We start from the raw sequence: 72089 nt of genomic DNA on the forward strand, positions 1-72089 counted from the left end.
TATCTAGCAAGTCAGCTGACAGGAAGGGTTTTATTACTTAGAAGTGAATGGGAGAGAGATAGAGAGACAGAAACAGAGAGAGATAGAAAAAAAGAACAATTGTGTGTGATGAGGGAAGAATGACAGAGAGACATGTTCAATGGAAGTTGTGTGAATATAAGTGTGTGTGTGTATGGTGTATTTGTGTGTGTGGAGAGTGAGCATGCGTATGTTTCTACATTTCAGTCAAGATACTCTAGTGATGAATGAATCGGGCGGAGCTGGTTCATGCAAAAGACCCAGAGACCTTAGCGCGTCACAAGCATCTCGTCATATTACGCAGTCGGGGCACACCTTCTTAGCAGTGTGGGCTATTTGAACAGGATATCACTGCAATCTGCATCACTAGTGCGACACAGCACGCTCTCTGTGTCAATCTGCTGCCTCCGCCTCACCGGCCTCCACCCTCGGTTCTGTGTTCCATTCGTTACACAGTTACACATGATGTGTGAGCATATGTGTCCAGGTCTGTGAAGGCATGTATTAGTCAAGTCCTATAAGGTCGAAGGCAGAGACCTTCAATTAGCACACCTGCAGGTGATTGTGTGAGTGACATCAGCTGTTGATGTGACGCACAGCCTGAATGTCATTCCAGAACTATCTCCACCATTTATGAAGCACCATAACAACCTTGGTGGTCATTGCACCTCTCATGTTTCCTACAATACAACTGGTGCCTGAACCCCACCTGAACCCTGTACGGTGTCTGCACTGCAGGTGACTCACTCAGTGAATCACTGCACCCTGTAGACCACTGATAGACAACTGGAGAGAGTCTGACATCCATACAAACCTCCGCTGACTGGATGTTCCCCTCTTAGTCACATACAGACACCTGCAGCTTGTTGAGATCTCTCCTTGCTACTGCTGACCATGTGACTGGGCAGAACTCCAGGTGAGATCAAACCAGTGACTGGACCAGGGGCGTTGTCAGACCCTTTTACTGGGGCATGTGCCCCAGTGTAAATCTGCTGTGCCCCAGTAAAATCAAAAGTTTGAGTGAACAATTGACTTTATTAGTCAGTGCATTAATTTGGGTTGATAATCCCCCCCCAAAAAATGGAAAAAGTGCAATATTCCAATCAATGACCCCTTCATCCTCTGCCAGGAACCTTGGGGTTACCATGGATGACGAGCACTCCCTCACAGCCCACATTGGTATCCAGCTTGAGGCAAGAGACACTCTGCATTAAACTCTCCTAGCACCAGAATGCCAGTGTGTGAGTGTCTGTGTGAGAGAGAGAGCCCGATGATCCAAAAAGTTAGTTTATGTAAGCTTTTTGGTGGTCTTTGCCATGTAATGAGGCTTATTTCTGACGGTGTTTGCATTTTGCCTTGATAGTTTAAAAACACCGATGTCTTTGGTATGCCATGACAATGTCGTGGCTTTTTAGCCAATAAGGTTGCTTTCCCAAGGAGGTGTGGGAATCAGGCTGGTTTCCAAGTTCAAATGCCAGTTCTTTATTTATATCATCAAAGATACAAACATGGGATCCCTGCGGTAGAAAGCCTGGCTAAGCAGGTGACAGACATTTTTATATCATTTCATAAGACACTCCTTCTATCAAACATTGGTATTACATGGCAGATATGTGGCTTATTCCTGTTATCTCTCTTGGTTGCCTGCGTTTATCAGCTGTTTGGTTCTTTCCTATCAGTCATAACCGACTGAAGTCCAAGTTTCCGTCAGTCGGAATCTAGTTTTATCTTCGGCCACAACAACAACTTTTGTTTATAATTAAACTCATAGCATAAAATGTTTTTAACTCCACAGTGCCATGACAAGTGATTTCATGTATTTCCATATATAATCAGAAATAATCAGAAACTGACAAGATCAATGTTTCTTGTTTACACACATTGAGTACGGTTATGTTGTTCGATGTTGTGTGTGTGTGTAGGGGGGGGGGGGGGGGGGGGGGGGGGGTAACGGATAGCGCACCAAAGATGCATTTCACCCTTGTCCAGTTGAAACCCACAAAATGTGATTGGAAATGTCCCTGTTACTGACAATGCAAGCTGGTGTCTTAGAGATGGATGCTCTTCCCCGGCCCTCCAGCCTCCCCTCCAGCCGCCCCCCCAGACTGCCCCCTCTCCCAGCCCTGCCGTATGCGACTGAGGCTGCGCTCCACACAGGGGCTGATGAGCAGCAGCTTGAGCACCAGCACCACGGTGGGCAGCACTAGACACAGCATGTAGCCTGGAGGGGTCCACCACTTGTAGGTGGAGAAACGCAGGAACTTGTCCTAGCCATACAGGTAGGCGTGGGTGGTGCAGAGCAGCAAGGTGAGGTGGCCCAACTTGGACTGCAGGGGAGGAGACAGAAGTGTGTTTCACAAATAACTCCCACAGGTATACAGTGCCCTCCAAAAGTATTGGAACAGTGAGGCGAATTCCTTTATTTTTGCTGTAGACTGAAAACATTTGGGCTTGACATCAAATAATGAACGTGAGACCAGAGATCAACGTTTCAGCTTTTATTTCCAGGTATTTACATCAGGATCTGATGCACAACTAAGAAAATATCACATTTTGTTTGAATCCACCCATTTGTCATGTGAGCAAAAGTATTGGAACAGATATACTTAAAACATATTTAAGTGAATAAGACTTAATATTTAGTTGCAAATCCTTTGCTTTCAATAACTGCAGCAAGTCTGTGACCCATTGACGTCACCAAACTTTTGCATTCTTCCTTTTTGATGCTTTCCCAGGCTTTCACTGCAGCCTCTTTCAGTTGTTGTTTGTTTTGTGGGGTTCCTCCCTTCAGTCTCCTCTTAAGCAGGTAAAATGCATGCTCTATAGGGTTTAAGTCTGGAGATTGACTTGGCCAGTCTAATACCTTCCATTTCTTGCCCCTGATGAACTCCTTTGTTGTTTTGGCAGTGTGTTTTGGGTCGTTATCTTGCTGCATGATGAAGGCTCTGCCAATCAGTTTGGTTGCATCTTTCCTTAAATTGGCAGACAAAATGTTTCTGTAGACTTCCGAGTTCATTTTGCTGCTGCCATCATGTGTTACATCCTCAATGAAGATTAATGAGCCCGTCCCAGAAGAAGCCATGCAAGCCCAAGCCATGACATTACCTCCACCGTGTTTCACAGATGAGCTTGTGTGTTTGGGATCATGAGCAGTTCCTTTCTTTCTCCAAACTTTAGCCTTTCCATCACTTTGGTAAATGTTAATCTTTGTCTCATCAGTCCATAAAACTTTGTCCCAGAATTTTTGAGGTTCATCTCTGTACTTTTTGGCAAATTCCAGCCTGGCCTTCCTATTCTTCTTGCTAATGAGTGGTTTGCATCTTCTGGTGTAGCCAGGGCCGTACGCAGGCCCCAAAAAATACTGAGGTCATGAGTCAGAACTTCTAGGCGGGTTCGGGGGCATGCTCCCCCGGATTTTTTTTAAATTACATTATTTAAATATGGCCATTTTCTCTTATTGAGTATTAAGGAGCAAAAACATCATCATTATGACATTTGAATATGGGGCGGTGTGGAGCTTTTGAAAGTTTGAGGTAAACATGGGGCATTCTGAGGCTTTTTGAAGGACCTTTATGGGACTCATGAAGTAAGGGCAAGTTACCACAATTTTTTTTAAATTATTATTATATGGCAACGACGGTACGAGCGTTTTGATTGGATAACGGGTAGTCACCCCAGCGTGTTGCCCTCCTCGCCGGTCAATACGGATCCGTATTGCCCTCTGACGTCAGCTTCAAAATGAGCGATATCGACGAGTCAGCTGCTGAGTTTTACTATCCAGATGATGCTGAAAAGCTTTGTCATCGAAAGTGAGGATGAAGACCAGACTCTTTGAATCACTTGTGTCGTTATTTTGTGATGAAATTAAAGCCATTTTAGCAGAACCATGTTGTCCGCTTTCTATCAAAAGTAATGAGTTGCTTGGCAACACATGAAACACACCGTGAGAAGACTTAAGAGCTAGCTACAATTAGCCTAAAGGTACCATTTATTTTCGTTTACAAAATGAAAAGAATCTAAAATTGCCATATAATAAACTACTTACTAACCTCGACCGTTCGGTCATGCCGGGAAATATCAAACTGAGGCTGGAACGTATCGACCGAGCGATAGCGAGTCAGTTTGATATTTCCCAATTGCCACTGAATTTCATTTTCAATCAATCACATCAATGACATATCATATCAATCGCAAAATGAATGTTGATTCAACCGGTGGAAATTGATTGACAACCGGTACAGTACAGTACTGACGGAGTTAACCAAACTTTGATTTGATGTTTCCTTATCTGAGTAGTACGCTGCTGCAATACAATATTTCCACATGAAAATGAATCTTTCTTCTCACAGTCATCTGCCACTTAAACTTCTCTTAACCTACATGTTTAGTTTGCTGCGCTCCTCTTCCAGTGACTGTAACTAACATAGGCTATTCACTAACAGTAGCGGTATGTCTATGGCGGAAACATCAGCGTCCGACTTGTGTTTGGTGGTTACCATAACGACAGTACGTTTTGTTGATGACGCGCAGCACATATGTCCAAACTCTTGAGCTACTCGGCTCTTCAAGTATAAAATCACGTTACGGTTTGTGGGAGACCAAGATCATCGTCCTGCAGTCAGTTTCACGTGTACTTTATTTTGAGTTTATATACCACGATTTAAGCAAAAAAAAAAAACAGAAATACGAAAAAAAATACCGAGGACACGACCTCGGTGTCCTCAATGGTAGTTACGGCCCTGGGTGTAGCCCTTGTACTTTTGTTCATGAAGTCTTCTGCGAACAGTAGATAGTGATACCTTCACTCCTGCCATCTGGAGGTTGTTGCTGATCTCACTAACAGTTGTTTTAGGGTCTTTCTTTACAGCTCTTACAATGTTTCTGTCATCAACTGCTGATGTTTTCCTTGGTCTACCTGTTCGACGTCTGTTACTTAGTACACCAGTAGTTTTCTTCTTCTTCAGGACATTCCAAATGGTTGTACTGGCTATGGCCAATGTTTCTGCAATGGCTCTGATTGATTTTCCATCTTCTCTAAGACTCACAATTGCTTGTTTTTCACCCAAAGACAGCGCTCTGGTTTTCATGTTGTTTTCACCTCTGAATACAGTCTGCATAGACAAAACCTATCTTACCCAATCTGAACCTGAGTGTAGACATTCAGTGGTATTTATTGATTGAATAATGTATGTAATAGGACACACCTGGGCAACAAAACACACCTGTCAGTCACATGTTCCAATACTTTTGCTCACGTGACAAATGGGTGGGTTCGAACAAAAAGGTGATATTTTCTAATTTGTGCATCAGATCCTGATGTAAATACCTGGAAATAAAAGCTGAAACGTTGATCTCTGGTTTCACATTCATCGTTTGATGTCAAGCCCAAATGTTTTCAGTCTACAGCAAAAATAAAGGAATTGGCCTCACTGTTCCAATACTTTTGGAGGGCACTGTATGTCACGAACACACAGACAAACACACATGCACGCATGCATGCACATACACTCGCACCGCACCCATGCACACACTCATGCACACACAGACAGAAATACCCACATGCACACACCTCTCCCGCCCGTCTTATTACTGTAAATACTTTTTTCTTTACATAGTTGAATTGCACAACACAATTTTTGGAGCAGTATATTTGCTTTCACTGTGGTCTATATGGTGAGTATTGGAAGACTTGAATGTCACTTTCAATTATACATTAAGCAATGTATAATATCAACAGTTGGTAGTGCAACTGTAGATGACTGATAACAGAGAATAACAGTGTATTGCAAGGAACAGGCTGGGCGCACACACACACACAGCCCCCAACATGCACGCGCACCTACACACATGAACACACACGCACACACTGTACACACATACCCACACAGACCTGCACAAAAGTGAATTCCCTCCAGCTGAGAGTGGCGCCCACCGATGGTAGAGAGGTGAGACCCAGCAGGATGTAGAGAGAGAACCCCAGGACTCCCAGCATGTAGAAGGAGTCCGTGGCCCAGGCCTCCGTGTTGTCAAAGTCAAAAGGAGTGCTCTTGTTGTTGTTCTTCATCTGACAGAGAGATCCAGAATGAGGGAGAGAGAAAGAGAGGGAGGGAGAGAGATTGAAAGAGACAGAGAGAAAGAGAGAGAGAGAGGGGAATAAAGATTGAGAGAGACAGAGAGAAAGATAGAGAGAGCGGAAGAAAGATTGAGAGACACAGAGTGAGATAGGTTGAGACAGACAAATACAGAGAAAGATTGAGATGGACAGATGAAAGATGGATGGACAGATAGATAGACCTTTAAGCAGCAGACCTCCTACCAGTTGAACACGATTTGCACCATTGCCTACTGTACCTCGTTGACCACCCGGGAGATGAGGGTGTGTCTGACCGAGTAGCGAATGGGGATGATCAGAGTGTAGATGACATGTAGGCAGGCAAAGCCCAACGCCAGCAGACCCAGCTGCTTCCTGCACAGCATCCAGCGGTCCAGCCAATCAGGGAATCGACTGAAAACACATCACAGTCTGTCTCACCCAGTGGCTCTCAATCCTGGTCCTTGTGCCCCCCTGCCCTGCATGTTGTAGATGTTCCCCTGCTCCAACACACCTGATTCTGCTGAGCTTGATAATGACCCACTCATTTGAATCAGGTGTGTTGGAGCAGTGAAACATCTGAAACATGTGGCAGGGGGGCACGAGGACTGGGATTTAGAGTCACAGTTCTAACCAATACCGTGTCTGAAAAGAGCCCCTCCCCTCCGGCCTACAGCCTATCAGTGCTGAGCATCCAGCAGGTGACTGACCTGTACTTGGTCCCTCTGTAGAGCTGCAGGATCCCTGCCAGAACACCAGGCAGGTAACACAAAGACAGCATGATCAGAGACACGATGGGGAACACCTTCTCGGACACACACACACACACACGGATTAGATCACCGAGCTGGAAAACAGCCATCTAAATCAGACTGTAGCTGTGTGCTACCTTGTTGGCCAGGGAGACCACGATCCTGAAGGAGACGTCTTTGCCCTGGGTGGCGTATGTGTAGATGACGTCTCTGACGAGCAGGTAGAAGAAGAAGGAGGCTGTGAGGCCGACAGCCAGGCGCAGGGGGAGCCTCCACTGAGGGAACAGCTGCAGGGGGATGTCTTCCAGCTCCCGGGCTGAGGAGAGGCAGCCCCGGTCCAGGGAGCTGAGGCCCAGCCTGGTGGCGAGCTCCACCACGCCCTGCTTGGCCACCGCACTGTCCCCACACACTAACACCTGAAGAAACACACACAGACACACACAGAGACACAGGGCATCAGCTATGCAATTGGTGTATACTTCTGGAACACACACACATGCACACGCCCACCCACAAACACACACACACAGACACTGGGTGTCAGCTATACAATTGATGCATGCCTCTGGAAGACACACACGCAAGCACACCTGCACACATACACACACATACACACACAGTCACTGGGCATCAGTTATACATCGGGCATCTACAATTGATGCATCCTTCTGGAACACATACACCCACACATACAAAACTGAAAAAGGCATTAAAAAGGTATTTTTGATCTTATTTTTAAATGTATTTTTAACATTTGCACAATTTGAAGAAATGAAATCACTTCAATTCTGGAAAAGTGAATTGACCACAATGTGGCTGTTTCAGAACCTGCTAACATACAAACAGACCAGGCATCTTTACCCACACACCAAACTCTAGAGAAACTGCAGATTGTGAAAAAAGATCTTTACACTACCTGTTTCTGTAAATCTATTGTGTTGTTCTTTCTGGGTATAAATGTGTCTGAGCTTGTGTGTGTGTGTGTGTACGGTTCGATTTCAATAGTTCAATACAGTTTTGGCAGATCTTTCAGGCAGAGGAATAGCACAAGTTTTCCCCAGGTGTGTGTAAGTGGACTAGTCAGGCAGCCATGTCCTACTCTATTACAGTGGCAGACACAGCAGAGGATGAAGGGACAGACAAGACCACTATCTGAATGTGACGCGAGCACAACCCCACCGTGGATCGAATCAAATTGCCGGCCAGGGAGTAACACACACGTGTGCGCACACACACACGTACACGTAAACACACAAACAACAGCCCTCTACAGTAGTGAGTGATCACGTGTGTGTGCTTGTGTGTGCGTATGTTTAAGTGTGTGACTGTGTTTTTGTGTATCTGTGATCAGTGTGTGTGTGTGTGTGTGTCTATGATGAGTGTATGTGTGTGTGATGAGAATGTAAGGGTGTGAATGTTTGAAAAGAATGCGAGGCAGAATCAGGTTTGCTCTCAGGAGGGTTGAATGTGTTTGTGTTTCTGTTCTGGAACTGAGGCTGAAATGTTGGTCTCATCTCTGCAACACATAGTTTGTGTGAGTATGTGTATACTACTACTTACGTGTGCCTTGGGGTGTGCATGTGGTGTCAGTGTGTGCACATGCCTGTTTGCCTACAACGTGTGTGTGTGTGTAGTTAGTATTCATGCTATCCTTGCTTCATCATACATTGCGGCACTTGAAATGTAAAACAGAACGGTTCCGTAGGTCCTTCTTCTCCTCCGCCATCAGACTGTGAACCAACATGTGCAATAATGTGTACACGGTCATTAATCACTGTAAACTGCATTACTAGTAAACACAGTTTTTAAGTGTATATTTTTGTACATAGGTGTATGTTTTTGTACGTCCTTTGCACTGTTTTATATTTATATTTTCGGATTTCTTCATCATTTTAATATTCTTTTCCTATTTAAATCGACTGTTGTAGGGACATTTCACCGGTGCAGGATCAATGAAGTCAATCAATCAATCATTGTCAGGGGAACACAAACAAAACAATCTGCAGTGATCCACACAGCATCAACCAGACAGGATAATCACAAGTACTCTATTCTTAGTGAACCAACCCTGACAGGTTTAGACTGTATCCATATATTTTCCCTCTCGCTATTTCTCCCTCGCCCACCCCTCATATGGCCCCCTTCCTTGCCCGCTCTCTCCTTCTTTCAGAACTCCTTAACCCTGCTCTCTCTCTCTGTCTTTCTCTCTCTCTTCTCTCAGCCCCTTCCTCTCCTACACCCCCACCTGTTTCCCTTCCAGTGGTCCATTCAGCAGAGACCAGGAAGACAGGGTGTTGAAGCCTTTGACCACAGACGCTCCAGGGACCAGTCTGGTGAGAAACGTCAACACACACACACCAACACACACACACACCAACACACACACACCCACGTACACAAAAATACACACACTTAGAAAAGCACACACGAACACATACATTTCCACAAACACAAACACACATAACCTCTTAGAAATGAGTCAAGACAGAGTCAAAGTACATTGTATATTACTTTTGTGTGTATTCCTCACCTCTGCAGGTACTCTGCGTTGGCCTCGAGGTATTGGTCTTTCTTCTGGTTGTTACTGATGTCCACCAACACCTGCCATCCAATCAGGACATCCATCATCAGATAACTCAATCACAAACAGCTGATGTTCTCCAATGAGATGATCAAAGACGATACATATTCATGAGGAGGACATGAGGCTATGGAGAGCTGACCTTCCCCTTGAGCTGTGCTCCTAGCGACTCCAGGAAGTCATAGTGTTCTCTGTGGACAGCTATGAAGACCAGCTGGGCTGACTGGGCAGCTGCTGCATGAACCTTGACCTGGAAATGTACAGTAACACATGTTCAAGTTCACCCAAGTTCATGCATCATTAACATGATAACATGTACAAAAACCAGCAAGCAAACATGCATGTAAACAAACAGACAGACAGGCAAAGACAGGCAGTCAGACAGAGAGGCCAACAGATCAACAGTCAGACCAACAGCCAGACAGCCAGACAGCCAGACATATGGACTGACAGACAGACAGATGGACCAACAGGCAGACAGTCAGACAGACAGCCAGCCAGACAGACAGATAGACCAACAGGCAGACAGTCAGACAGAGAGACAGTCAGACAGACCGACAGTCAGACAGACAGGCCAACAGGCCAACAGATCAACAGTCAGACCGACAGCCAGACAGCCAACTAGCCAGACAGACAGACATATAGACAGACAGACAGATAGACCAACAGGCAGTCAGTCAGACAGACAGGTACCTGTGCTCCCTGGGGCAGAGGGCCACAGCTGTGGGGTCTCCTGCTACCAAACACCACCCTGTAACCCGCCTGGAGCAGACGTTGGCCCAGAGAACGGCCCAGGTCGCCCGTCCCAAAGATGCACACTAGCTCACACTTAGGGGGGCCCGGGGGGCCCTGCGGAGACAGGGACACACACTCGGTCTTCTCCTCCATGTGCATGCTGGCAAGTGAGCTGAGGGTTAGTGAGAGGGCTGGGTGGATGTCTGTCCGGAGCCAAACCCTGTTCCATCCAGTCACACCATGTGATCCTTGACCTTGTCCTTTCGAGACATTCTTCCACAAGATAAAACTCATCAACAATGTGTCGGCAGCGTTGATTACACATCCTCATCTTTTATCACGTGTGCATGTGTGTGTGTGTGTGTGTGTGTGTGTAAATAGGAATGAGAGAGAAAGAGAAAAGGACAAACGCATCAAATCATGATTGATTTGAAAATGATGATTATCTGTACTCATTGATCTTTGCAGCTATTGAGGCAAATTACACTGACAGCTAATCATTTTAGACCAACGGTATTGATTGATCTTATCACAAGAGCCAGAGTCCATTCGAATGTGATGGTAAAATATGATGTCATTCAGCAAATCAAAGTTCAGAAATCAGAGTTCTCATAGTCAAATCAAATCAAATCAAATGTATTTGTACAGCCCTTTTTACACGCAAGCATGTCACAAAGGGCTTCACATGCGCCCATAGAACTGCCCCTCAACCCACCTAAACCCTCAAGGAAGACAAGGAAAAACTCCCAGAAAAACTCCCAACAGGAGAAAAAATTGAAGAAACCTTGGGAGGAGCAATTCAGAGAGGGATCCCCTCCTCCAGAGACGGTTGGTGAGAGAGAGGAGCAGAACACAGGCTAAACATAGTCATACAGTGTCGATGGGTTTTGAAACACCAAAATCCATTGTTCAACTTTATAGATATGGGACAGGACTGGGACACTTGCTGTTAGCCGTCATGGAGACTGCTTTCCGGTTGACGACCAGGTCCAGCGTTGCCAGACCAACGACCAGGCAGGTGCTGACAGCTCAAACCCCCCACACCACAAGTGATGTGTGTGTGTGTGGGGGGGGACGGGACAAGAAGAAGAAGACATATAAAACTGCTTCCTGTATGTACTGTAGATTACCGCTGTCTACGTGTGTGTGGGGGCATAATGAGTGTGTCTTTGCATGTGTGACAGTTTGACTGTGTCTTGCCTTCACAATGGCATGTGGATTAGGACACAGAACTACTGCGGTTGGGAGTCAAGATCACTTCCTCCTAATCTGGCATCTACTGTCCAGAGCCAACGACCAAACAGCGTGTTCAACTGTCATTGAGGACGGGATGTCAAATGTAGGGGTCACTTCAAATGGACGAACATTGGTTTCTTTTGTAGATGTTGGGTTCCACAGAGACGAATGAGGCTTTAAACATACAGCTGGTCTCGCTAGCACAGTTTACCTAATGTGGCGGTGATAACACAGAGAGTCCATAACTTAGGCTTTAATGTGTGCCCTGGGGATATCACAATCGTAACCTTTAAGATGGCTATTCGGGTAGAGAGGAAGCCTGAAAGCAAATTCACCCAAATGAATCATTTCATTGGTGCCTTCAAGGTATCTATCTCTCTCTTCATAGGAAGACATCTGCTGCAGCAGATACTTACTTTAAGGACATGGTGTTTGTTTAATTTTGTCCTCAAAGGACTTATCACCTCAGGTAACCTCAAATGCTAATCACATAAACATCCTTTCCACATACACAAACACACACACACACATGCAAGAAAGAAATATTCTATAGAAATCTCCTACAGAAGTCTGCAGATGGTACCAGCGTTCCTGTAGAACATCCTGAGATCCGGTCAGTGTCCAGGGGCACTGCAGCACTTGGACTGCATAGTGATCCAGGAACATCTTGTGGCATTTCACGCACATGTTTAAGTACACGTTGGAGTCACATGTCATTTAGATGTGTGGTTAATGTCAGAGGGTAACTCCAGATTAGAGATGAGGTGACTGTTATGCACATCAGCTTCTTCATATCCCAAAATAAGCTTTCTGACTTCAGTACTTAGAACAGGGCCGCTCCTAGGCATAGGTGACATAGGCAGCAGCCTAGGGCGGCATCAAGAGGGCGGTGGCAAATTCCGAAGTTCATCCATTAATTAACTGCCCCGCACCACCAGCAGAGGGTGCCAATATCACATATCCGTGTTGCGGTTGGGGGGCGGCACCCCGATTTGTGGCCCGGGGGGGGGGGGCGCTGTTCATACATCTCGCCTAGGGCGCCGAATGTGCAAGGACCGGCACTGACGTAGAAAGTATTAATAAACTTTTTTTTTTGCTGATCTATACGTTAAGAACAACCTCAGATCACAGGTCCAATTGGAGGGGTTTGAGAGATGGCAATGGTTTCCTTTGAAGAATAAAGATGTCAGTTAAAAACAGAATTTCCCATAAGAATTCCCATAAATATTGCAGAAAAGGAGAGTTTACCTTGTACTATCATGATACCATGGGATTGTGTTCACACGGTAAGGACCGCCTGAAAATCACTCAGAGCCAAAATCACTCATGTTCAATCTGAACATCATTAGAGTTAATTCATTAAAGACAATAGTTTAATGTGCAGTGATACAAAGTGATGCTCTACTCTGGGAGTAGCAGAATACTGTAGTATTCTATGCAGAAACTTGACATCTCATCCCATACCTTAGAAGGAAGTATTGTATGGAAACCACCGTAATATTGGGACTCTAAGCCACGCCTTTGTTCCCATTTTTTGACCCTGCGGCTCATAGTCCAGTGCGGCTTATATATGTACACATCATTCAATTTAGCTGCTGCGGCTTATATTCAGGTGCGCCTTATAGTCCGAAAATTACAGATCATATTGATTATGATGAATATCACTATTATGATGCAATATTGCAACATTGCAACTATGCAATGATTATCATCCTCATCATCGTCATGGTTTTCAGTGAGAGACAGAGGGTGTGTACAGTATGTGATATTTGATGTTTCATGTGACCTCATCTTCTGACCAGTGTTCCATGTCACTGTCTCTTCCCCCTCAGCACCTGCAGTAGGTCCCAGCTGTAGCAGTGCAGTCACTGTGCAGTCTGACTGAGGGAGGTTTTTGTATGGCTCTGTATCACTGTGTGAACACCCAGACACTGGTGATGTGTAAACTCTGACAGTAGTAATCTCCTGCATCTTCAGCCAGGACTCCACTGATGGTCAGAGTGAAGTCACTCCCAGATCCACTACCACTGAATCTAGATGGAGTCCCAGACTGAAGTGTTGTAGCGTAGTAAATGAGGAGTTTAGGAGCTTCTCCTGGTCTCTGGAGGTACCAGGCTAGATAAATACTACCGTACACAGGACTGCTAACTCTACATCCTATAGAGACTGTATCTCCTGCAGGAACAGCTGTCACTGCAGGAGTCTGAGTCACAGTGTACTGCCCTCTGGATTCTGGGTGTGAAGAGAGAAGATGAAAGAAGAGACAAATATTAAGGATACATCTGGATATGTCAAAACATACACATTGCTGTGGTTAACGAGTCTTTAACATTAGAGGTAATACTGAAGTTGATCTTTTATGACAGAACTCTCTTACCCTGTATGTAGACAGCTAGAGTCCAGATGAAGATGGTGATCAGAGTCATGGTTGTTGTGGGTTCTGTTGTAATGAAGGACAGCTCTCAGTCATGAGGTGTTAAACTCACAGGACTATAAACACTCCCAGACCACTGAAGCATGTGCTGCCTATGCAAAGTGTCCTCTCTGTTCGACACTTTCTTGGACCCACAGAGAAACTGGAGTTGAAGAAATGTGTGAAATGAGGCTTGATGCTGTGTCTTAATGATCACGGTCTCTGTGTCTCTCTAGTGGTCAGTGTCAGTATCTCAGTCTGTGAGTGGGTTAACATGGAGTCCGAAGGAAAGAACAATGTAACTCAGACTCCTGCAGTGAAAGGTGTTCTCCTTTAAATCCTTTACATCTATATCTCAGCTCCTCCCTATATGATACCACATGCCAAGAATGAATGTGGAACAAATATAGGTGCTTTTTAGATTTAACTATTGACAGTGACATGGACACTCTAGCAAAGCATCCTGTTAGTCTACATGTTAACACAGGGCCGGCCCAAGCCTTTATCGGACCTTAAGCAAAATTGATTTAGGGGGCCCTCTGCGTCGCTTATCGTTGCCGATTAAAAAAGAATTATAGATACATTTTTACATAATACATTAAACTGTCATTTCATTTGCTCTTGGGGGCGCTCTGATAGCCACAGGGGCCCTAAGCAGCCGCTTAGTTCGCTTATGCCTTGGGCCGGCCTTGTGTTAACCATCAGCAGCATACAGAATGGCTGAGCACAGAACAGTTTCTAGTAAAGAAGTTTTAAAGAAAACTTGAAAACGGGCAGACTGAAAAAATCGTATTCTGTACAAAATGGATGAGACAGTCTTTGTCAGTACTCACTAATATCTTTAAGTAAGTCATTTGAAAAGAATATCCTGTACATGTAGTCATTTAGCAGACGCTTTTACCCAGAGCGACTTACAGTAAGTACAGGGACATTACCCCCGAGGCAAGTAGGGTGCCTTGCCCAAGGACACACCATTATTTGGCATGCCGGGAATCGACCTGGCAACCTTCTGATGTAATAGCCCGATTCCCTAACCGCTCAACCATCTGACCCCCAGCTGCCCATGTGGCTTGTTAATTGATACACTGATAGTAATTTTTTTAATTTAGGCTCCTGTTGTACCAAGGCCAAGTCATGTTGCAGATGCTAATTAGTTCTTAAAAAATTCCTCAAGTCTTCCAGCTTGATACAGTGAGGAGACAGTAGAGACTCACAGTACAGGATGAGTTAAGATGTTGACGTGTGTGGAACCCCACTGAGACTGAGCTCCCATGGTGCCTTCATCACCAGACACACCACCTCCACCCAGCACCCAATATGAAATTACAGATCATATTGATTATGATGACTATCACTATTATAATGCAATATTGCAACATTGAAACTATGCAATGATCATCATCCTCATCATCATGATGGTTTTCAGGGAGAGACAGAGGGTGTGTACAGTTTGTGATATTTGATGTGTCATGTGACCTCATCTACTGACCAGTGTTCCATGTCACTGTCTCTTCCCCTTCAGCACCTGCGGTAGGTCCCAGCTGTAGCAGTGCAGTCACTGTGCAGTCTGACTGAGGGAGGTTTTTGTATGGCTCTGTATCACTGTGTGAACACATAGACACTGGTGATGTGTAAACTCTGACAGTAGTAATCTCCTGCATCTTCAGCTAGGACTCCACTGATGGTCAGAGTGAAGTCACTCCCAGATCCACTACCACTGAATCGAGGTGGAGTCCCAGACTGAAGTGTTGTAGCCAAGTAAATGAGGAGTTTAGGAGCTTCTCCTGGTCTCTGGAGGTACCAGGCTAGATAATTACTACTGTAGACAGGACTGCTAACTCTACATCCTATAGAGACTGTATGTCCTGCAAGAACAGCTTTCACTGAAGGAGTCTGAGTCAAAGTGTACTGCCCTCTGGACTCTGGGTGTGAAGAGAGAAGATGAAAGAAGAGACAAATATTAAGGATATATCTGCATATGTCAAAACATACACATTGCAGTGGTTAACAAGTGGTTAACATTAGAGGTAATACTGAAGAGGATCATGTATGACAGAACTCCCTTACCCTGTATGTAGACAGCTAGAGTCCAGATGAAGATGGTGATCAGAGTCATGGTTGTTGTGGGTTCTGTTGTCATGAAGGACAGCTCTCAGTCCTGAGGTGTTAAACTCACAGGACTATAAACACTCCCAGACCACTGAAGCATGTGCTGCCTATGCAAAGTGTCCTCTCTGTTCAGACACACTTTCTTGGACCCACAAAGAAACTGTCGTTGAACAGATGTGTGAACTGAGGTTTGATGCTTTGTCTCAAAGATCACAGTTTCTGTGTCCCTCTAGTGGTCAGTGTCAGTATCTCAGTCTGTGAGTGGACTTAAAGTGATGCCGCACGGAATACATGTGACTTACTGAGATATATTTATTATCAGTGACCTGTTGTTCAGTAAAGCCAACAGTGATGATATTCACACAAAAAGCAACGGTCTTGTTGTGCTCTAGCATAGTTTCTAGATTCTCTGCAGTGTAAAGGCAAAGTTGTGTCATCTATGTCCGAAACCTGTTTGAATTTGGATTCATTTGTGTTACAGTAATGTCAAAATGTTCATCTTTTGGATGTTAAGGAGGCTGCATGCAGCAGTCTTATTTACTGCACAGTAGCAGCTGTGTCGTGCCACCATCTCTTTTCGGGGGCTCTGTTAACAGAAGCACATGCTATTTAGGTAACTTCACTCAGTTTTTTCCTGGGAATCCTGAACCGAGTGAACACTGATGTTCTTCTTTGCTCAGCTTGTGAGCTACGTTTTGTGCGCAGATCTCGAGGCCCATCACCCCTTTGCTAACGAGCTAACAGAGACACGCAGGTTAATTGGTGATGGACGGAGAGCTGATGAAAGAATCAATGCAGAGTCACGGCGCCAAGCATAAAAACAGAGAGATGTTCGAAAGGGAAGAAAGGGAGAGACAGATGAAAGGGCAAGAGTTAAAGACAAAGGGAGCATGAGACAGAGAGAGAGGAGGAAAGGAGAGAAGGACAGCTGAGGCAAAGACAGACTGGGAGACAAAAGGAGAGACGAAAGCCTGTGGACACGGACAGGGAGGACCTGCAAAGACAACTTGAAAGAAAGAATGACAGACGGAGAGATCTGGAAAGACTACGAGCACAGGAGCTCCAGGAGGAGGAGAAAAGAAGTTAACAAATAGAAAGAGAGAAAGAGAGGATGCAAGACAGAACGAGGATCTAAGAGGGAACTTGAAAGACAGACAAATATAGACATTGATGCCAAATGGGATGGAGGGTGCAAGAGAAAAAGAAGCACCGACAAGGGAAGTTGATACACCTGAAGTGGATTACAGACAGAGATGGAAAGTTTGCAAGAACAGGAGCGACAAGAGAAGGAGAGGGAGAGAGCAAAAGGAATATAGAGAGAAGACAAAAAGACCAAAAGAGCACCTTCAGAGGGTGATTGAAAGACTTGAAAGAGAACTGAGGTGGGAACTTGAATAAAGGGAGGGACAGAAAGAAAGCAGAAGCAGGAGAGACAGCAGACGGATGAGGCAGAGAGAACGGGAGAGTGAGGAAGAGAGACATCAAGAAGGCCTGGAGAAGGAATCTGAAAGACTTCAAGAAAACCAGAGAGACATTAAAAGACTGCAGGAACATGAAGTGGACCAATCCAGACAAACAGAGTCCCTGAGTCCCTGCAGAGAGAACTTGGTCTTGTACAGCGCTCAGAGGCTGCTGGACAGAGGCTTGTTGAGCAAGTGATGGATGATCCAAAGCATGCAGACGAAATGGACAGATCAGAGCAGGAGAGAGTCATGGAGGAGAGACAGGGAGGAAATACAAATGGGAGACAGAAGGAGGAAATACAAATGGAGGAGAGAAGGCAAAGAGAAGAGACCAGGGATGGAGGTGAGATGGAGACAAGAAGGAGCTTGAGAACAAGGCAACCAAAGAGACAGAACAACCCAAGAAGAAAGGAGGAAAGGAGAAAGAGAGGGAGGAGGAGAAGGAGGAGAGAGTAAGAGAGATGGAGAAAACCCAGGTAGCCAAGTTGTATGACATGAAAGTGAAAGCTGCAGACAACTATTGTCTCCAAAAAGCATTCAATTCACAAATAGATTTATTTCAAGAACGGGAGAGAATTGTGAGAGAGGATAAGAAAATGAAACAGTAGAAGAAGAGAAAGGAGGAGGAAGACAGACAACAGCAGGCTTGTGAACAACCATCATCTGCAAGGACAGAGAAGGAGAGGCAGGAGAATGTGAGACTGGCAGTCAGGAGGAGAACAGAGAGAAGAGCCAGGAGAGACCTGGAGCTGGAGAGACAGCAGAACATTCTAGAGGAGCAGAGACCACAAGGACAGGAGGAGGATGGAGAAACAAGACACAAGTCACAGAGGAAGGTTGATGACGGCAGTGATGATGTTCTCTTAAGTCCTGTTATAAACACAACAGTCACTGATCAACACTGAGTCTGAATGAGTCATTGTGTCAATAGGGACTCCTTTGAGAACAGCTAAATAATGATTATTGGTGGACAGAATTAACATAAACACATGTACATGTTTTAAGGAGTGCTTTGACCTGAGAGTGGGTTAGTTAAGATATGAGCATCACTGATATATTCATCTCAGTGTAACAAAGGCCAGTCAGTGTTCCATGTCACTGTCTCTTCCCCCTCAGCACCTGCAGTAGGTCTCAGCTGTAGCAGTGCAGTCACTGTGCAGTCTGACTGAGGGAGGTTTTTGTACGGCTCTGTATCACTGTGTGAACACACAGCTACTAGGACAGTGTAAACTCTGACAGTAGTAATCTCCTGCATCTTCAGTCAGGACTCCACTGATGGTCAGAGTGAAGTCACTCCCAGATCCACTACCACTAAATCTAGGAGGAATCCCAGACTGAAGTGTTGTAGCGTAGTAAATGAGGAGTTTAGGAGCTTCTCCTGGTCTCTGGAGGTACCAAGCTAGATAATTACTACTGTACACAGGACTGCTAACTCTACATCCTATAGAAACTATATGTCCTGCAAGAACAGCTTTCACTGCAGGAGTCTGAGTCACAGTGTACTGCCCTCTGGACTCTGGGTGTGAAGAGAGAAGATGAAAGAAGAGACGCAAATGTTAATGATACATCTGGATATGAAAAAACATACACATTGCAGTGGTTAACAAGTGGTTAAATTAGAGGGAATACTGAAGTTGATCTTTTATGACAGAACTCTCTTACCCTGTATGTAGACAGCTAGAGTCCAGATGAAGATGGTGATCAGAGTCATGGTTGTTGTGGGTTCTGTTGTCATGAAGGACAGCTCTCAGTCATGAGGTGTTAAACTCACAGGACTATAAACACTCCCAGACCACTGAAGCATGTGCTGCCTATGCAAAGTGTCCTCTCTGTTCAGACACACTTTCTTGGAGCCACAAAGAAACTGTAGTGTGAAGAGATGTGTGAACTGAGGCTTGATGCTGTGTCTCAATGATCACAGTCTCTGTGTCTCTCTAGTGGTCAGTGTTGGTATCTCAGTCTGTGAGTGGACTCAATGTGATGCCGCTGACTTTGCAGACCTCTCTTCAAACACACCTTGAATACATGTGATCTACTGAGATATACTCATTATCAGTGTCCTGTTGTTCAGTAAATACAACAGTGATGATATTCACACAAAAAACAATAGTCTTTTTGTGCCCTAGCGTCCGAAAGCTGTTTGAATTTGGATCCATTTGTGTTAATGTCAGAATGTTCATCTTTTGGATGTTAAGGAGGCTGCATGCAGCAGTCTTATTTAGTGCACAGTAGCAGCTGTGTCGTGCCACCCTCTGTTTTCGGGGGCTCTGTTACAGTAACAGAAGCACATGCTATCTAGGTCAATTCACTCATAGTTTTTTCCTGGGAATCCTGAACCGAGTGAACACTGATGTTCTATTATGCTCAGCTTGTGAGCTACGTTTTGTGCGCAGGTCTCGAGGCCCATCTCCCCTTTACTAACGAGCTAACAGAGACACACAGGTGAACTGGTGACGGACGGACAGCTGATGAAAGAATCAATGCAGAGTCACGGTGCCAAGCAGGAAAACAGAGAGATGTTGGAAGGGAAGAAACGGAGAGTTGGAGGAAAGGGCGAGTTAGAAAGACAAAGAGAGCATGAGACAGAGAGAGAGAGAAGAGGAAAGGAGAGAAGGACAACTGAGGCAAAGACAGACTGGGAGACTAAAGGAGAGACGAAAGCCTGTGGACACGGTCAAGGACGACCTGCAAAGACAACTTGAAAGAGAAAATGACAGACGGAGAGATCTGGAGAGACGACGAGCACAGGAGCTCCACGAGGAGGAGGAAAGACGTAAACAAATAGAAAGAGAGAGAGAGAGAGAGAGAGAGAGAGAGAGAGAGAGAGAGAGAGAGAGAGAGAGAGAGAGAGAGAGAGAGAGAGAGAGAGAGAGAGAGAGAGAGAGAGAGAGAGAGAGAGAGAGAGAGAGAGGATGCAAGAGAGAAAGAGGATCTAAGAGGAAACTTGAAAGACAGACAAATATAGACAGTGATGCCAAATGGGATGGAGGGCGCAAGTGAAAAAGAAGCACTGACAAGTGAAGTTGAAACATCTGAAGTGGATAACAGACAGAGAGAGATGAAAAATCTGCAAGAACAGGAGCGACAAGAGAAGGAGAGGGAGAGAGCAAAAGGAATATAGAGAGAAGAGAAAAAGACCAAAAGAGCACCTTCAGAGGGTGATTGAAACACTTGAAAGAGAACTGAGGTGGGAACTTGAATAAAGGGAGGGACAGAAAGAAAGCAGAAGCAGGAGAGACAGCAGACGGATGAGGCAGAGAGAACGGGAGAGTGAGGAAGACATCAAGAAGGCCTGCAGAAGGAATCTGAAAGACTTAAAGAAAACCAGAGACATTAAAAGACTGCAGGAACATGAATAGGACCAGTCCAGACAGACAGAGTCCCTGAGTCCCTGCAGAGAGAAGTTGGTCTTGTACAGCGCTCAGAGGCTGCTGGACAGAGGCTTGTTGAGCAAGTGATGGATGATCCAAAGCATGCAGACAAAATGGACAGGTTAGAGCAGGAGAGAGTCATGGAGGAGAGACAGGGAGGAAAACAAATGGGAGACAAAAGGAGGAAATACAAATGGAGGAGAGAAGGCGAAGAGAAGAGACCAGGGATGGAGGTGAGATGGAGACAAGAAGGAGCTTGAGAACAAGGCAACCAAAGAGATAGAGGAGAATGTTGATGACGGCAGTGATGATGTTCTGTTGTAGTCCTGTTGAAAAGATAACAGTCTCTGATCAACACTGAGTCTGAATGAGTCAGTGTGTCAATAGGGACACCTTTTATAACAGCTAAATAATTAATATTGGTGGACAGAAATTCATTATGAACAAATGTACATGTTTACATGTTTTAAGGAGTGCTTTGACATGAGGGTGGGTTAGTTAACATATGAGCATCACTGATATATTCATCTCAGTGTAACAAAGGCCAGTCAGTGTTCCATGTCACTGTCTCTTCCCCCTCAGCACCTGCAGTAGGTCTCAGCTGTAGCAGTGCAGTCACTGTGCAGTCTGACTGAGGGAGGTTTTTGTACGGCTCTGTATCACTGTGTGAACACACAGCTACTAGGACAATGTAAACTCTGACAGTAGTAATCTCCTGCATCTTCAGCCAGGACTCCACTGATGGTCAGAGTGAAGTCACTCCCAGATCCACTACCACTGAATCTAGATGGAGTCCCAGACTGAAGTGTTGTAGCGTAGTAAATGAGGAGTTTAGGAGCTTCTCCTGGTCTCTGGAGGTACCAGGCTAGATATGTATTACCGTGCACAGGACTGCTAACTCTACATCCTATAGAAACTGTATCTCCTGCAGGAACAGCTTTCACTGCAGGAGTCTGAGTCACAGTGTACTGCCCTCTGGACTCTGGGTGTGAAGAGAGAAGATGAAAGAAGAGACAAATGTTAAGGATACATCTGGATACGTCAAGACATACACATTGCATTGGTTAACAAGTGGTTAACATTACCGGTAATACTGAAGTTGATCTTTTATGACAGAACTCTCTTACCCTGTATGTAGACAGCTAGAGTCCAGATGAAGATGGTGATCAGAGTCATGGTTGTTGTGGGTTCTGTTGTCATGAAGGACAGCTCTCAGTCATGAGGTGTTAAACTCACAGGACTATAAACACTCCCAGACCACTGAAGCATGTGCTGCCTATGCAAAGTGTCTTCTCTGTTCAGACACACTTTCTTGGACCCACAGAGAAACTGTAGTTAAAGAGATGTGTGAACTGAGGCTTGATGCTGTGTCTCAATGATCACAGTCTCTGTGTCCCTCTAGTGGTCAGTGTCAGTATCTCAGTCTGTGTGTGGACTCGAGTGATGCCACTGACTTTGCAGACTCAATCTCTCTTCAAACAGACTCGGAATACATGTGATTTACTGATATATATTTATTATCAGTGACCTGTTGTTCAGTAAAGCCAACAGTGATGATATTCACGCTAAAAGCAACGGTCTTGTTGTGCTCAAACATAGTTGCTAGATTCTCTGTAGTGTAAACGCAAAGTTGTGTCATCTATGTCCGAAACCTGTTAGAATTTGGATTAATTTGTGTGAATGTTAGAACGTTCATCTTTTGGATGTTAAGGAGGCTGCATGCAGCAGTCTTATTAACCGCACAGTAGCAGCTGTGTCGTGCCACCATCTCTTTTCGGGGGCTCTGTTAACAGAAGCACATGATATCAAGGTAACTTCACTCATAGTTTTTTCCTGGGAATCCTGAACCGAGTGAACACTGATTTTCTTCTATGCTCAGCTTGTGAGCTTCGTTTTTTGCGCAGGTCTCGAGGGCCATCTCCCCTTTGCTAACGAGCTAACAGACACGCAGGTGAACTGGTGACGGACGGACAGCTGATGAAAGAATCTATGCAGAGTCACGGCGCTGTAATAACCTTCTGTCTACATGAACATTGTTGACCTGTCTCCTTGTCATTCTGATCTTGATAACAAAACGATCAGCAGAGATAGTCTTCCTCATGTGGTCCTGTATTCTATCATCAGCCTGTTCACTCATGCTTGGACTAAGTTCCTCAAATCAGTCAGTGAACACTTGTGTCAACTAAAGCTGCTGGGATTCTCTGCTAGTGGAGTCTGTCCACTGTGACTTCACCCCCACTGTTAAGTCTGGGATCAGCATGTAGAAGAAAGGCATATACAACATGGATCACTGTCCCAGCTGCTCTCTAGCCTGTGGACAATATGGAGGAATACTAACAGTGGATGTAATGTTGGACACTGGCTCTGCTGTTGTCATGGAGTCTGATGAGGACGACACATGACAGGTTCACCAGCGTAGGTCCTGAAACATGGAGTAGGAATACGATAAAGACCCAGGTCACATGATGCTGGAGACAGAGCCTCAGCCGCTGTAGAGAGTAGAGTGTAGTGCAGGATTGTGTAGTCTGCTGTAGTCCAGTGTTGTGTTGTGTGAGTCCAGGTTGAAGCAGACAGCAGCTGTGTGCTCTGGTAGAGCTGCAGCATCACAACACAGAGAGGTTTTTGTACGACGACTTAACCAGAGTCAATCACTGTGGTTGACTTTTGGTGGAGGCACCAGACTGGATGTTGGAAGTAAGTATCTGAACAAGATTGAATCTTCTCTGTATTTTACTAAACATGTCTTGACATTAAGTGTCACTTTTCTGAATATAGTTTTTTTTTTTTACCATTTAGAAAATTCGGAAAACTAGATTTCAGGCTTAAAATAAAAACACGAAGAAATCTAAAGCTTTTTCACAATTCTGAAAATTAGCTGAAAGCAGTCATTGAGAAATAATTCTTGATGCTTCAACAAAGAAACTAAAGTCTAACTCAGCTGTGGTGAATCCAACAGCAATAGGAGGGAGGTTTTTGTACGGGCAGTAATAGAGGTTGAATCACTGTGGTACACTTTTGGTGGAGGTACCAGACTAGATGTTGGAAGTAAGTAACAATCTTTACTGAAAGGGATTTCACTTTTTGAATGCTTGATTCTTCATTGATATTTTTAAATATCAATGAAGAATTTAAATTATTTCCAAAAGTGTCCTCTTTTTTTGTAATTTTCTATTTGAAATCAACATGGTTAAACCTTCAAATCCTTAAGATCGAAACAGTTGTAAAAATTAGGTATTTTTTCTGGTGAATACTGTAAAATTACAAATGTCAACTGTTTGATTTTAGTTTGTGTTTTTACTTCATCTTAATGCTGTTTGTTCATGGGTGGATGCACTGATCGTCTGATGAGATTTAACATGTTGTTTTGAGTTATTTATGCACCTGCATGATCATTTGTTAATATCTACAATGTATATTAATGAAATGTAATTAGATTCTATACTTTTTTCAGACTTATTTTGATACAAACTGTTGGTTTTACACTGACAGTGACCATTTAAATGATCATTTACATTTCTCAAAAAAATACCTTAATTTTGTTGCCTCGTGTCACATACTATTTACTTATGTTCATGTATTTACTTAATGTAATTTCTGTGTTAACACTTTGATAACTTATTGACATTTCCAAATGACTGCAAAGGTAATTAGTCTTTGGTTGAAATAGCAGAAGTCCATCTCTCTCTTCAGAGACAATCTCTTAAACTGCTGAGTAGGTTTGTAATCTGACGTATTGTGTTTGTCTCCAGGTAACCGTGCCCCCACCCTGACGGTGCTGCCCCCCTCCAGTGAGGAACTGTCCAGTAAGAGTACGGCCACGCTGATGTGTCTGGCCAACCAGGGCTTCCCCTCAGACTGGACCCTCAGCTGGAAGGTGGACGGGAGCAGCAAGAAGAGCCAGGAGGCCAGCAGGGGGCTCTGGGAGAAGGACGGCCAGTACAGCTGGAGCAGCACCCTGACTCTCACTGCCCAGGAGTGGACCAGTGTGCTGGAGGTGACCTGTGAGGCCCACCAGAGCTCCCAGCCTACGGTCACTCACACCCTGAAGAGAGAGCAGTGTTCAGAGTAGCCCCAGGCTCACCCAGCCCTGTGGAGAGGGGCTGCTTCCTCTGCTGGGACTCTGTTCTGGGTTCAGCCGTTCTCTGTTCTCCTGATGGCTCACATGCAGACTAACAGGGAGCTTTGCTAGAGTCCACGTGTCGCTGCTCTCTGTCCAGTGAGCTGTAATCAGTGCCTGTGTTAATGTGTTCTGCTGGAGGTCGCTATTCACTCTGTATGTTGGCTTTGCTTTGATGCTTGAATGTTGTTGTTTTAGTTAGACAATAAAGAAGTATTCTTGAATTTGAAAATAAGGAATTTGACTTTATTCATTAACATGTTGATTACAGTAATCATGAAATGGAATTGCACGTTGAAATAGTTCATTGCTTTACTTTATTTTCATCAGATCATTTTAAGCAACACAAGAAACACTATGATAGATTATCAAACTTTACTGTTTCGCTAATACTTCAAATCTGAATCTGAATCAGAAAGGGATTTATTCGCCATGAAAGTTTGCACAGACAAGGAATTTACTTTGGCAGGAAGGTGCATACAATAAACATATAGGAGTCTTACATTTAAATATGTGGTGTAACTACACTAACTGTGCAACTGAACTATACTCACTGTTCATGGCTATAAACAGATCTAGACCACACACCAGTCAAATTCCAATCATCATTGATATTCATCTGTCATCATGACACAGCATTCAGCTCTACAGGAGAGTTTACCATCTACCACCATGATACCATGGGATTGTGTTCACACAGTAAGGACAAACTTATATAAAATCACTCATGTTCAATCTGATCATCATTTGACTTCAGTCATTAAAGACAATAGTTTAATATGCAGTGATACAACATGGTCCCTAATCTGTGGGACCCTGATGATAATCCCCCTTAATCCCCTGGGGTCAGGTGAGCATCTGGTGACAGTGCTACTCTATTTTGGGAGTAGCAGAACCAGCCACCCTGAAGATGCAAATCTCAGTTTCACTCCAACAGCTCCCAATGTACAGCTGAACAGTTGAGTCTAAACTACCCTGGACTGGGCCAGGTGTGAGGGGAGGCTGGTCTCATTACTGAGGGGGGAGAGGAGGGGGTAGAGTGAGTCATCTAACTCCTGTCTGACATGAATGTTACACAGGAATGGAAGTGGGGACTTCCTCTCAGGTCTTCATGTCAGAGATGTATTTATTACTTTAGATTAAATAAAGTACATGATGCATTTATAAATATCGTCAGTTTATCTTTTGTTTTCAAATGACTAATAAAGACTTATTTCAAAATGTGTAACCCAGCGTTAATAATGTCTGGTTGTGTTAATGTAAGGGGTTTCCGTGAGATCTTCATGAACACTTAAAGAACCATGTAATCTGATGTAGACTATGAAATATACTAAAGACACTGTCAACCTGATAAGTGTTTGGCATGAGAACCAGTCCTAGACACACATCACAGTGGAATGTTCTACATGCTTGTGTGTATTGCAATGCTTGGCTGAGGGAGACATCTTTATTTCAGTCATATTTGGTAAATCCTCAAGCAGCTCAATTAATGTATACTTTTCTTATTTTTCTTTTTTTTTGATCATGGACCTTTTTAATGTTGATTGGATGGTGTCAGTTCAAGGTAGACAGGAAAGGCAGTGGGAGAGAGAGGGGAAGACCTGCAGCAAAGGGCCCAGGCTGGATCAGAACCCAGGCTGCTGTTTGAGGGCCTCAGCCCATGTGGTACCAACTCTACCCAATGAGCCAGTGTGGTGCCCCCAGGGTTTCCAGTTCCACTGTGACACCTGATCATCATGATGTCACTGTCGGTAACTTATGTATTCCTGTCTGGGTTGATGTCTTTAAGAAACAATGTTTGAGTTGTACCCTTGTCAATCAACAAACACCAAACCTCTAAATTGAGGCTTGCAAAACTTAAACTCTCCAAAGACCTTTATATTTTAGTAGCAATTCCTTCCTGTAAGTTTTATAAGACAGGTATTTAACTGAAGATTTGAGAATGATGAATTAAATGGAATATAGTGGAAATCTATAATGGTGTATCAATTCAGGAAATAATTGAATCATGGTGTCCAAGAATGTATCTTGTAACCTGCTGATCACTAACCAGATCTGAAAGTTCATGGGGTGGAGCAGCTGCACTTCCTCTAAAGCTGAGGGAGGTTTTTGTACGAGTCTGAATCACTGTGTGAACGGCCTCGAATAGTGCTGCTGACAGTAGTAATCTCCTGCATCTTCAGCCAGGACTCCACTGATGGTCAGAGTGAAGTCACTCCCAGATCCACTACCACTGAATCGAGATGGAGTCCCAGACTGAAGTGTTGTAGCCCCGTAAATAAGGAGTTTAGGAGCTTCTCCTGGTCTCTGGAGGTACCAGGCTAGATAAGTAGAGACAGAACTGCTAACTCTACATCCTATAGAGACTGTATCTCCTGCAGGAATAGCTTTCACTGCAGGAGTCTGAGTCAAAGTGATCTGCCCTCTGGACTCTGGGTGTAATGAGAGAAGATGAAAGAAGAGACAAATATTAAGGATACATCAGGATATGTCAAAACATACACATTGCAGTGGTTAACAAGTGGTTAACATTAGAGGTAATGCTGAAGTTGATCTTTTATGACAGAACTCTCTTACCCTGTATGTAGACAGCTAGAGTCCAGATGAAGATGGTGATCAGAGTCATGGTTGTTGTGGGTTCTGTTGTCATGAGGGACAGCTCTCAGTCATTAGGTGTGAAACTCACAGGACTATAAACACTCCCAGACCACTGAAGCATGTGCTGCCTATGCAAAGTGTCCTCTCTGTTCAGACACACTTTCTTGGACCCACAGAGAAACTGTAGTTGAAGAGATTTGTGAACTGAGGCTTGGTGCTGTGTCTCAGTGAATACAGTCTCTGTCTCCCTTTAGTGGTCAGTGTTGGTAAAATGACAATTAGAACGACCGATGGTTTGGTATTTTTTTAACTTAAAATACGTTGTCATGTCACAGTTTACCTCCTTGACGTCTACTTTGTATTCAGAGATAGTGACCTGCTGTTCAGTGAAAACAACAGTGAAAATATACTGCTTTGAATCCTGATGAATGTGACAGTCACTGATGTGATCTGAGTCTGAGTGAGAAATAGTCAGTAAGGATAAGTTTCATGCTAATAATTATGGACAATTATTTGTATTCTCTAGATGTCAATTCAAAAGATTTGCAACTTGTTTCATCAGTAACAACAATGAGTCTGCCAACTGGAGGGAGTTCAGCCGTCTAGAGTCCTGGTGTGCAGTCAACAACCTAGAGCTCAATGTCAACAAGACAGTGGAGGTGATTGTGGACTTCCGTAAAAAGGTTCCAACACATCCTCCACTTGTCATCAACAACTCATCTGTCACCGTAGTAGGGCATTTCAAGTTCCTAGGCACAACCATCACCAACACACTAAAATGGGACAATGACATCACTCAATAAGTGAAGAAAGGCCAGCAGTGCCTGTTCTTCCTCTGGCAGCTGAGAGGACTACAGGTCAGTCCCCCATCATTGGGTAGTTCCACAGGGCTATCATTGAGAGTGTGCTGATGTGACGGGTATGTAACGGACGTGGTCTTGCGAGCTCCGTCAGAGGTATCTGGCTGCTCCGACCAGGAGTCGAACTCACCACCTCTGACTTCCAAAGCGCAACCACTACCAGCTACGCCAAACATATGATACCACATGCCAAAAATGAATGTGGAACAAATATAGGTGCTTATCAGATTTAACTATTGACAGTGACAAGGAGATTTTAGCAAAGCTTGCTGTTAGTCTACATGTTAACCATCAGCAACATACAGAATGGCTGACCTCAGAACAAAAGTACAGAGGTTTTAAATAAAACTTGAAATCAGACAGACCTAACAAAGCGTATTCTGTCCAAAATGAATGACAGAGTCTTTGTCAGTACTCCTAAATATCTTTAATATCCTGTAGCTTAATTATATCGATACAATGATAGTAACATGATTTATTTCGGCTTGGCTCCTGTTGTACCAAGGTAGTTTACGTTCCTTAATCTGAATTTAGAAAGTTTGCATTTAGTACATTTGGGAATGTTTACCACTCTCAGCTGGATGATAAATTAAGAAGCACCTGTGTAGATTACAGATCAGTAAAGGTCAACTGTTATGTATTATGTCTGTCACGGCCACAGCCGTGCCCCCCTATTGTTTTTGGGTTTGCCCTGTCCTAGTGTTCCCTGTCTCATTGTCGTCACCTGTGTCTCGTTCAGTTGTCGTTAGTTTCATTGTGTTCACCTGTGTCTTGTTTGTTTCTGTGTATTTAGGTTCCTGTTTTTGGCCAGTCTTTGTCTTGGCATTACCCTTTGTCCCTGTGTGTACCATGGCTGTTTTGAGCAGTAAACCCTTTTTGTTTGCAACTCTTGCCGACTCTCCTGCGTTTGGGTTCTACCCCTCCGCACACCATGACAGAATGCCAAGACTGCAAAAGGACCCAGCGGAGAGTTTTCGCAACTTATTTAGGGACCCGCCTTGCCTTCGGTGGACGCCAAAGCCTGCAGTTGAAGGCCCGCCCCAAGTCCTGGCTCCAGCCCGAACCCCCACTCCAGCCTCGTTCCTGCCCTCTGCCCCAGCCTCGTTCCTGCCCTGAGGCCCTGCCTCGCCCCTGCGTTCCTAGGTTGTGCCAGGCCAACCGAGGACTCCTGGCCGCCTCCTCCTCCGCCCGAGGCATTCTGGCTGCCACCTGCCACGGTGCCCACGCTCCCAGGCGTCCCCTCGTCCGTGCCCCCAGGCACCCCCTCGTCCCCGCCCCCGGACCTGCCCCGACCCCCTGCCCTGCCTTGTGGGACGTCGGGTGATGTCCCTTGAGAGGGGGGTACTGTCACGGCCACAGCCGTGCCCCCCTATTGTTTTTGGTTTTGCCCTGTCCTAGTGTTCCCTGTCTCATTGTCGTCACCTGTGTCTCGTTCAGTTCTCGTTAGTTTCATTGTGTCCACCTGTGTCTTTGTTTCTGTGTATTTAGGTTCCTGTTTTTGTCCAGTCTTGGCATTACCCATTACCTTTTGTCCCTGTGTGTACTAAGTCTGTTTTGAGCATTAAACCCTTTCTTCGCAACTCTTGCCGACTCTCCAGCGTTTGGGTCCTACCCCTCCACACACCGTGACAATGTCAATCATGGAAAAGTAGTCCAATGATTCAGATCATATTGATTGTGATGACTATCACTATTATACCTGCAATGATTTTCATCCTCATGGTTTTCAGGGAGACACAGAGGGTGTGTACAGTTTGTGATATTTGATGTGACCTCATCTACTGACCAGTGTTTCATGTCACTGTCTGATGTGCAGATGTTCTGTATACAGAAGCTTGTGTCTCAGAGGTTAAGAGGTCGCTCCGTGTGCCCCTAGAAGGACACACATAGATCTAGGGATGCACTCTGTGCAACCTCTAGAGAGCAAGGAAGTAGATAGTGGTCTCCAAACTTAGTTATGACCGCATCACCTGTGGACTGTGTTCCATGTGCATCATGCGTGGAATGTGTACTATTTAAGGGAACGTTTTGGTGGTTACTATATCTGTACTGTCCAGCTCATGTATATAATTGCTATCTAAGAGACATGTTTCTCACTCATGCTAGCCACTCTGTTGTGGATTGGTGGCATGATCCGACGGCGTTGCTAATAAAACCGAGTCAACACTTTTATATTGTCGTGCTTCCTTGGCCTGCCTTGACAGACATCTCATCCTTACACTGTCTCTTCCCCCCTCAGCACCTGCAGTAGGTCCCAGCTGTAGCAGTGCAGTCTGTAGTGGAAATTTTGGTCATATGCATAGATGTATGTGTATGAAATCTATAATCTTCTATGTTCATTGGTAAGAGACAGGAAGGGAAAATAATTAAGTTGAGTTCAAAGGAATGTGAGGTGCTGATGGCTCTGTGGGCAGCTTGCCCTGGGGGATGGGTCAAGCATCTTATATGGCCTTCTGTCCTCTGGTTACTGTAAGGGGTCAATGAGACAGTTGCTCTGAACTTTTGCTAGAAGGACTGTGTCCTGTTTCATTGTTTGTGTTAATTAAAAGTATTGTTTGAAGATGGTCACACAAAGGACAGTTGACCATTTGACTGGTCAACCCCTGTGGCTTTATTATCTACTGCTCTGGAGAGAGCTGTGACATCAAATAACTTTGGGACACACCGGAGATGTATTGTTTCAAACTGTCACTAAGTTGAGTTAGCCAATCACAGAGTTTGCTACATTGATTGATTGACCTTATAGAATGCCATTTGATCTTAAGTTTATATAAGGCAGTGCATGTGTGATGGTTGGTATCACTCCTGCGAACGACCTGTGTGGATGACACCTCCTTCGCTGAGATTGATCAGCAAAGCTTTGTTTATGTAATTGTATAGTCTAATGAATTGTATTAAAACCATATCCCTTGACTATTCAGATCTACACAGTGCCACTCGAATTCTTCCTTAACAAGTCACTGTGCAGTCGGACTGAGGGAGGTTTTTGTACGAGTCTGTATCACTGTGGGAACGGGTATGAATAGTGCTGCTGACAGTAGTAATCTCCTGCATCTTCAGTCTGAACTCCACTGATTTTCAACATAAAGTTGGTCCCAGATCTTTCTACAGAAAACCTCCCTGGAGTTCCTAAGACTCTGCTGCTCTGGGAGGAGAACAGCAGAGTGGGTCTCTCTCCAGGTCTCTGGAGATACCAGGCTAAGCTATCGGTGAAACCAGAGAAGCTGGACTGACAGTTCAAAGTGACACTCTCTCTTGCAGACACAGTCTTCACTATAGGACTCTGAGTCAGAACGATATCAGCCAGAGATCCTGTCAACACAACACAGCATGTCATGAAAATCAAACCATCTTGGCAAGGTTGAATTCAACAATGACACAAATAAAATTAAGTATTAAAACTCATTTGAATACATATTAAAATTCTGAAACCATCAGTCAGACCAAATCTGCCTTTGAGCTGAGGGGAAGATCAAATAAATGTGTTTAGACATGTGACTTCTCCTTACCTGCTGGACAGAGAGCCAGTGTGCTCAGCAGGAGGGCCAGGGCAGCCATGTTGTCCAACAGCCAGAGAGGGAGAGAGACCTGTAGATGATATCTAGCTATGAGTGAGGAAGAGAGAGAGCTCCAGGAAGACTATGAAGGTATCAGTGGTGAATGGAAAGGGGGAGACCAGCAGAGATGGTGTGAGGGAGAGAGGGACCCTCAGGCAGCTTTAAAGGCCTCAGAGAGCAGAGAGACAAGGAGAGAGAGACCAGCTGCTCTGAGGAGCAGTGAAGCAGGACCGGTATGCAAAGGTCCTTCCTGGAGACACTGTGAATCCTTCACACTTCATGTGTGGGTCAGATACACACTGAAGCCTTCAGACACTAACTGTATGGGCACAAATACAGAGTCTGAATGCATTTGATCTACTGAGAAATATTCAGTATCAGTGACCTGTTCAGTAATAACAGCATTTCAGTCAAGACACTCATATGTTTTGATTTGAGCATTTATTGATCACCATGGACATGGAAATCGGTTTTGTGGAGTGGATGTATCTAGGGGAAGCACTCTCTCTCTCTATCATTAGCTAGCAACATACATGGACTATGAGGCAGTGAGCAAATAGAGTAATAATCCCCCCTAATGGATAGAACATACAGACAACACAGGGAGATGGGGATGGTGGAGGGTGGCAGCAGCACAGTAATACACCAACCAGGAGTGACTGTGTGCGTATCCGTGCTGCCTTATAATGCCGCCTTAGCGGACGTGGGCCAATGGGCTTGAAGCAGGCTAACACAGGTGTAGTTAATGAGCTTAATGCAGGGCGCTGGCCCAGTGCCAAGGCTGAACTAGGATTCACTCATTGTTGATGTGCTGCTCTGAGTCCTGATGAATGTAAACAGTCACAGATTCAATCAGTTTGTATGAGTGAGAGCCAATAAGGACAGATTTTAAATAGGCTAAAGAATGAATGTCGACGGAAATAAATTCCATTATAAACAACTTTACATGTTGGAGTGCTTTGACATGAGGGTGAGGTAGTTAACATATGAGTATCACTGATATATTAATCTCAGTGTAACAAAGACCAGTCAGTGTTCCATGTCACTGTCTCTTCCCCCTCAGCACCTGCAGTAGGTCCCAGCTGTAGCAGTGCAGTCACCGTGCAGTCTGACTGAGGGAGGTTTTTGTACGGCTCTGTATCACTGTGTGAACACCCAGACACTGTTAGGGTAGTGTAAACTCTGACAGTAGTAATCTCCTGCATCTTCAGCCAGGACTCCACTGATGGTCAGAGTGAAGTCACTCCCAGATCCACTACCACTGAATCTAGATGGAGTCCCAGACTGAAGTGTTGTAGCCCTGTAAATGAGGAGTTTAGGAGCTTCTCCTGGTCTCTGGAGGTACCAGGCTAGATAATTACTACTGTACACAGGACTGCTAACTCTACATCCTATAGAGACTGTATGTCCTGCAAGAACAGCTTTCACTGCAGGAGTCTGAGTCAAAGTGTACTGCCCTCTGGACTCTGGGTGTGAAGAGAGAAGATGAAAGAAGAGACAAATATTAAGGATACATCTGCATATGTCAAAACATACACATTGCAGTGGTTAACAAGTGGTTAACATTAGAGGTAATGCTGAAGTTGATCTTTTATGACAGAACTCTCTTACCCTGTATGTAGACAGCTAGAGTCCAGATGAAGATGGTGATCAGAGTCATGGTTGTTGTGGGTTCTGTTGTCATGAAGGACAGCTCTCAGTCATGAGGTGTTAAACTCACAGGACTATAAACACTCCCAGACCACTGAAGCATGTGCTGCCTATGCAAAGTGTCTTCTCTGTTCAGACACACTTTCTTGGACCCACAAAGAAACTGTAGTTGACGAGATGTGTGAACTGAGGCTTGATGCTGTTTCTCACAGTCTCTGTGTCCCTCTAGTGGTCAGTGTCATTATCTCAGTCTGTGAGTTGGTTAACATGGAGTCCAGAGAACAGAACGCTGTAACTCAGACTCCTGCAATGAAAACTATTCTCCTTTAAATCCTTTAAATCAATGTCTCCTTATATGATACCACACTCCACAAATGAATGTGGAAGAAATATAGGCGCTCTTCAGATTCAACTATTGACAGTAAAAAGGGGACTCTAGCAAAGCTTCCTGTTAGTCTGCATGTTAACCATCAGTAGCATACAGAATAGCTGAGCACGGAACAATTTCTTGTAGAGAGGTTTTAAAGAAAACTTGAAAAACTGGCAGACTTAACAAATCGTATTCTGTACAAAATGGATGAGACAGTCTTTGTCAGTACTCACTAATATCTGATTTGAAAAAAATATCCTGTACATTTACATTCAGTCATTTAGCAGATGTTCTTATCCTGAGCGACTTACAGTAAGTACAGGGACATTACCCCCGAGGCAAGTAGGGTGCCTTGCTCAGGGACACAACATTATTTGGCATGCCGGCAATCGAACTGGCAACCTTCTGATGTAATAGCCCGATTCCCTAACCGCTCAACCATCCAACCCCCAGCTGCCCATTCAGCTTGTTAATTGATACACTGATCATATCCTGTTGTACCAAGGTCATAAGTCATGTTGCAGACGTTACTTAGTTCTATAAAAATTCCTCAAGTCTTCCAACTTGATAATGTGAGGAGACAGTAGAGACTCACAGTACACTGAGTACAGGATGAGTTGAAATGTTGACGTATGGAACTGTGAAAGAAATGTTGGGCCTGTGTACAATGAATGTGTTTTAGGAGAAGTTTACAGTTGGTTGAGAAGCTTGATACAATGTATCTTGATTCGAATCATTTGGTAGAGATGCCACCTGTAGTTTTATAACACCTAACTAGGAGACGTGAAGTCTAGGAGACGCAAAGTCTGGGTGACCTGAAAGAGTTCTTGTCACCTGGGGAGAAGAGACAGTTGTTCTGAAGAAAATGTGGATTCAACTGTATTGTTCTAAGGATTTAATCAATGACAGAAGAGATTTGGTATAGCTTCATGTCTGTAGGATGGACCAATGACTTTTGAGAACTGTCGTATCTTTAAAATGGTTTGTTGAAGAATGTTCTGGGGGGTTCAGGGCCATCAGCTGAGTAGTGCTGGTGGGCTGGATTCTCCCGGTTCCATTCTAGAATGCTAGATGGAGCTGTATGGAATTGTCTTTGTGTTATTGTCTTATGTTTGTGGGCTGATGATGTTAACGTTATTATGTTTGGACCTACGTCAAATAAACATTAACTATACTTCACCCGACTACAGCTTAAACGATTGATTCTCCCAAAAACTTCCACGACAGAACCCCACTGAGACTGAGCTCCCATGGTGCCTTCATCACCAGACACACCACCTCCACCCAGCACCCAGCTGTCCAAGTTCATCACCAGACACACCACCTTCACCCAGCACCCAGCTCTCCAAGTTCATCACCAGACACACCACCTCCACCCAGCACCCAGCTCTCCAAGTTCATCACCAGACACACCACCTCCACCCAGCACCCAGCTCTCCAAGTTCATCACCCCTCAAGAGCTTTTCGTACCAATCAAGTTGTCAGGGGGGGCTTTCTACGATGATGGACAGATGAACAACAGTGACGTAATTAACCATGTCACCAAAGAGCGCTTGGGTTGATTTTGTTTTCAACAAACATGGCTGCCGCTGGAGAGCTAAGATGTGTAGATTCTGCCATCGAGTCTTTTTTAGAAGACATTGACAGTGCAAAATTTTGAAAGATGAACAGAGAAACGCGATCAAGGCATTTGTCGATTGAAAATGTTTCTTGCCGTCCATCCTAAGGGATTTGGTAAAAGTTAACATATACGTTGCTCTGATTGGTTGTAGGTCTATCCAATTGAGCGAATAGTCTTTTTATTCGTGTTCCGTTGAAACACGCCCCTTACTCACAGGCCAAAGGATCGGTATCAGACTCATATTCCGACTAGAACGATGAGAATGACAACGTCAGGCTATAAAGGCACAGCTGTGCAAACCTGACTGTCCGATGATCTGCTCTGGCTGCGCTATACAGGTCACTGTGTGATTACACATGGTTCACCCTTTCAAGGATAAAAGTACACTGTAGTATTCTATGCAGAAACTTGACATCTCATCCCGTACCTTAGAAAGAAGTATTGTATGGAAACTACTGTAATATTGGGACTCTAAGCCACGACTTTGTTCCCATTTTTTGACCCTGCGGCTCATAGTCCAGTGCGGCTTATATATGTACACATCATTCAATTTAGCTGCTGCGGCTTATATTCAGGTGCGCCTTATACTCCGAAAATTACAGATCATATTGATTATGATGACAATTACTATTATAATGCAATGTTGCAACATTGAAACTATGCAATGATCATCATCCTCATCATCATGATGGTTTTCAGGGAGAGACAGAGGGTGTGTACAGTTTGTGATATTTGATGTTTCATGTGACCTCATCAACTGACCAGTGTTCCATGTCACTGTCTCTTCCCCCTCAGCACCTGCAGTAGGTCCCAGCTGTAGCAGTGCAGTCACTGTGCAGTCTGACTGAGGGAGGTTTTTGTACGGCTCTGTATCACTGTGTGAACACCCAGTCACTGGTTATGTGTGCACTCTGACAGTAGTAATCTCCTGCATCTTCAGCCTCTACTCCACTGATGGTCAGAGTGAAGTCCCTATGTGTTCCACTACCACTGAATCTAGAAGGAGTTCCTGTGTACAGGGTTTTAGCGTAGTAAATGAGGAGTTTAGGAGCTTCTCCAGGTTTCTGGAGGTACCAGGCTAGACGGGGAGAAGAGGAACCTGCATCATACACATCACTGCTGGTTTTACACTGCAGAGAGACTGTCTGTTTTGGGAGAACAGCTTTCACTGCAGGAGTCTGAGTCACAGTGATCTGTCCTCTGGACTCTGGAAAAGAGACAACAAAGACCTTGTCACAATGTTGAACAATTACAACACTTCAAATGTATTTACTCTTTAATAACTCATGCAGCATCTGATTCACACAAACTGTGTATGTAAACACCTCTGTAAATAATGTGTTTGATTTCTTACCCTGAATAAAGAGAGTTAGGATCCACACAATGCTGATAATCAAAGTCATGGTTGTTGTAGATTCAGTTGGTGTGAAGAACGGCTCTCAGTCATGAAGTGTTGAGCTCACATATAAACACTCCCAGACTACTGAAGCTCATACATGCAGCATGCAAATAAGTCCAGCATGTGTCATCTATTTCAGTTACTGGGGATGTTCCCTGGAGATCTGCACGTCAAAATGTCCTTCCCCATTATGTCTACGTGGATGTTATATAACCACAACAACACATTTACTAATTAATTTAGGTACAAAAAACAGCCCTGTGTAGTACAAGTGTATTATAATTTAAGTGGATTATACAGCATATTGAGAAATGTGTGTGGAAATGTAGGGACAGTCAGACATTCATGTCAATAACCTTCTGTCTACATGAACATTGTTGACTTGTCTCCTTGTTATTCTGATCTTGATAACAAGACCATCAGCAGAGATAGTCTTCCTCATGTGGTCATGTATTCTATCATCAGCCTGTTCACTCATGCTTGGACTAAGTTCCTCAAATCAGTCAGTGAACACTTGTGTCAACTAAAGCTGCTGGGATTCTCTGCTAGTGGAGTCTGTCCACTGTGACTTCACCCCCACTGTTAAGTCTGGGATCAGCATGTAGAAGAAAGGCATATACAACATGGATCACTGTCCCAGCTGCTCTCTAGCCTGTGGACAATATGGAGGAATACTAACAGTGGATGTAGTGTTGGACACTGGCTCTGCTGTTGTCATGGAGTCTGATGAGGACGACACATGAGAGGTTCACCAGAGTAGGTCCTGAAACATGGAGTAGGAATACGATAAAGACCCAGGTCACATGATGCTGGAGACAGAGCCTCAGCTGCTGTTGAAGAGAGTGTAGTGCAGGATTGTGTAGTCTGCTGTAGTCCAGTGTTGTGTTGTGTGAGTCCAGGTTGAAGCAGACAGCAGCTGTGGGCTCTGGTAGAGATGCAGCCTCATAACACAGAGAGGTTTTTGTACGACGACTTAACCAGAGTCAATCACTGTGGTGGACTTTTGGTGGAGGCACCAGACTGGATGTTGGAAGTAAGTATCTGAACAAGATTGAATCTTCTCTGTATTTAACTAAATACGTCTTGACATCAATACTGAGTGTCACTTTTCTGAATATAGTAATTTTTTCAACCATTTAGAAAATTCTGGAAAACTAGATTTCAGGCTTAAAATGAAAACACATCTAAAGCTTTTTCACGATTCTGAAAATGAGCTAAAAGCGGTCATTGAGAAATAATTCTTGATGCTTTAACAAAAAGTCTAAATAAGCTGTGGTGAATCAAGCAGCAATAGGAGGGAGGTTTTTGTACGGGCAGTAATAGAGGTTGAATCACTGTGGTACACTTTTGGTGGAGGTACCAGACTAGATGTTGGAAGTAAGTAACAATCTTTTCTGAAAGGGATTTCACTTTTTGCATGCTTGATTCTTCATAGAAATTTTTAGGTTCAAGATCATTCAAAGATCGTATGTAAAAAAAAAGTATATTTTCTGGTGAATACTGTAAAATTACAAATTTAAACTGTTTAATCCTAGTTTGTGATTTTTACTTCATCTTAATGCTGTTTGTTCATGGGTGGATGCACTGATCGTCTGATGAGATTTGACATGTTGTTTTGAGTTATTTATGCACCTGCATGATCATATGTTAATATCTATAATGTCAGTTCATGAAAAGTATTGAGATTTTTTGATTCGGCCAGACATTTTTTGATACAAACTGCTAGTTGTACACCGACTGTGACCATTTTAGTAATGATCATTTCCCACCAAAATACCATAATTGTGTTGCCTTGTACAGTATGACAAATTATTGACTCATGTTCATGTATTAACTTGATTTCATTTCTTTGTTCACACTATGATAATTTATTGATATTGTGTAATTAATCCAGAAGTAATTTCATCAGTCTTTGGTTGAAATAGCAGAAGTCCATCTCTGTCTTCAAAAACAATCTCTTAAACTGCTGAGTAGGTTTGTAATCTGACGTATTGTGTTTGTCTCCAGGTAACCGTGCCCCCACCCTGACGGTGCTGCCCCCCTCCAGTGAGGAACTGTCCAGTAAGAGTACAGCCACGCTGATGTGTCTGGCCAACCAGGGCTTCCCCTCAGACTGGACCCTCAGCTGGAAGGTGGACGGGAGCAGCAAGAAGAGCCAGGAGGCCAGCAGGGGGCTCTGGGAGAAGGACGGCCAGTACAGCTGGAGCAGCACCCTGACTCTCACTGCCCAGGAGTGGACCAGTGTGCTGGAGGTGACCTGTGAGGCCCACCAGAGCTCCCAGCCTACGGTCACTCACACCCTGAAGAGAGAGCAGTGTTCAGAGTAGCCCCAGGCTCACCCAGCCCTGTGGAGAGGGGCTGCTTCCTCTGCTGGGACTCTGTTCTGGGTTCAGCCGTTCTCTGTCCTGCTGATGGCTCACATGCAGACTAACAGGGAGCTTTGCTAGAGTCCACGTGTCGCTGCTCTCTGTCCACTGAGCTGTAATCAGTGCTAGTGTCAATGTGTTCTGCTGGAGGTCGCTATTCACTCTGTATGTTGGCTTTGCTTTGATGCTTGAATGTTGTTGTTTTAGTTAGACAATAAAGAAGTATTATTGAATTTGAAAATAAGGAATTTGACTTTATTCATTAATATGTTGATTACAGTCATGAAATGGAATTACACGTTGAAATAGTTCATTGCATAACTGTATTTTCATCAGATCATCATGAGATCAGCAACACAAGAAACACTATGATAGATGATAAGACATTAGTGTTTCACTGATACTACGATTGTACATGGCTATAAACAGATCTAGACCACACACCAGTCAGGTTCCATTCATCATTGATATTCATCTGTCATCATGACACAGCATACAGCTCTATAGGAGAGTTTACCTTCTACCACCATGATACCATGGGATTGTGTTCACACAGTAAGGACAGACTCATCATAAATCACTCATGTTAAAACTGAACAACATTTGAATTCAGTTATTAAAGGCAATAGTTTAATGTGCAGTGATACAACATGGTCCCTAATCTGTGGGACCCTGATGATAATCCCCCTTAATCCCCTGGGGTCAGGTGAGCATCTGGTGACAGTGCTGCTCTATTCTGGGAGTAGCAGAACCAGCCACCCTGAAGATGCAAATCTCAGTTTCACTCCCACAGCTCCCAATGTACAGCTGAACAGTTGAGTCTAAACTACCCTGGACTGGGCCAGGTGTGAGGGGGGGCTGGTCTCATTACTGAGGGGGGAGAGGAGGGGGTAGAGTGAGTCATCTAACTCCTGTCTGACATGATTGTTACACAGGAATGGAAGTGGGGACTTCCTCTCAGGTCTTCATGTCAGAGATGTATTTAATACTTTACATTAAATAAAGTATATGATGCATTTATAAATATTGTCAGTTTATCTTTTGTTTTCAAATGACTAATAAAGACTTATTTCAAAATGTGTAACCCAGCGTTAATAATGTCTGGTTGTGTTAATGTAAGGGGTTTCCGTGAGTTCTTTATGAACACTTAAAGAACCATGTAATCTGATGTAGACTATGAAATATACTAAAGACACTGTCAACCTGATAAGTGTTTGGCATGAGGAACAGTCCTAGACACACATCACAGTGGAATGTTGTACATGCTTGTGTGTATTGCAATGCTTGGCTGAGGGAGACATCTTTATTTCAGTCATATTTGGTAAATCCTTAAGCAGCTCAATTAATGTATACTTTTCTTTTTTTTCTTTTTTTTTTATCATGGACCTTTTTAATCTTGATTGGATGGTTTCAGTTCAAGGTAGACAGGAAAGGCACTGGGAGAGAGAGGGGAAGACCTGCAGCAAAGGGCCCAGGCTGGATCAGAACCCAGGCTGCTGTTTGAGGGCCTCAGCCCATGTGGTACCAACTCTACCCAATGAGCCAGTGTGGTGCCCGCAGGGTTTCCAGTTCCACTGTGACACCTGATCATCATGATGTCACTGTCGGTATCTTATGTATTGCTGTCTGGGTTGATGTCTTTAAGAAACAATGTTTGAGTTGTACCCTGGTCAGTCAACAAGCACCAAACCTCTAAATTGAGGCTTGCAAAACTTAAACTCTCCAAAGACCTTTATATTTTAGTAACAAATCCTTCCTGTAAATTTTATAAGGCAGGTATTTAACTGTGAAGATTTGAGAATAATGATGAATTAAATGGAATATAGTGGAAATCTATAATGGTGTATCAATTCAGGAATTAATTGAATCATGGTGTCCAAGAATGTGTCTTGTAACCTGCTAATCACTAACCAGATCTGAAGGTTCATGGGGTGGAGCAGCTGCACTTCCTCTAAAGCTGAGGGAGGTTTTTGTACAAGTCTGAATCACTGTGTGAACGGTAACGAATTGTACTGCTGACAGTAGTAATCTCCTGCATCTTCAGCCAGGACTCCACTGATGGTCAGAGTGAAGTCACTCCCAGATCCACTACCACTGAATCTAGATGGAGTCCCAGACTGAAGTGTTGTAGCGTAGTAAATGAGGAGTTTAGGAGCTTCTCCTGGTCTCTGGAGGTACCAGGCTATAGCTGTATAGACAGAACTGCTAACTCTACATCCTACAGAGACTGTATCTCCTGCAGGAACAGCTTTCACTGCAGGAGTCTGAGTCAAAGTGTACTGCCCTCTGGACTCTGTGTGTGAAGAGAGAAGATGAAAGAAGAGACAAATATTAAGGATACATCTGGATACGTCAAAACATACACATTGCAGTTGTTAACAAGTGGTTAACATTAGAGGTAATACTGAAGTTGATCTTTTATGACAGAACTCTCTTACCCTGTATGTAGACAGCTAGAGTCCAAATGAAGATGGTGATCAGAGTCATGGTTGTTGTGGGTTCTGTTGTCATGAAGGACAGCTCTCAGTCATGAGGTGTTAAACTCACAGGACTATAAACACTCCCAGACCACTGAAGCATGTGCTGCCTATGCAAAGTGTCCTCTCTGTTCAGACACACTTTCTTGGACCCACAAAGAAACTGTCGTTGAACAGATGTGTGAACTGAGGTTTGATGCTGTGTCTCAATGATCACAGTTTCTGTGTTCCTCTAGTGGTAAGTGTCAGTATCTCAGTCTGTGAGTGGCTGAACATGGAGTCCAGAGGACAGAACACTGTAACTCAGACTCCTGCAGTTAATGCTGTTCTCCTTTAAATCCTTTAAATCAATGTCTCAACTCCTCCTTATATGATACCACACTCCACAAATGAATGTGGAACAATTACAGGCGCGCTTCAGATTCAACTATTGACAGTGACAAGGGGACTCTAGCAAAGCTTCCTGTTAGTCTGCATGTTAACCATCAGTAGCATACAGAATAGCTGAGCACGGAACCATTTCTTGTAAAGAGGTTTTAAAGAAAACTTGAAAAACTGGCAGACTTAACAAATCGTATTCTGTACAAAATGGATGAGAGTCTTTGTCAGTACTCACTAATATCTGATTTGAAAAAAATATCCTGTACATTTACATTCAGTCATTTAGCAGACGCTCTTATCCAGAGCGACTTACAGTAAGTACAGGGACATTACCCCCAAGGCAAGTAAGGTGCCTTGCCCAAGGACACTGCATTATTTGGCATGCCGGGAATCGAACTGGCAACTTTCTGATGTAATAGCCCGATTCCCTAACCGCTCAACCATCTGACCCCCATCTGCCCATGTAGCTTGTTAATTGATACAGTGTAAAATGTTTTATTTAGGCTCCTGTTGTACCAAGGTCATAAGTCATGTTGCAGACGTTACTTAGTTCTATAAAAAAATTCTCAAGTCTTCCAGCTTGATACAGTGAGGAGACAGTAGAGACTCACAGTACAGGATGAGTTAAGATGTTGACATGTGTGGAACCCCACTGAGACTGATTTCCCATGGTGCCTTCATCACCAGACACACCACCTCCACCCAGCACCCAGCTCTCCAAGTTCATCACCAGACACACCACCTCCACCCAGCACCCAGCTCTCCAAGTTCATCACCCCTCAAGAGCTTTTCGTACCAATCAAGTTGTCAGGGGGGGCTTTCTACGATGATGGACAGATGATCAACAGTGACGTAATTAACCATGTCAACAAAGAGCGCTTGGGTTGTTTTTTTTTTCAACAAACATGGCTGCCGCTGGAGAGCTGAGATGTGTAGATTCTGCCATCGAGTCTGTTTTAGAAGACATTGACAGTGCATTCATTTAATAAGAGGAACAGAGAAACGCGATCAATGTATTTGTCGATTGAAAATGTTTCTTGCCGTCCTTCCTACGGGATTCGGTAAAAGTTAACATATACGTTGTTCTGATTGGTTGTAGGTCTATCCAATTGAGCAAGAGGAATTTTTTTCGGGTTCCGTTGAAACACGCCCCATACTCACAGGCCAACGGATCGGTATCAGACTCATATTCTGACTAGAACGATGAGAATGACAACGTCAGGCTATAAAGGCACAGCTGTGCAAACCTGACTGTCCGATTCCTCTGCTCTGGCTGTGCATATAGATAGGTCTCTGTGTGATTGTTTCACATGGTACACCCTTTCAAGGATAGAAGTACACTGTAGTATTCTATGCAGGAACTTGACATCTCATGTTGTACCCTACATGGAAGTATTGTATGGAAACTATGTGTCCTTTTTACTTTAAGGTAAATAAGTCCCTCTGTACCATGTCCACTTCATTCATTTGACCACCAAGACCCAGGCAGTGATGGATCAATTATCTGTGCTAATGCATTTCTGCAATTAATTCTAAATAAGCATGTATGTTTTTTCTTGGCAACCAGCGATAGTTTCTTATGAGTTATCATCATTAAATACTGTACATATTCTCATCTTCTACCTTTACTGGAGTCTCCTTAATGTAAAACAGACAGACACAGAACATCTTCAGTGCTCATCTTCTTGTAACACTGTTGGTTCTAGAAGATAATGATACAGTAGTTGTTGTTGTTGATACATGTGAGCTGCACTCCAGTGAGTAGATGTGATGCAGAGAGAGTACTTCCTCATAGCTTGGGGAGGTTTTTGTACGGCTGGATTTCACTGTGTGAACGGGAAAGCTTTATGCTGCTGACAGTAGTAATCTCCTGCATCCTCAGCCTGGACGTTATTGATTGTCAACGTGAAATCAATATTAGATCTGGTGCCATGATACCTGCCTGATGTAAAGGTATTGTAAAAGTTGATGACGAATTTAGGAGCTTGTCCAGGTTTCTGATGGTACCAGGCAAGTTCGTTATTGATGTTACTGCTGGCTTGACAGCTGAGAGTGGCAGAACCTCCAGGCTGGACCGACACCGCTGGAGGACTCTGGGTCATCAGGATGTCACCTGCACAGCCTGAGATGAGCAAGGATCAGATTGTTATTGAGAAAGAAGAAAGAATACAAATCAACAGAAGCAGAAGCAGCCGTCATGTCAACGTCAGCTGTAAGCATCCTCATCTTTAAGGTCTTTAAAGCACCAAGGTGTTTTTAGAGAGGGTGGATGAGTTCAGTAAGATCTGATTCTAAATGACTTACCTGTGGAGAGCATGGCCAGTACTACGATGGACAGGGAGCTTGAAGACATGGCTGTCTTGAGGTTCTGATCCAGTGAGTGATGAGTGTTGGACAGGCAGGGTTATAAACACCGCTGACTACGGAAACAACACAAGCTCGATATGCAAATGTTCCAGAGACTCTCATGAAAACACCAGTGTTGCAACAATGTCGTTGATGGTCTGACGCTACCGTGAGTGAATAATAGTGACCAGACTCCCTGCAGTGCCTCCTGTTGGACCAGTCATTGCTCATGAGGGGCATAAGGATCTTTCTTTACTTTGACAAACTGAGAACAGTTTTTCTTTAAAGTCTGGATCTGTGTCTTTTACAGACAAGGCAAATAGTTTATATTCCTTAATCTGAATATAGAAAGTATGCATTTAGTAAATTTGTGACTGTTTTAAGAACATGACATTAAGAAGCACTTATGTAGATTACAGATCAGTAAAGATCAACTGTTGTAAATAATCTCAATCATGAAAAAGGATTGAGATCATATTGATTATGATGACTATCACTATAACTGCAATGATCATCATCCTCATCATCATCATGGTTTTCAGGGAGAGACAGAGGGTGTGTACAGTTTGTGATATTTGATGTGTCATGAGACCTCATCTACTGACCAGTGTTCCATGTCACTGTCTCTTCCCCCACAGCACCTGCAGTAGGTCCCAGCTGTAGCAGTGCAGTCACTGTGCAGTCTGACTGAGGGAGGTTTTTGTACGGCTCTGTATCACTGTGTGAACACACAGCTACTAGGACAGTGTAAACTCTGACAGTAATATTCTCCTGCATCTTTAGCCTGGACTCCACTGATGGTCAGAGTGAAGTCACTCCCAGATCCACTACCACTGAATCTAGGAGAAATCCCAGACTCAAGTGTTGTAGCTTCGTAAATGAGGAGTTTAGGAGCTTCTCCTGCTTTCTGGAGGTACCAGTTTAGACAGGGATGACTTCCTCCACAATCATCATCGACATCACTGCTGGTTTTACACTGCAGAGAGACTGTCTGTCCTGGGAGAACAGCTTCCATTGCAGGGGTCTGAGTCACAGTGATCTGTCCTCTGGACTCTGGAAACACAATGTTGAACATGACAAAATACCTTCTGATTCTAAAAAGCCACATGCATCTGAATCACACGTATTGTATATGTAAAAACCCTTGTTATGAATGTCACTGACTTCTTACCCTGAATAAAGAGAGTTAGGATCCACACAATGCTGATAATCAAAGTCATGGTTGTTGTAGATTCAGTTGGTGTGAAGAACAGCTCTCATTCATGAAGTGTTGAACTCACATATAAACACTCCCAGACTACTGAAGCTCATTCATGCAGCATGCAAATAAGTCCAGCATGTGTCATCTCTTTCAGTTACTGGGGATGTTCCCTGGAGATCTGCATGTAAAAATGTCCTTCCCCATTATGTCTACGTGGATGTTATATAACCACAACAACACATTTACTAATTAATGTAATTAAGTTTGAAAATAGACCTTTGTACTACAAGTCAATTGTATTGTAAGTGGAATATACATCATATTGAGAAATGTGTGGGGAAATGTAGGGACAGTCAGACATTCATGTCAATAACCTTCTGTCTACATGAACATTGTTGACCTGTCTCTTTGTTATTCTGATCTTGATAACAAGACCATCAGCAGAGATAGTCTTCCTCATGTGGTCCTGTATTCTATCATCAGCCTGTTCACTCATGGTTGGACTAAGTTCCTCAAATCAGTCAGTGAACACTTGTGTCAACTAAAGCTGCTGGGATTCTCTGCTAGTGGAGTCTGTCCACTGTGACTTCACCCCCACTGTTAAGTCTGGGATCAGCATGTAGAAGAAAAGGAATATACAACATGGATCACTGTCCCAGCTGCTCTCTAGCCTGTGGACAATATGGAGGAATACTAACAGTGGATGTAATGCTGGACACTGGCTCTGCTGTTGTCATGGAGTCTGATGAGGACGACACATGAGAGGTTCACCAGAGTAGGTCCTGAAACATGGAGTAGGAATACGATACAGACCCAGGTCACATGATGCTGGAGACAGAGCCTCAGCTGCTATTGAAGAGAGTGTAGTGCAGGATTGTGTAGTCTGCTGTAGTCCAGTGTTGTGTTGTGTGAGTCCAGGTTGAAGCAGACAGCAGCTGTGTGCTCTGGTAGAGCTGCAGCATCACAACACAGAGAGGTTTTTGTACAACGACTTAACCAGAGTCAAGCACTGTGGTGGACTTTTGGTGGAGGCACCAGACTGGATGTTGGAAGTAAGTATCTGAACAAGATTGAATCTTCTCTGTATTTAACTAAATATGTCTTGACATCAATACTGAGTTTCACATCTCTGAATATAGTTATATTTTTCAATCATTTCGAAAATTCTGAAAAACTAGATTTCAGGCTTAAAATGAAAACACATGAAGAAATCTAAAGCTTTTTCACAATTCTGATAAATGAGCTAAAAGCAGTCATTGAGAAAGAATTGTTAATGCTTTAACAAAGAAGCTAAAGTCTAAATAAGTTGTGGTGAATCCAGCAGCAATAGGAGGGAGGTTTTTGTGCGGGCAGTAATAGAGGTTGAATCACTGTGGTCCACTTTTGGTGGAGGTACAAGACTAGATGTTGGAAGTAAGTAACAATATTTACTGAAAGGGATTTCACTTTTTGATTGCTTGATTCTTCATAGACATTTTTAGGTTTTAAGAATTATTTCCAAAAGTATCCTCTTTTTTTGTAATTTTGTAATTGATATCAACACAGTTAAACCTTTAAATCCTTACAGATCGAAACAATTGTAAAAATTCGGTATATTTTCTGGTGAATACTGTAAAACTACAAATTTTAACAGTTTAATCCTAGTTTGTGATTTTTACTTCATCTTAATTCTGTTTGTTCATGGGTGGATGCACTGATCGTCTGATGAGATTTGACATGTTGTTTTGAGTTATTTATGCACCTGCATGATCATATGTTAATATCTATAATGTCAGTTCATGAAATGTATTTCGATTTTTTGATTTGGCCAGACTTATTCTGATACTATCGCTCTGGATAAGAGCGTCTGCTAAATGACTAAATGTACTAACTGCTATATTTACACCGACTGTGACCATTTTAGTAATGATCATTTCCCACCAAAATACTTTAATTATGTTGCCTTGTACAGTATGACAAAAATATTGACTCATGTTCATGTATTAACTTGATTTCATTTCTTTGTTCACACTATGATAATTTATTGATATTTTGTAATTAATCCAGAAGTAATTGCATTAGTCTTTGGTTGAAATAGCAGAAGTCCATCTCTGTCTTCAAAGACAATCTCTTAAACTGCTGAGTATGTTTGTAATCTGACGTATTGTGTTTGTCCCCAGGTAACCGTGCCCCCACCCTGACGGTGCTGCCCCCCTCCAGTGAGGAACTGTCCAGTAAGAGTACAGCCACGCTGATGTGTCTGGCCAACCAGGGCTTCCCCTCAGACTGGACCCTCAGCTGGAAGGTGGACGGGAACAGCAAGAAGAGCCAGGAGGCCAGCAGGGGGCTCTGGGAGAAGGACGGCCAGTACAGCTGGAGCATCACCCTGACTCTCACTGCCCAGGAGTGGACCAGTGTGCTGGAGGTGACCTGTGAGGCCCACCAGAGCTCCCAGCCTACGGTCACTCACACCCTGAAGAGAGAGCAGTGTTCAGAGTAGCCCCAGGCTCACCCAGCCCTGTGGAGAGGGGCTGCTTCCTCTGCTGGGACTGTGTTCTGGGTTCAGCCGTTCTCTGTCCTGCTGATGGCTCACATGCAGACTAACAGGGAGCTTTGCTAGAGTCCACGTGTCGCTGCTCTCTGTCCACTGAGCTGTTATCAGTGCCAGTGTTGATGTGTTCTGCTGGAGGTCGCTATTCACTCTGTATGTTGGCTTTGCTTTGATGCTTGAATGTTGTTGTTTTAGTTAGACAATAAAGAAGTATTCTTGAATTTGAAAATAAGGAATTTGACTTTATTCATTAACATGTTGATTACAGTAATCATGAAATGGAATTGCACGTTGAAATAATTCATTGCTTTACTGTATTTTCATCAGATCATTTTAAGCAACACAAGAAACACTATGATAGATTATCAAACTTTACTGTTTTGCTTATACTTTAAATCTGAATCTGAATCAGAAAGGGATTTATTCGCCATGAAAGTTTGCACAGACAAGGAATTTACTTTGGCAGGAAGGTGCATACAATAAACATATGGAGTCTTACATTTAAATATGTGGTGTAACTATACTAACTGTGCAACTGAACTATACTCACTGTTCATGGCTATAAACAGATCTAGACCACACACCAGTCAAATTCCAATCATCATTGATATTCATCTGTCATCATGACACAGCATTCAGCTTTACAAGAGAGTTTACCTTCTACCACCATGATACCATGGGATTGTGTTAACACAGTAAGGACAAACTTATATAAAATCACTCATGTTCAATCTGATCATCATTTGACTTCAGTCATTAAAGACAATAGTTTGATATGCAGTGATACAACATGGTCCCTAATCTGTGGGACCCTGATGATAATCCTCCTTAATCCCCTGGGGTCAGGTGAGCATCTGGTGACAGTGCTGCTCTATTCTGGGAGTAGCAGAACCAGCCACCCTGAAGATGCAAATCTCAGTTTCACTCCCACAGCTCCCAATGTACAGCTGAACAGTTGAGTCTAAACTACCCTGGACTGGGCCAGGTGTGAGGGGGGGCTGGTCTCATTACTGAGGGGGGAGAGGAGGGGGTAGAGTGAGTCATCTAACTCCTGTCTGACATGAAGGTTACACAGGAATAGAAGGAACACAGGAATAGTGGGGACTTCCTCTCAGGTCTTCATGTCAGAGGTCAGACCAGGACCATGTGACCTGATGCAGAAAACTCTGAAGAGTTTTCGACTGGTTAACATGATGACAATATGTGGTGAGGTCTCACATGAGGTTTCAATGAGACATATGGCACAATGACAGTGGCAGAAAGGAGTTGATCATGATAGGGATTATGATCGGTAGCAATGTAGACTAGCATTATTGTGGTATTTTTTATATTTGTAATCCTTTTAAATTAGTTTCACACTTACATAAACAGAAATTGTTTTGTTTTTCCATAAGTGGTTTCTAATCTTAACTTCATTATTTAAAATGCTTTAAGGAGTGCTTTGACATGAGGGTGGGTTAGTTAACATGTGACCAGTCAGTGTTCCATGTCACTGTCTCTTCCCCCTCAGCACCTGCAGTAGGTCCCAGCTGTAGCAGTGCAGTCACTGTGCAGTCTGACTGAGGGAGGTTTTTGTACGGCTCTGTATCACTGTGTGAACACCCTGTCACTGCCAGGGTAGTGGAAACTCTGACAGTAGTAATCTCCTGCATCTTCAGCCAGGACTCCACTGATGGTCAGAGTGAAGTCAGTCCCAGATCCACTACCACTGAATCTAGATGGAGTCCCAGACTGAAGTGTTGTAGCCCTGTAAATGAGGAGTTTAGGAGCTTCTCCTGGTCTCTGGAGGTACCAGGCTAGATAATTACCATTGAACACAGGACTGCTAACTCTACATCCTATAGAGACTGTATCTCCTGCAGGAACAGCTTTCACTGCAGGAGTCTGAGTCAAAGTGTACTGCCCTCTGGACTCTGGGTGTGAAGAGAGAAGATGAAAGAAGAGACATATTAGGGATACATCTGGATACGTCAAAACATACACATTGCAGTGGTTAACAAGTGGTTAACATTAGAGGTAATACTGAAGTTGATATTTTATGACAGAACTCTGTTACCCTGTATGTAGACAGCTAGAGTCCAGATGAAGATGGTGATCAGAGTCATGGTTGTTGTGGGTTCTGTTGTCATGAAGGACAGCTCTCAGTCATGAGGTGTTAAACTCACAGGACTATAAACACTCCCAGACCACTGAAGCATGTGCTGCCTATGCAAAGTGTCCTCTCTGTTCAGACACACTTTCTTGGACCCACAGAGAAACTGTAGTTGAAGAGATGTGTGAACTGAGGCTTGATGCTGTGTCTCAATGATCACAGTCTCTGTGTCCCTCTAGTGGTCAGCTTTGGTACGATGACAATTATAAGGACTGATTGCGATGTTTTTTAATTTTTTTAACTTAAAATACTTTGTCATGTCACAGTTGACCTCCTTGACTGTCTAATTTGATATTCAGAGTTAGTGACCTGTTGTTCAGTGAAAACAGCATTGAAAATATACTGCTTTGAAAACTGATGAATGTGACAGTCATTGATGTGATCTGAGTCTGAGTGAGAAATAGTCAGTAAGGATAAGTTTCATGCTAATAATTATAGACAATTATATGTATTCTCTAGATGTCAAATCAAAAGATTTTCAACAAGTCTCATCAGTAACAACAATGAGTCTGCCAACTGGAGGGAGGTCAGCCGTCTAGAGTCCTGGTGTGCAGTCAACAACCTAGAGCTCAATGTCAACAAGACAGTGGAGGTGATTGTGGACTTCCGTTATAAGGTTCCAACACATCTTCCACTTGTCATCAACAACTCACTACTGTCACAGTAGTAGGGCATTTCAAGTTCCTAGGCACAACCATCACCAACACACTAAAATGGGACAATAACATCACTCCATTAGTGAAGAAAGGCCAGCAGCGCCTGTTCTTCCTCTGGCAGCTGAGAGGACTAAAGTTCAGCCCCCCATCATGGGGCAGTTCTACAGGGCTATCATTGAGAGTGTGCTTACATCCTCTCACTCTGTCTGGTATGACTCTGCCTCTGCCCGCTCTAAGGCCAGGCTCCAAAGAGTCGTACGGGCAGCAGAGCGCATCCTCGGCTGCCCTCTTCCCTCCATCAAGGACCTTCACAGCTCCAGATCTCTCAGGAAAGCAATAAAGATCACGGCAGACCCCTCACAACAGTGGCAATTTTAGACCCTTTTTAAGGGTGCTCAAGCACCCCTAAACTTCATCTCAGCACCCCTAAAAATAATACAAAATAAATACAAAGTATTATTGTTTATTATCATTTGTTTATTATCATACACTCCACCACTGTGGTAACTCTGACAGTAGTAATCTCCTGCATCTTCAGCCAGGACTCCACTGATGGTCAGAGTGAAGTCACTCCCAGATCCACTACCACTAAATCTAGATGGAGTCCCAGACTCAAGTGTTGTAGCGTAGTAAATGAGGAGTTTGGGAGCTTCTCCTGGTCTTTGGAGGTACCAGGCTAGATTAGTAGAGGCAGAACTGCTAACTCTACATCCTATAGAAACTGTATCTCCTGCAGGAATAGCTTTCACTGCTGAGTCACAGTGTACTGCCCTCTGGACTCTGGGTGTAATGAGAGAAGATGAAAGAAGAGACGCAAGTGTTAATGATACATCTGGATATGACAAGACATACACATTGCAGTGGTTAACAAGTGGTTAACATTACAGGTAATACTGAAGTTGATCTTCTATGACAGAACTCTCTTACCCTGTATGTAGACAGCTAGAGTCCAGATGAAGATGGTGATCAGAGTCATGGTTGTTGTGGGTTCTGTTGTCATGAGGGACAGCTCTCAGTCATGAGGTGTTAAACTCACAGGACTATAAACACTCCCAGACCACTGAAGCATGTGCTGCCTATGCAAAGTGTCCTCTCTGTTCAGACACACTTTATTGGACCTACAGAGAAACTGTAGTTGAAGAAATGTGTGAACTGAGGCTTGATGCTGTGTCTCAATAATCACAGTCTTTGTCTCCCTCTAGTGGTCAATGTTAGTATCTTCAGTCTGTGTGTGGACTCAAAGTGATGCCGCTGACTTCGGAGACTACATCTCTCTTCAAACAGACTCGGAATACATGTGATTTGCTGAGATATATTTATTATCTGTGACCTGTTGTTCAGTAAAGCCAACAGTGATGATATTCACGCAAAAATCAACATTGGGCTTGCTTGTTGGGCTTCCCATCACGACTTTTATCAGATTCAAGACCCTGGTACTGACCTTCCGAGCGGTGAACGGGACTGCACCCGACTACATCAAGTCTATGCTCCAGCTTTACACCCCCACTCGCCACCTACGGTCTTCTTCTGACAACCGTCTGGTGGTCCCACCGCTCAAGAGTGCCCAGACCCAACACAAGCTCTTCTCCTGTCTGGCCCCCCAATGGTGGAATCAACTCCTCACCTCCATCAGAGACACGGACCCACCTTCAAGAAAAGTCTTAGACGCACTTGTTCCGGGAGTACAACGGTACTTCGGAATGATTGGCTGGACCTGATGTTAGTTTCCTCCATGATCACTAAGACTCTTATTGAGAGACTTGTTGATGTTGTTGGTTAATTGTAACTGACATTAAATGATTGTACTTGCTGTTAAATATATTGTTGTTGCTTGCTTTTTCTATAGGTACACTCTTGCTCTTTTGAGGTTCATGCTGTTTAATTGTAACTTGTCTAACTACATGCTCTTATGGTTCTTTCCTTTGGGACTTATTTGATTTTCACAATGTATGCTTCATGTTTTGGCTACCCGCAATGTTTGGGGCTATCTCGTTGTTATGATCAGTGACCTATGCACTTTTGTAAAGCTCTATCTTGGAAGTCGCTTTGGATAAAAGCGTCTGCTGAATGTATACATGTAAATGTAAAGACAGAAAAGGAGAGGCAGGAGAATGTGAGACTGGCAGTCATGAGGAGAACAGAGAGAAGAGCCAGGAGAGACCTGGAGCTGGAGAGACAGCAGAACATTCTAGAGGAGCAGAGACCACAAGGACAGGAGGATGGAGAAACAAGACACAAAGTCACAGAGGAAGGTTGATGACGGCAGTGATGATGTTCTCTTAAGTCCTGTTAAAAACATAACAGTTACTGATCGACACTGAGTCTGAATGAGTTATTGTGTCAATAGGGACTCCTTTGAGAACAGCTAAATAATGATTATTGGTGGACAGAATTTCAACATAAACACATGTACATGTTTACATGTTTTAAGGAGTGCTTTGACCTGAGAGTGGGTTAGTTAACATATGAGCATCACTGATATATTCATCTCAGTGTAACAAAGGCCAGTCAGTGTTCCATGTCTCTTCCCCCTCAGCACCTGCAGTAGGTCCCAGCTGTAGCAGTGCAGTCACTGTGCAGTCTGACTGAGGGAGGTTTTTGTACGGCTCTGTATCACTGTGTGAACACTCCACCACTGTGGTAACTCTGACAGTAGTAATCTCCTGCATCTTCAGCCAGGACTCCACTGATGGTCAGAGTGAAGTCACTCCCAGATCCACTACCACTGAATCGAGATGGAATCCCAGACTGAAGTGTTGTAGCGTAGTAAATGAGGAGTTTAGGAGCTTCTCCTGGTCTCTGGAGGTACCAGGCTAGATAATTACTACTGTACACAGGACTGCTAACTCTACATCCTATAGAGACTGTATCTCCTGCAAGAACAGCTTTCACTGCAGGAGTCTGAGTCAAAGTGTACTGCCCTCTGGACTCTGGGTGTGAAGAGAGAAGATGAAAGAAGAGACAAATATTAAGGATACATCTGGATATGTCAAAACATACACATTGCAGTGGTTAACAAGTGGTTAACATTAGAGGTAATACTGAAGAGGATCATGTATGACAGAACTCCCTTACCCTGTATGTAGACAGCTAGAGTCCAGATGAAGATGGTGATCAGAGTCATGGTTGTTGTGGGTTCTGTTGTCATGAAGGACAGCTCTCAGTCCTGAGGTGTTAAACTCACAGGACTATAAACACTCCCAGACCACTGAAGCATGTGCTGCCTATGCAAAGTTTCCTCTCTGTTCAGACACACTTTCTTGGACCCACAAAGAAACTGTCGTTGAACAGATGTGTGAACTGAGGTTTGATGCTGTGTCTCAATGATCACAGTTTTTGTGTCCCTCTAGTGGTCAGTGTCAGTATCTCAGTCTGTGAGTGGACTTAAAGTGATGCCGCACGGAATACATGTGACTTACTGAGATATATTTATTATCAGTGACTTGTTGTTCAGTAAAGCCAACAGTGATGATATTCACACAAAAAGCAACGGTCTTGTTGTGCTCTAGCATAGTTTCTAGATTCTCTGCAGTGTAAAGGCAAAGTTGTGTCTTCTATGTCCGAAACCTGTTTGAATTTGGATTCATTTGTGTTACAGTAATGTCAAAATGTTCATCTTTTGGATGTTAAGGAGGCTGCATGCAGCAGTCTTATTTACTGCACAGTAGCAGCTGTGTCGTGCCACCATCTCTTTTCGGGGGCTCTGTTAACAGAAGCACATGCTATTTATGTAACTTCACTCAGTTTTTTCCTGGGAATCCTGAACCGAGTGAACACTGATGTTCTTCTTTGCTCAGCTTGTGAGCTACGTTTTGTGCGCAGATCTCGAGGCCCATCTCCCCTTGCTAACGAGCTAACAGAGACACACAGGTTAATTGGTGAGAGACGGAGAGCTGATGAAAGAATCAATGCAGAGTCACGGCGCCAAGCAGGAAAACAGAAAGATGTTGGAAGGGAAGAAACGGAGAGACGGAGGAAAGGGCGAGTTAGAAAGACAAAGAGAGCATCAGACAGAGAGAGAGAGGGAAAGGAGAGAAGGACAGCTGAGGCAAAGACAGACTGGGAGACAAAAGGAGAGACGAGAGCCTGTGGACACGGACAGGGAGGACCTGCACAGACAACTTGAAAGGGAGAATGACAGACGGAGAGATCTGGAAAGACTACGAGCACAGGAGCTCCAGGAGGAGGAGGAAAGACGTAAACAAATAGAAAGAGAGAAAGAGAGGATGCAAGAGAGAAAGAGGATCTAAGAGGGAACTTGAAAGACAGACAAATATAGACAGTGATGCCAAATGGGATGGAGGGCGCAAGTGAAAAAGAAGCACTGACAAGTGAAGTTGAAACATCTGAAGTGGATAACAGACAGAGAGAGATGAAAAATCTGCAAGAACAGGAGCGACAAGAGAAGGAGAGGGAGAGAGCAAAAGGAATATAGAGAGAAGAGAAAAAGACCAAAAGAGGACCTTCAGAGGGTGATTGAAACACTTGAAAGAGAACCGAGGTGGGAACTTGAATAAAGGGAGGGACAGAAAGAAAGCAGAAGCAGGAAGACAGCAGACGGATGAGGCAGAGAGAACGGGAGAGTGAGGAAGAGAGACATCAAGAAGGCCTGGAGAAGGAATCTGAAAGACTTCAAGAAAACCAGAGAGACATTAAAAGACTGCAGGAACATGAAGTGGACCAATCCAGACAAACAGAGTCCCTGAGTCCCTGCAGAGAGAACTTGGTCTTGTACAGCGCTCAGAGGCTGCTGGACAGAGGCTTGTTGAGCAAGTGATGGATGATCCAAAGCATGCAGACGAAATGGACAGATCAGAGCAGGAGAGAGTCATGGAGGAGAGACAGGGAGGAAATACAAATGGGAGACAAAAGGAGGAAATACAAATGGGAGACAAAAGGAGGAAATACAAATGGGAGACAAAAGGAGTGTGTGAACACCCAGACACTGTTAGGGTAGTGTAAACTCTGGCAGTAGTAATCTCCAGCATCTTCAGCCAGGACTCCACTGATGGTCAGAGTGAAGTCACTTCCAGATCCACTACCACTGAATCGAGATGGAATCCCAGACTGAAGTGTTGTAGCGTAGTAAATGAGGAGTTTAGGAGCTTCTCCTGGTCTCTGGAGGTACCAGGCTAGATAATTACTACTGTACACAGGACTGCTAACTCTACATCCTATAGAGACTGTATGTCCTGCAAGAACAGCTTTCACTGCAGGAGTCTGAGTCAAAGTGTACTGCCCTCTGGACTCTGGGTGTGAAGAGAGAAGATGAAAGAAGAGACAAATATTAAGGATACATCTGGATATGTCAAAACATACACATTGCAGTGGTTAACAAGTGGTTAACATTAGAGGTAATACTGAAGAGGATCATGTATGACAGAACTCCCTTACCCTGTATGTAGACAGCTAGAGTCCAGATGAAGATGGTGATCAGAGTCATGGTTGTTGTGGGTTCTGTTGTCATGAAGGACAGCTCTCAGTCCTGAGGTGTTAAACTCACAGGACTATAAACACTCCCAGACCACTGAAGCATGTGCTGCCTATGCAAAGTGTCCTCTCTGTTCAGACACACTTTCTTGGACCCACAAAGAAACTGTCGTTGAACAGATGTGTGAACTGAGGTTTGATGCTGTGTCTCAATGATCACAGTCTCTGTGTCCCTCTAGTGGTCAGTGTCAGTATCTCAGTCTGTGAGTGGACTGAAAGTGATGCCGCTCGGAATACATGTGACTTACTGAGATATATTTATTATCAGTGACCTGTTGTTCAGTAAAGCCAACAGTGATGATATTCACACAAAAAGCAACGGTCTTGTTGTGCTCTAGCATAGTTTTTAGATTCTCTGTAGTGTAAAGGCAAAGTTGTGTCATCTATATCCGAAACCTGTTTGAATTTGGATTCATTTGTGTTACAGTAATGTCAAAATGTTCATCTTTTGGATGTTAAGGAGGCTGCATGCAGCAGTCTTATTTACTGCACAGTAGCAGCTGTGTCGTGCCACCATCTCTTTTTGGGGGCTCTGTTAACAGAAGCACATGATATCAAGGTAACTTCACTCATAGTTTTTTCCTGGGAATCCTGAACCGAGTGAACACTGATGTTCTTCTATGCTCAGCTTGTGAGCTACGTTTTGTGCGCAGGTCTTGAGGCCCATCTCCCCTTTGTTAAGGAGCTAACAGAGACCCACAGGTGAACTGGTGACAGACGGACAGCTGATGAAAGAATCAATGCAGAGTCACGGCGCCAAGCAGGAAAACAGAGAGATGTTGGAAAGGGAAGAAACGGAGACACGGTGGAAAGGGCGAGTTAGAAAGACAAAGAGAGCATCAGACAGAGAGAGAGAGGGAAAGGAGAGAAGGACAGCTGAGGCAAAGACAGACTGGGAGACAAAAGGAGAGACGAGAGCCTATGGACACGGACAGGGGGGACCTGCAGAGACAACTTGAATGAGGGAAGGATAGACGGAGAGATCTGGAAAGACGACGAGCACAGGAGCTCCAGGAGCAGAAGGAGAGACGTAAACAATTAGTGCAACGGGCTATCCTCAGTGCCGCACGCCCATACACACACAAACACATACACGCAGGCACCCTATTATGCTTGGTTCACTCCAGTCCACTAGGGACAGCGAGGTGTCATCGGATGCATTCTGCAAGGCAGGGAAGGATAAAAAAAGGAATTGGGGAGCTTTTGTTTGAACTCAATGGCTGTGTCTACCACCGCGCACTTTACAAAGTACACTGCAATACAGTGCACTGCAAAACAGTGCACTTACATATCCAGTGCACTCCGTCACTGATAAGTGCTGTCTCTAATGGAACACTTACGTTAAACACTTGGTAGAAGTGACGGACCCAAATCTGCTCGCCAAAATGAACGCGCTTCTCCACTCAAGTGGAAAAAGCTGCCGAAAGGGCTCCTCCTTTTCTGCTACGTAGCCAAGATGGCGCCCGTTTAGGGCGAGTAGTGTCCATCGTTGTACACTGTTTTTTTGGACCAGTTGCAGTGCACCATCCGGGTACTTTCAGTGCACTGAATTCTGCAGGTTTTTTGAGTGAAGCGCCCTAAGCACTGAAAGTCAGTGCTCGAAGTGCACAAGTGCGCGGAGGTAGACACAGCTCATGCCTTGACACCAGTGTTTGTTCCTTCACTTTTTCAAGGTAATATAACCTTTTCTTGTGGGTTTTAAACTGCTGCAAATGAGTGTGGATGATCTAAAAACAAGCATGCTGGTATTGGGGTGTTACGTTGGTAAAAGATGTCTGTGTGTGTGTTTGATGATGTTTTGTATATTGTGATTTCACATGGTTTTAGGCCACGGACGGTGGTCGCCTGTGTTGACTAATTATGCATTTGGCAGTTAGTATGAAATGATTGTTGTAGCCTGTCTTTTATTGCAGCCTGTTTTTACTGATTGTTAATAAAAGTGAACTCCATGCCTCGACACCTGTGTTTGTTCCTTCACTTTTCAGGCATAAGGAACCTGTTTGTGCTGGCCCAAGTTCCCCTAGGCTTGAGGCCGGTAACAAAATAGAAAGAGAGAGAGGATGCAAGACAGAAAGAGGATCTAAGAGGGAACTTGAAAGACAGACAAATATAGACAGTGATGCCAAATGGGATGGAGGGTGCAAGAGAAAAAGAAGCACTGACAAGGGAAGTTGATACACCTGAAGTGGATTACAGACAGAGAGAGATGGAAAGTCTGCAAGAACAGGAGCGACAAGAGAAGGAGAGGGAGGGAGCCAAAGGAATATAGAGAGAAGACAAAAAGACCAAAAGAGGACCTTCAGAGGGTGATTGAAAGACTTGAAAGAGAACCGAGGTGGGAACTTGAATAAAGGGAGGGACAGAAAGAAAGCAGAAGCAGGAAGACAGCAGACGGATGAGGCAGAGAGAACGGGAGAGTGAGGAAGAGAGACATCAAGAAGGCCTGCAGAAGGAATCTGAAAGACTTCAAGAAAACCAGAGAGACATTAAAAGACTGCAGGAACATGAAGTGGACCAATCCAGACAAACAGAGTCCCTGAGTCCCTGCAGAGAGAACTTGGTCTTGTACAGCGCTCAGAGGCTGCTGAACAGAGGCTTGTTGAGCAAGTGATGGATGATCCAAAGCATGCAGACGAAATGGACTGATCAGAGCAGGAGAGAGTCATGGAGGAGAGAGAGGGAGGAAATACAAATGGGAGACAAAAGGAGGAAATACAAATGGAGGAGAGAAGGCAAAGAGAAGAGACCAGGGATGGAGGTGAGATGGAGACAAGAAGGAGCTTGAGAAACAAGGCACAGAAGAGACAAAACAACCCAAGAAGAAAGGAGGAAAGGAGAAAGAGAGGGAGGAGGAGAAGGAGGAGAGAGTAAGAGAGATGGAGAAAACCCAGGTAGCAAAGTTGTATGACATGAAAGTGAAAGCTGCAGACAACTATTGTCTCCAAAAAGCATTCAATTCACAAATAGATTTATTTCAAGAACGGGAGAGAATTGTGAGAGAGGATAAGAAAATGAAACAGTAGAAGAAGAGAAAGGAGGAGGAAGACAGACAACAGCAGGCTTGTGAACAACCATCATCTGCAAGGACAGAGAAGGAGAGGCAGGAGAATGTAACTCCTGTCTGACATGAAGGTTACACAGGAATAGAAGGAACACAGGAATAGTGGGGACTTCCTCTCAGGTCTTCATGTCAGAGGTCAGACCAGGACCATGTGACCTGATGCAGAAAACTCTGAAGAGTTTTCGACTGGTTAACATGATGACAATATGTGGTGAGGTCTCACATGAGGTTTCAATGAGACATATGGCACAATGACAGTGGCAGAAAGGAGTTGATCATGATAGGGATTATGATCGGTAGCAATGTAGACTAGCATTATTGTGGTATTTTTTATATTTGTAATCCTTTTAAATTAGTTTCACACTTACATAAACAGAAATTGTTTTGTTTTTCCATAAGTGGTTTCTAATCTTAACTTCATTATTTAAAATGCTTTAAGGAGTGCTTTGACATGAGGGTGGGTTAGTTAACATGTGACCAGTCAGTGTTCCATGTCACTGTCTCTTCCCCCTCAGCACCTGCAGTAGGTCCCAGCTGTAGCAGTGCAGTCACTGTGCAGTCTGACTGAGGGAGGTTTTTGTACGGCTCTGTATCACTGTGTGAACACCCTGTCACTGCCAGGGTAGTGGAAACTCTGACAGTAGTAATCTCCTGCATCTTCAGCCAGGACTCCACTGATGGTCAGAGTGAAGTCAGTCCCAGATCCACTACCACTGAATCTAGATGGAGTCCCAGACTGAAGTGTTGTAGCCCTGTAAATGAGGAGTTTAGGAGCTTCTCCTGGTCTCTGGAGGTACCAGGCTAGATAATTACCATTGAACACAGGACTGCTAACTCTACATCCTATAGAGACTGTATCTCCTGCAGGAACAGCTTTCACTGCAGGAGTCTGAGTCAAAGTGTACTGCCCTCTGGACTCTGGGTGTGAAGAGAGAAGATGAAAGAAGAGACATATTAGGGATACATCTGGATACGTCAAAACATACACATTGCAGTGGTTAACAAGTGGTTAACATTAGAGGTAATACTGAAGTTGATATTTTATGACAGAACTCTGTTACCCTGTATGTAGACAGCTAGAGTCCAGATGAAGATGGTGATCAGAGTCATGGTTGTTGTGGGTTCTGTTGTCATGAAGGACAGCTCTCAGTCATGAGGTGTTAAACTCACAGGACTATAAACACTCCCAGACCACTGAAGCATGTGCTGCCTATGCAAAGTGTCCTCTCTGTTCAGACACACTTTCTTGGACCCACAGAGAAACTGTAGTTGAAGAGATGTGTGAACTGAGGCTTGATGCTGTGTCTCAATGATCACAGTCTCTGTGTCCCTCTAGTGGTCAGCTTTGGTACGATGACAATTATAAGGACTGATTGCGATGTTTTTTAATTTTTTTAACTTAAAATACTTTGTCATGTCACAGTTGACCTCCTTGACTGTCTAATTTGATATTCAGAGTTAGTGACCTGTTGTTCAGTGAAAACAGCATTGAAAATATACTGCTTTGAAAACTGATGAATGTGACAGTCATTGATGTGATCTGAGTCTGAGTGAGAAATAGTCAGTAAGGATAAGTTTCATGCTAATAATTATAGACAATTATATGTATTCTCTAGATGTCAAATCAAAAGATTTTCAACAAGTCTCATCAGTAACAACAATGAGTCTGCCAACTGGAGGGAGGTCAGCCGTCTAGAGTCCTGGTGTGCAGTCAACAACCTAGAGCTCAATGTCAACAAGACAGTGGAGGTGATTGTGGACTTCCGTTATAAGGTTCCAACACATCTTCCACTTGTCATCAACAACTCACTACTGTCACAGTAGTAGGGCATTTCAAGTTCCTAGGCACAACCATCACCAACACACTAAAATGGGACAATAACATCACTCCATTAGTGAAGAAAGGCCAGCAGCGCCTGTTCTTCCTCTGGCAGCTGAGAGGACTAAAGTTCAGCCCCCCATCATGGGGCAGTTCTACAGGGCTATCATTGAGAGTGTGCTTACATCCTCTCACTCTGTCTGGTATGACTCTGCCTCTGCCCGCTCTAAGGCCAGGCTCCAAAGAGTCGTACGGGCAGCAGAGCGCATCCTCGGCTGCCCTCTTCCCTCCATCAAGGACCTTCACAGCTCCAGATCTCTCAGGAAAGCAATAAAGATCACGGCAGACCCCTCACAACAGTGGCAATTTTAGACCCTTTTTAAGGGTGCTCAAGCACCCCTAAACTTCATCTCAGCACCCCTAAAAATAATACAAAATAAATACAAAGTATTATTGTTTATTATCATTTGTTTATTATCATACACTCCACCACTGTGGTAACTCTGACAGTAGTAATCTCCTGCATCTTCAGCCAGGACTCCACTGATGGTCAGAGTGAAGTCACTCCCAGATCCACTACCACTAAATCTAGATGGAGTCCCAGACTCAAGTGTTGTAGCGTAGTAAATGAGGAGTTTGGGAGCTTCTCCTGGTCTTTGGAGGTACCAGGCTAGATTAGTAGAGGCAGAACTGCTAACTCTACATCCTATAGAAACTGTATCTCCTGCAGGAATAGCTTTCACTGCTGAGTCACAGTGTACTGCCCTCTGGACTCTGGGTGTAATGAGAGAAGATGAAAGAAGAGACGCAAGTGTTAATGATACATCTGGATATGACAAGACATACACATTGCAGTGGTTAACAAGTGGTTAACATTACAGGTAATACTGAAGTTGATCTTCTATGACAGAACTCTCTTACCCTGTATGTAGACAGCTAGAGTCCAGATGAAGATGGTGATCAGAGTCATGGTTGTTGTGGGTTCTGTTGTCATGAGGGACAGCTCTCAGTCATGAGGTGTTAAACTCACAGGACTATAAACACTCCCAGACCACTGAAGCATGTGCTGCCTATGCAAAGTGTCCTCTCTGTTCAGACACACTTTATTGGACCTACAGAGAAACTGTAGTTGAAGAAATGTGTGAACTGAGGCTTGATGCTGTGTCTCAATAATCACAGTCTTTGTCTCCCTCTAGTGGTCAATGTTAGTATCTTCAGTCTGTGTGTGGACTCAAAGTGATGCCGCTGACTTCGGAGACTACATCTCTCTTCAAACAGACTCGGAATACATGTGATTTGCTGAGATATATTTATTATCTGTGACCTGTTGTTCAGTAAAGCCAACAGTGATGATATTCACGCAAAAATCAACATTGGGCTTGCTTGTTGGGCTTCCCATCACGACTTTTATCAGATTCAAGACCCTGGTACTGACCTTCCGAGCGGTGAACGGGACTGCACCCGACTACATCAAGTCTATGCTCCAGCTTTACACCCCCACTCGCCACCTACGGTCTTCTTCTGACAACCGTCTGGTGGTCCCACCGCTCAAGAGTGCCCAGACCCAACACAAGCTCTTCTCCTGTCTGGCCCCCCAATGGTGGAATCAACTCCTCACCTCCATCAGAGACACGGACCCACCTTCAAGAAAAGTCTTAGACGCACTTGTTCCGGGAGTACAACGGTACTTCGGAATGATTGGCTGGACCTGATGTTAGTTTCCTCCATGATCACTAAGACTCTTATTGAGAGACTTGTTGATGTTGTTGGTTAATTGTAACTGACATTAAATGATTGTACTTGCTGTTAAATATATTGTTGTTGCTTGCTTTTTCTATAGGTACACTCTTGCTCTTTTGAGGTTCATGCTGTTTAATTGTAACTTGTCTAACTACATGCTCTTATGGTTCTTTCCTTTGGGACTTATTTGATTTTCACAATGTATGCTTCATGTTTTGGCTACCCGCAATGTTTGGGGCTATCTCGTTGTTATGATCAGTGACCTATGCACTTTTGTAAAGCTCTATCTTGGAAGTCGCTTTGGATAAAAGCGTCTGCTGAATGTATACATGTAAATGTAAAGACAGAAAAGGAGAGGCAGGAGAATGTGAGACTGGCAGTCATGAGGAGAACAGAGAGAAGAGCCAGGAGAGACCTGGAGCTGGAGAGACAGCAGAACATTCTAGAGGAGCAGAGACCACAAGGACAGGAGGATGGAGAAACAAGACACAAAGTCACAGAGGAAGGTTGATGACGGCAGTGATGATGTTCTCTTAAGTCCTGTTAAAAACATAACAGTTACTGATCGACACTGAGTCTGAATGAGTTATTGTGTCAATAGGGACTCCTTTGAGAACAGCTAAATAATGATTATTGGTGGACAGAATTTCAACATAAACACATGTACATGTTTACATGTTTTAAGGAGTGCTTTGACCTGAGAGTGGGTTAGTTAACATATGAGCATCACTGATATATTCATCTCAGTGTAACAAAGGCCAGTCAGTGTTCCATGTCTCTTCCCCCTCAGCACCTGCAGTAGGTCCCAGCTGTAGCAGTGCAGTCACTGTGCAGTCTGACTGAGGGAGGTTTTTGTACGGCTCTGTATCACTGTGTGAACACTCCACCACTGTGGTAACTCTGACAGTAGTAATCTCCTGCATCTTCAGCCAGGACTCCACTGATGGTCAGAGTGAAGTCACTCCCAGATCCACTACCACTGAATCGAGATGGAATCCCAGACTGAAGTGTTGTAGCGTAGTAAATGAGGAGTTTAGGAGCTTCTCCTGGTCTCTGGAGGTACCAGGCTAGATAATTACTACTGTACACAGGACTGCTAACTCTACATCCTATAGAGACTGTATCTCCTGCAAGAACAGCTTTCACTGCAGGAGTCTGAGTCAAAGTGTACTGCCCTCTGGACTCTGGGTGTGAAGAGAGAAGATGAAAGAAGAGACAAATATTAAGGATACATCTGGATATGTCAAAACATACACATTGCAGTGGTTAACAAGTGGTTAACATTAGAGGTAATACTGAAGAGGATCATGTATGACAGAACTCCCTTACCCTGTATGTAGACAGCTAGAGTCCAGATGAAGATGGTGATCAGAGTCATGGTTGTTGTGGGTTCTGTTGTCATGAAGGACAGCTCTCAGTCCTGAGGTGTTAAACTCACAGGACTATAAACACTCCCAGACCACTGAAGCATGTGCTGCCTATGCAAAGTTTCCTCTCTGTTCAGACACACTTTCTTGGACCCACAAAGAAACTGTCGTTGAACAGATGTGTGAACTGAGGTTTGATGCTGTGTCTCAATGATCACAGTTTTTGTGTCCCTCTAGTGGTCAGTGTCAGTATCTCAGTCTGTGAGTGGACTTAAAGTGATGCCGCACGGAATACATGTGACTTACTGAGATATATTTATTATCAGTGACTTGTTGTTCAGTAAAGCCAACAGTGATGATATTCACACAAAAAGCAACGGTCTTGTTGTGCTCTAGCATAGTTTCTAGATTCTCTGCAGTGTAAAGGCAAAGTTGTGTCTTCTATGTCCGAAACCTGTTTGAATTTGGATTCATTTGTGTTACAGTAATGTCAAAATGTTCATCTTTTGGATGTTAAGGAGGCTGCATGCAGCAGTCTTATTTACTGCACAGTAGCAGCTGTGTCGTGCCACCATCTCTTTTCGGGGGCTCTGTTAACAGAAGCACATGCTATTTATGTAACTTCACTCAGTTTTTTCCTGGGAATCCTGAACCGAGTGAACACTGATGTTCTTCTTTGCTCAGCTTGTGAGCTACGTTTTGTGCGCAGATCTCGAGGCCCATCTCCCCTTGCTAACGAGCTAACAGAGACACACAGGTTAATTGGTGAGAGACGGAGAGCTGATGAAAGAATCAATGCAGAGTCACGGCGCCAAGCAGGAAAACAGAAAGATGTTGGAAGGGAAGAAACGGAGAGACGGAGGAAAGGGCGAGTTAGAAAGACAAAGAGAGCATCAGACAGAGAGAGAGAGGGAAAGGAGAGAAGGACAGCTGAGGCAAAGACAGACTGGGAGACAAAAGGAGAGACGAGAGCCTGTGGACACGGACAGGGAGGACCTGCACAGACAACTTGAAAGGGAGAATGACAGACGGAGAGATCTGGAAAGACTACGAGCACAGGAGCTCCAGGAGGAGGAGGAAAGACGTAAACAAATAGAAAGAGAGAAAGAGAGGATGCAAGAGAGAAAGAGGATCTAAGAGGGAACTTGAAAGACAGACAAATATAGACAGTGATGCCAAATGGGATGGAGGGCGCAAGTGAAAAAGAAGCACTGACAAGTGAAGTTGAAACATCTGAAGTGGATAACAGACAGAGAGAGATGAAAAATCTGCAAGAACAGGAGCGACAAGAGAAGGAGAGGGAGAGAGCAAAAGGAATATAGAGAGAAGAGAAAAAGACCAAAAGAGGACCTTCAGAGGGTGATTGAAACACTTGAAAGAGAACCGAGGTGGGAACTTGAATAAAGGGAGGGACAGAAAGAAAGCAGAAGCAGGAAGACAGCAGACGGATGAGGCAGAGAGAACGGGAGAGTGAGGAAGAGAGACATCAAGAAGGCCTGGAGAAGGAATCTGAAAGACTTCAAGAAAACCAGAGAGACATTAAAAGACTGCAGGAACATGAAGTGGACCAATCCAGACAAACAGAGTCCCTGAGTCCCTGCAGAGAGAACTTGGTCTTGTACAGCGCTCAGAGGCTGCTGGACAGAGGCTTGTTGAGCAAGTGATGGATGATCCAAAGCATGCAGACGAAATGGACAGATCAGAGCAGGAGAGAGTCATGGAGGAGAGACAGGGAGGAAATACAAATGGGAGACAAAAGGAGGAAATACAAATGGGAGACAAAAGGAGGAAATACAAATGGGAGACAAAAGGAGTGTGTGAACACCCAGACACTGTTAGGGTAGTGTAAACTCTGGCAGTAGTAATCTCCAGCATCTTCAGCCAGGACTCCACTGATGGTCAGAGTGAAGTCACTTCCAGATCCACTACCACTGAATCGAGATGGAATCCCAGACTGAAGTGTTGTAGCGTAGTAAATGAGGAGTTTAGGAGCTTCTCCTGGTCTCTGGAGGTACCAGGCTAGATAATTACTACTGTACACAGGACTGCTAACTCTACATCCTATAGAGACTGTATGTCCTGCAAGAACAGCTTTCACTGCAGGAGTCTGAGTCAAAGTGTACTGCCCTCTGGACTCTGGGTGTGAAGAGAGAAGATGAAAGAAGAGACAAATATTAAGGATACATCTGGATATGTCAAAACATACACATTGCAGTGGTTAACAAGTGGTTAACATTAGAGGTAATACTGAAGAGGATCATGTATGACAGAACTCCCTTACCCTGTATGTAGACAGCTAGAGTCCAGATGAAGATGGTGATCAGAGTCATGGTTGTTGTGGGTTCTGTTGTCATGAAGGACAGCTCTCAGTCCTGAGGTGTTAAACTCACAGGACTATAAACACTCCCAGACCACTGAAGCATGTGCTGCCTATGCAAAGTGTCCTCTCTGTTCAGACACACTTTCTTGGACCCACAAAGAAACTGTCGTTGAACAGATGTGTGAACTGAGGTTTGATGCTGTGTCTCAATGATCACAGTCTCTGTGTCCCTCTAGTGGTCAGTGTCAGTATCTCAGTCTGTGAGTGGACTGAAAGTGATGCCGCTCGGAATACATGTGACTTACTGAGATATATTTATTATCAGTGACCTGTTGTTCAGTAAAGCCAACAGTGATGATATTCACACAAAAAGCAGCGGTCTTGTTGTGCTCTAGCATAGTTTTTAGATTCTCTGTAGTGTAAAGGCAAAGTTGTGTCATCTATATCCGAAACCTGTTTGAATTTGGATTCATTTGTGTTACAGTAATGTCAAAATGTTCATCTTTTGGATGTTAAGGAGGCTGCATGCAGCAGTCTTATTTACTGCACAGTAGCAGCTGTGTCGTGCCACCATCTCTTTTTGGGGGCTCTGTTAACAGAAGCACATGATATCAAGGTAACTTCACTCATAGTTTTTTCCTGGGAATCCTGAACCGAGTGAACACTGATGTTCTTCTATGCTCAGCTTGTGAGCTACGTTTTGTGCGCAGGTCTTGAGGCCCATCTCCCCTTTGTTAAGGAGCTAACAGAGACCCACAGGTGAACTGGTGACAGACGGACAGCTGATGAAAGAATCAATGCAGAGTCACGGCGCCAAGCAGGAAAACAGAGAGATGTTGGAAAGGGAAGAAACGGAGACACGGTGGAAAGGGCGAGTTAGAAAGACAAAGAGAGCATCAGACAGAGAGAGAGAGGGAAAGGAGAGAAGGACAGCTGAGGCAAAGACAGACTGGGAGACAAAAGGAGAGACGAGAGCCTATGGACACGGACAGGGGGGACCTGCAGAGACAACTTGAATGAGGGAAGGATAGACGGAGAGATCTGGAAAGACGACGAGCACAGGAGCTCCAGGAGCAGAAGGAGAGACGTAAACAATTAGTGCAACGGGCTATCCTCAGTGCCGCACGCCCATACACACACAAACACATACACGCAGGCACCCTATTATGCTTGGTTCACTCCAGTCCACTAGGGACAGCGAGGTGTCATCGGATGCATTCTGCAAGGCAGGGAAGGATAAAAAAAGGAATTGGGGAGCTTTTGTTTGAACTCAATGGCTGTGTCTACCACCGCGCACTTTACAAAGTACACTGCAATACAGTGCACTGCAAAACAGTGCACTTACATATCCAGTGCACTCCGTCACTGATAAGTGCTGTCTCTAATGGAACACTTACGTTAAACACTTGGTAGAAGTGACGGACCCAAATCTGCTCGCCAAAATGAACGCGCTTCTCCACTCAAGTGGAAAAAGCTGCCGAAAGGGCTCCTCCTTTTCTGCTACGTAGCCAAGATGGCGCCCGTTTAGGGCGAGTAGTGTCCATCGTTGTACACTGTTTTTTTGGACCAGTTGCAGTGCACCATCCGGGTACTTTCAGTGCACTGAATTCTGCAGGTTTTTTGAGTGAAGCGCCCTAAGCACTGAAAGTCAGTGCTCGAAGTGCACAAGTGCGCGGAGGTAGACACAGCTCATGCCTTGACACCAGTGTTTGTTCCTTCACTTTTTCAAGGTAATATAACCTTTTCTTGTGGGTTTTAAACTGCTGCAAATGAGTGTGGATGATCTAAAAACAAGCATGCTGGTATTGGGGTGTTACGTTGGTAAAAGATGTCTGTGTGTGTGTTTGATGATGTTTTGTATATTGTGATTTCACATGGTTTTAGGCCACGGACGGTGGTCGCCTGTGTTGACTAATTATGCATTTGGCAGTTAGTATGAAATGATTGTTGTAGCCTGTCTTTTATTGCAGCCTGTTTTTACTGATTGTTAATAAAAGTGAACTCCATGCCTCGACACCTGTGTTTGTTCCTTCACTTTTCAGGCATAAGGAACCTGTTTGTGCTGGCCCAAGTTCCCCTAGGCTTGAGGCCGGTAACAAAATAGAAAGAGAGAGAGGATGCAAGACAGAAAGAGGATCTAAGAGGGAACTTGAAAGACAGACAAATATAGACAGTGATGCCAAATGGGATGGAGGGTGCAAGAGAAAAAGAAGCACTGACAAGGGAAGTTGATACACCTGAAGTGGATTACAGACAGAGAGAGATGGAAAGTCTGCAAGAACAGGAGCGACAAGAGAAGGAGAGGGAGGGAGCCAAAGGAATATAGAGAGAAGACAAAAAGACCAAAAGAGGACCTTCAGAGGGTGATTGAAAGACTTGAAAGAGAACCGAGGTGGGAACTTGAATAAAGGGAGGGACAGAAAGAAAGCAGAAGCAGGAAGACAGCAGACGGATGAGGCAGAGAGAACGGGAGAGTGAGGAAGAGAGACATCAAGAAGGCCTGCAGAAGGAATCTGAAAGACTTCAAGAAAACCAGAGAGACATTAAAAGACTGCAGGAACATGAAGTGGACCAATCCAGACAAACAGAGTCCCTGAGTCCCTGCAGAGAGAACTTGGTCTTGTACAGCGCTCAGAGGCTGCTGAACAGAGGCTTGTTGAGCAAGTGATGGATGATCCAAAGCATGCAGACGAAATGGACTGATCAGAGCAGGAGAGAGTCATGGAGGAGAGAGAGGGAGGAAATACAAATGGGAGACAAAAGGAGGAAATACAAATGGAGGAGAGAAGGCAAAGAGAAGAGACCAGGGATGGAGGTGAGATGGAGACAAGAAGGAGCTTGAGAAACAAGGCACAGAAGAGACAAAACAACCCAAGAAGAAAGGAGGAAAGGAGAAAGAGAGGGAGGAGGAGAAGGAGGAGAGAGTAAGAGAGATGGAGAAAACCCAGGTAGCAAAGTTGTATGACATGAAAGTGAAAGCTGCAGACAACTATTGTCTCCAAAAAGCATTCAATTCACAAATAGATTTATTTCAAGAACGGGAGAGAATTGTGAGAGAGGATAAGAAAATGAAACAGTAGAAGAAGAGAAAGGAGGAGGAAGACAGACAACAGCAGGCTTGTGAACAACCATCATCTGCAAGGACAGAGAAGGAGAGGCAGGAGAATGTGAGACTGGCAGTCAGGAGGAGAACAGAGAGAAGAGCCAGGAGAGACCTGGAGCTGGAGAGACAGCAGAACATTCTAGAGGAGCAGAGACCACAAGGACAGGAGGAGGATGGAGAAACAAGACACAAAGTCACAGAGGAAGGTTGATGACGGCAGTGATGATGTTCTCTTAAGTCCTGTTAAAAACATAACAGTCACTGATCGACACTGAGTCTGAATGAGTCATTGTGTCAATAGGGACTCCTTTGAGAACAGCTAAATAATGATTATTGGTGGACAGAATTTCAACATAAACGCATGTACATGTTTACATGTTTTAAGGAGTGCTTTGACCTGAGAGTGGGTTGGTTAACATATGAGCATCACTGATATATTCATCTCAGTGTAACAAAGACCAGTCAGTGTTCCATGTCTCTTCCCCCTCAGCACCTGCAGTAGGTCTCAGCTGTAGCAGTGCAGTCACTGTGCAGTCTGACTGAGGGAGGTTTTTGTACGGCTCTGTATCACTGTGTGAACACCCAGACACTGTTATGGTAGTGTGCACTCTGACAGTAGTAATCTCCTGCATCTTCAGCCAGGACTCCACTGATGGTCAGAGTGAAGTCACTTCCAGATCCACTACCACTGAATCTAGGAGGAATCCCAGACTGAAGTGTTGTAGCGTAGTAAATGAGGAGTTTAGGAGCTTCTCCTGGTCTCTGGAGGTACCAGGCTAGATAATTACTACTGTACACAGGACTGCTAACTCTACATCCTATAGAAACTGTATGTCCTGCAAGAACAGCTTTCACTGCAGGAGTCTGAGTCACAGTGTACTGCCCTCTGGACTCTGGGTGTGAAGAGAGAAGATGAAAGAAGAGACAAATGTTAAGGATACATCTGGATATGAAAAAACATACACATTGCAGTGGTTAACAAGTGGTTGAATTAGAGGGAATACAGAAGTTGATCTTTTATGACAGAACTCTCTTACCCTGTATGTAGACAGCTAGAGTCCAGATGAAGATGGTGATCAGAGTCATGGTTGGTGTGGGTTCTGTTGTCATGAAGGACAGCTCTCAGTAATGAGGTGTTAAACTCACAGGACTATAAACACTCCCAGACCACTGAAGCATGTGCTGCCTATGCAAAGTGTCCTCTCTGTTCAGACACACTTTCTTGGAGCCACAGAGAAACTGTAGTGTGAAGAGATGTGTGAACTGAGGCTTGATGCTGTGTCTCAATGATCACAGTCTCTGTGTCCCTCTAGTGGTCAGTGTCAGTATCTCAGTCTGTGTGTGGACTCAAGTGATGCCACTGACTTTGCAGACTCAATCTCTCTTCAAACAGACTCGGAATACATGTGATTTACTGATATATATTTGTTATCAGTGACCTGTTGTTCAGTAAAGCCAACAGTGATGATATTCACACTAAAAGCAACGGTCTTGTTGTGCTCAAACATAGTTGCTAGATTCTCTGTAGTGTAAACGCGAAGTTGTGTCATCTATGTCCGAAATCTGTTTGAATTTGGATTAATGTGTGTGAATGTTAGAACGTTCATGTTTTGGATGTTAAGGAGGCTGCATGCAGCAGTCTTATTTACTGCACAGTAGCAGCTGTGTCGTGCCACCATCTCTTTTTGGGGGCTCTGTTAACAGAAGCACATGATATCAAGGTAACTTCACTCATAGTTTTTTCCTGGGAATCCTGAACCGAGTGAACACTGATGTTCTTCTATGCTCAGCTTGTGAGCTACGTTTTGTGCGCAGGTCTTGAGGCCCATCTCCCCTTTGCTAACGAGCTAACAGAGACACACAGGTGAACTGGTGACGGACGGACAGCTGATGAAAGAATCAATGCAGAGTCACAGGGCCAAGCAGGAAAACAGACAGATGTTGGAAGGGAAGAAACGGAGAGACGGAGGAAAGGGCGAGTTAGAAAGACAAAGAGAACATCAGACAGAGAGAGAGAGGGAAAGGAGAGAAGGACAGCTGAGGCAAAGACAGACTGGGAGACAAAAGGAGAGACGAGAGCCTGTGGACACAGACTGCAAAGACAACTTGAAAGGGAGAATGACAGACGGAGAGATCTGA

At 44.1% G+C, this 72089-nt stretch overlaps 1 pseudogene and 10 gene segments (V, D, J or C); 4 read left to right on the top strand and 7 right to left on the bottom strand.

The window, feature by feature from the left end:
• Positions 1–2066: 2066 nt before the first annotated feature.
• LOC124467387 lies at positions 2067–10336 on the bottom strand (annotated as a pseudogene).
• A 2986-nt stretch (positions 10337–13322) lies between these two features.
• LOC124467187 lies at positions 13323–13864 on the bottom strand. The segment is given in 2 exon segments: positions 13323–13645; positions 13791–13864. Coding segments are annotated over 2 exon segments (372 nt in total).
• Positions 13865–23719: 9855 nt separating this feature from the next.
• Positions 23720–25118, top strand: LOC124467582. The segment is given in 2 exon segments: positions 23720–23814; positions 24519–25118. A coding segment is annotated over 1 exon segment (246 nt).
• An 11270-nt stretch (positions 25119–36388) lies between these two features.
• Positions 36389–36979, bottom strand: LOC124467580. The segment is given in 2 exon segments: positions 36389–36749; positions 36897–36979. Coding segments are annotated over 2 exon segments (384 nt in total).
• Positions 36980–38224: 1245 nt separating this feature from the next.
• LOC124467581 lies at positions 38225–39545 on the top strand. The segment is given in 2 exon segments: positions 38225–38318; positions 38949–39545. A coding segment is annotated over 1 exon segment (246 nt).
• Positions 39546–46501: 6956 nt separating this feature from the next.
• On the top strand, positions 46502–48471 carry LOC124467389. The segment is given in 3 exon segments: positions 46502–46506; positions 47034–47125; positions 47872–48471. Coding segments are annotated over 3 exon segments (417 nt in total).
• A 1211-nt stretch (positions 48472–49682) lies between these two features.
• LOC124467577 lies at positions 49683–50445 on the bottom strand. The segment is given in 2 exon segments: positions 49683–50155; positions 50299–50445. Coding segments are annotated over 2 exon segments (399 nt in total).
• A 3139-nt stretch (positions 50446–53584) lies between these two features.
• On the bottom strand, positions 53585–54211 carry LOC124467578. The segment is given in 2 exon segments: positions 53585–53980; positions 54126–54211. Coding segments are annotated over 2 exon segments (390 nt in total).
• A 5835-nt stretch (positions 54212–60046) lies between these two features.
• Positions 60047–60809, bottom strand: LOC124466884. The segment is given in 2 exon segments: positions 60047–60519; positions 60663–60809. Coding segments are annotated over 2 exon segments (399 nt in total).
• The window catches only part of LOC124466888, a 17187-nt gene continuing 5476 nt past the window's right edge, over positions 60379–72089 (top strand). The window contains exon 1 of the C gene segment in view: positions 60379–60394.
• On the bottom strand, positions 63949–64575 carry LOC124466887. The segment is given in 2 exon segments: positions 63949–64344; positions 64490–64575. Coding segments are annotated over 2 exon segments (390 nt in total).

The sequence above is a fragment of the Hypomesus transpacificus genome, chromosome 4 (assembly GCF_021917145.1).
Source record: "Hypomesus transpacificus isolate Combined female chromosome 4, fHypTra1, whole genome shotgun sequence".
NCBI lineage: Eukaryota > Metazoa > Chordata > Actinopteri > Osmeriformes > Osmeridae > Hypomesus > Hypomesus transpacificus.